The sequence below is a fragment of the Strongylocentrotus purpuratus genome, unplaced genomic scaffold (assembly GCF_000002235.5).
Source record: "Strongylocentrotus purpuratus isolate Spur 01 unplaced genomic scaffold, Spur_5.0 spur5_scaffold_9, whole genome shotgun sequence".
Taxonomy (NCBI): Eukaryota; Metazoa; Echinodermata; class Echinoidea; order Camarodonta; family Strongylocentrotidae; genus Strongylocentrotus; species Strongylocentrotus purpuratus.
The window spans coordinates 23,844,651-23,913,302 of NW_022145615.1; the positions used below are offsets into that span (position 1 = coordinate 23,844,651).

General features: G+C 39.5%; 1 protein-coding gene across 1 annotated transcript; it reads left to right on the forward strand.

Annotated features, from left to right (window-relative positions):
• The first annotated feature begins 36,926 nt into the window (after positions 1-36,926).
• On the forward strand, positions 36,927-60,447 carry LOC576025 (repulsive guidance molecule A). Its single transcript, XM_030977126.1, has 3 exons — positions 36,927-37,817; positions 42,188-42,762; positions 59,344-60,447. The coding sequence occupies exons 1-3, from the start codon at positions 37,622-37,624 to the stop codon at positions 60,055-60,057; spliced, it is 1,485 nt and encodes a 494-aa protein (XP_030832986.1). The 5' UTR covers positions 36,927-37,621; the 3' UTR covers positions 60,058-60,447.
• The last annotated feature ends 8,205 nt before the right edge of the window (positions 60,448-68,652 follow it).

Sequence of the window (68,652 nt, forward strand, 5' to 3'; positions counted from 1 at the left end):
TTTTTAATAGGTCGTGAGAATGTCTCGCCGATCCCATCAAGCCCTGAGCAGAAAAGAGAGAATAAGAGAGAAAACTTGAAATGTTTGCCTCGCACATCTCCAACTGTTTTCTCGAGGCATTTAAAAAAAGTACATGAAAAGTGCAGGAAATTAGAACACTTGTGCAATAAAACCTACTCGTGATGAGTTGGTTCTCCTTTTTTCTTTCTGTTATTTTGTTTTCTTTCTTTAACTTCATTCCGTCTACTTGTTCTTCTTATACATCATCTTCACCATCTTCGTCTTTTACTGCAGCTGCACTATTATTATTATCCGATTTTTTTTTTTTTTATCTGTAGAGAAATGTTTCTTTACTTTTCTTACATCATCGTTAAATGTTTGGTAATTTTCTTTAATCTAACTGAAAACTGTGCGTCATGTCAGATTCTCATCGCATTTCAAGCCCAATTCAAAATTGTTTGGGAGTTAAATCTTCACGTGTTAAGAGAACTTTTCCCCTATTAATTTCACTTTTATTAATGACGTCATGGAAAATGATTTTTTTTTTCTTCTTCATATATGCAACCTTACCTTTCCCAAATCTCTTTCCCTCTTTTGTAGTCGTTTGCTCATAATCATATTCATTGTAAATAATTTTGTTTAAACGTCATATAATTGTTCCTTTTCACCTCATTCATATTATATCTTAAACTTTTACTACTTATCCTGAAACTTTGAACCGAGAAGAGAAAATGGGGTTCAAGAATATTCAAAATAAAAGACGTGTTTGTTAAAGAAACAGGACTCCATTGATCAAGTCATTAGCGATTTATTTGCATCACGTGACGCGGTGTCACCTATGGTCTTTCTCCAGTTGGTGGCCATACAGCTTTGGTCCCACGGGCACTGTTTAACCTCATTTTGTCATGGCGCAAGTCACTTCTACACATGACGAGAATGGAGGAGCCTTCGAAGAAAAAGGAAAAACCAGGGGTGAGGAAGATTGTTCCATTTCAACGGCTAAAGGCACATTCGCACATTATTTACGCTGCAGTTAGTGTCAACTGTATTGGCAAATACCATACATGAGGTGACTGAAAAAGATGCTCAGAGCATCGGAAAAAGATACTTTTGAAGGAAGAAAAAATGTCGGACAAGAGATGGACAAGAGAAACTCTTACCAGCTAAACTAGAAATGCATCAATAAACGCGTTCATGTGAAGTAATTTGAGGGTGGAAGAATGCTTTTGACCTTATAACCGAAAACAAATCACGTAAAAGGATTCAGTTTATGCTATCCAGGCCGCTAGTATTTTGTTAATGACAATCTTCATTAAGTTTTCCATATTTTTTTTCATCCAATGTTTCTTAAAAAAAAGAAAATGTTTTTCGTTTTTGAAACAAAATATTGTTGGAGATTTTAGATGAATGTATCTTTTAAGAGAATGCACATCATTCCCTCTTTGTTGATAATTGTTTTTCATACTCTTGGCAAATCATTGCCCTCCAGATATACACAATTTAAAATGCATATTTATATGGCGCAAATATCATTTTATAAAGATTAAAATGACCTACGAAATTTAGAACTCGGGCTCTGTAGACTATTCTGTTTGTGTGTGTAATGTATGCACATGTATTCTGCAAATTTGGGGGCTATTTTAACCCCTTTCTTTGCTGTTCATTTGCACGCGAGCGAGCTTCAGATCTCATATTTGAACAACATTAGCTAGTAATGGCAGTGCTGAATTTGCAACGATTTGCCTATTATTTGTCCGGTATTTGTGCATTTTCGTCTAACGATAAAAAAAGTAATCATCCCCCTTTTTTTATAGCTGATGCAAAGTTATTGTACATTCATTTTCCTTTCAAACGTTCTGATACAACAGAAATTATAGTTAAATACAAATCAATATAAATTTTATGTAGAATCTAATAAATACTCTTTCCCATTGTTGGAGGACGTTTAATAAATTCCCACTAGCTGTTGATTCTCATTACTTTCTAATAACGTACATAACACGTTTAAAGTAACAAGTATAATTATTAAAGTTTTCCAAGTACTATTTCTATATTAAATATGCATTTTTAGAATTGGAAGGAAAAAGGTGGGTATGATAGTTAAACAGTTGAGTTTATATCATTAGCATGTACGGCTGTGGCGAGCTTTATGTACTTACTGTGGCTTTCTGCTCGGATACATGTTAACAAATCAAGGTAGCTTGTCAAACTAAATATTCCGATTTAACAAGTAATTGCTTTCCTCTTTAGTTTTATTTTCGAGCTGGCAGAGTAGATTACAGTCTTACACTCTTTTCTTTCTTCCTTCCTCTTGTAAAATGTTCAAATGGAGAAGGAAGGGAGAGGACTTTCGAGTGGTTGGAGTGCTGCTTTCGCCATACCCAATGTAAAAATAGTGCAAATTTACTTAACCCGATATACGCAGGAATTGACTGCTGGGACACGGGGACTGGGTGATTTGAATGTAAAATTGGTCTTCTCAGAAGTCAACGACCAGTCGGACAAACAACATGGCCGACAGTCTGGTCAATGAATGAATGAATGGATGAAAGAAGAGGAAGAAGACCAGGAAGACTGCTCTTCCTAAAGAATTACCTTTTTAAAGCAAGATTTTCTTAAAAGATGCTCCATTGTTTTTGTCTGTAAATTGAGAATTAAGACAGATAATTTTCATTACAGATTTGGCACAATGTAATGAAACAGATAATAAATTTACCTTGCTTATTTCAAAATTAATTTTATTAGTTTGCAAAGACAGTAGGTCATTATAAACAAGTCCCTTTGCATTAAAAACTACCCGAATCATATTTCATATCTAAAAAGTCTTTTTTCGTGTGTGTGAACTCAAATTGTATAACTTCATATAAACATTGCGTGAGAAATCATACGCTTGGATATAGTCTTCGGCATAGTTATATATGCATTTACAAATGTCCCTTGAAATGTGAAATGGTTTCTTTGTAGGTCTATGTTAATAAAACATCTCTTTTTCCATTCTCTTGTCTTTCCTTCTCGACAACTCTTTTGATCGCACGTCACTTGCAATTCTTGAATTCTGATATCTATCCAAACCATTGATTCGACAATGCAATTGAAGGGCATACAGCCGTACATCCAAATTAATAAAGGTAATAGTAATTCCACAGTTTGCCCGGCTTTTAAAGAAATTACGTTTGGGAATTCGTGAGGCTATACTCGCGTTGTATGGTGATACAATTTCACAAGTAACACATCGTTTAATTCCATTGAGGAGAAGAAAAGATAGAACAAGAATCGACATGGGAAATTTGAAGATTACAAAAAGAACATTTACCCGGGACGATCTTTCACCTTCCGCATTCGTCATCCCATCTCAATTTATCAACTTGAATGATTGGCCATGCTTATTGACAATCCATGGTAGGATTGTTCTGATCTGGGATTTGGAAAGTGAGTTCGTCCTCATTTATAATCCGATATTTTGGTCTGGAATATAATAAGTAGAGGCAAAGCACTTTTTAAAATCTTAATATGTTGTTTTACAGTGAAATTAGTAGGCATTTTCAGCTGGTTTGTCGTAGTGGATTGGATGTTTCATTATCTTGAGCTAGTATCTATGTTCATTTTGTTTCATAAAACTAGCTGTTGTGATAAGTTCATGCATGATACAAACCTAGGTATTGTTCATCCAAAACAAAAAACCCAGTCTATTCGATTTACTGTATGGCTTTGACTCTGTGAAAACATTTGTTTTTTCTTCAACTGAGCATTTCACCCGGTGGAACCTATTAATAAATGTGGCCTTTGAAGTTGATTTTCACGACGATATACACAGGCGATCTTTCTATGTTATTTCACTATGATTAAAAATAGAGCTAAATTTCATGAACCTTTGGAACTGTAAATGCTATGCAGTTGTTTGTAATATTGAGCCTATCCATAGCTGTCTGCATCGCAATCAAGTCATATAAGTAAAACTCAAACAATTTATACGCGACAAAGGATCAAACTCCGAAGAGAAATCACAAAGGTCGAACAAAGCGCTTTACTGCAGCATTAAATATTACAATCACTCCGTCAATACTGAAAGGTATTTCTAACCTTTGAGGTCGCCATGCGATTTGTCAAATATTATTCGAATTATTATCCGCTGAATGCGCACAAGCCAAGCAAGTCGATTTTATTGACTGTTCGGGTGTGAAGCCAAGGCACCGCCTTTGTCGCTCGTTAAAATGAAAAATGTCCTAACATAAAGAGAGTACCCGTTGAATGGGACGCCGCATCGACACCCCTACTGTCACAATGGATTGTGCTGGCTGTGTGACGAACAACCTGACCGGTTCGGAGATGGGAGAGGTGTTTGAACATTCTAATAGGGAAGAATGATTGCTCGCACGAGCAGGAGGATGGAGAGGTAAAAAGACGACCGCTCGAGACACAGCGCCTTCCATCCAAAGTCCACTACACCATGCACACACACACACAAACACACGCACACACATATCTACCGCACATAGACCGACCAATGATGACGCACACACACGTATACACTCCGTCGCATTGCACTGTGACCCTCATTTATCAGGGTGGCCGTAATCTTCAAACCCCGTAGTCGAAGGTGTTGAATTTGTGCCATCTCTTATCGTCGCATTATCACCTTTCTATCTTATCGAGTTCGGACTGCCATGCGCCCGGCTCCCGTGACCCAAACTGACTAGATGCCAGTTCTCCTACCCAATCTCGTGGATTCCTACTTGATTTCTCATCTCTGTTCTTGCCCAGGATCTTGAGGGGCAGGAGTAGCACATCTCCTGGCGTCGTGAGGCATCATCATCACCCTCACGCCGTCGTGGAACTTTGTGATTTGTTTTGTTTTACTGCTTTGGTTGGGATGTGATTGCAAGAAGTGAACATCATCCAGTCTTTTTGATGACATTTGCTCTTTACTGTGCAGACAACGTGGTTGGATTCTATTTGTACACGAGACCATAAAACTCAGAGTCACTCTTACATCACTTGCATCCCTGTATCATCCCAAAACAACCTAAGATGGGGGCACACAGGTAAACTCAATTTTTCATGACGTCTTCAACTTCCAAAATCTTTCTCATTATTACAAAGAGTCACATGGATGATAAGTTATTTTCAAACTGCAATTTAATAACTTGTCTGCCATGTCCAAAATACATTTTCCAATTTTTCAGCTTTATGGTGTAATATATTTTGCGGTTGTTTAGCCCAACTGTTTTGAAGATGGAACATTCAATTTTATAAATGATTAGCAGAAACTATGATCATGATCATAAATTTGTTCATTTCCTATTCTTTATGTACGTGATCTAATGACTATATCATGATTGAATACCAACAGTTACAAACACGACACTTCTTTTAAAAATGCAGTTGACTCTAAACTCCAAATAAGCTTTGAAGGTGATGACAAGATAGAAATGTTTTTCAAGCGATTGGTTCTATAAAATGTATCCATAAATGAAATTTTGACTGCTTATTTTCGTCGATAACATCATGATTATGTTTTTAAGTAGTCAACCATGTAATGTTTGTTTATTGGTTGTCCATTGCCTTTGAAACTGTTGGAATTGAACAGTTTAAACTCTTGATTTGCCGGAAACTATACATGTAATGAGTCTGTAACTATATATTTGTGTTTTGGGAAGTATTTGGTATATGCTATGTTTAAACTGACTGTAAACTGTGGGGTCGCAAATAGGATCTGCCTTCAACCTGCAGGGCTTTGGGCGATACCAGGCTATGAAAACAACTCCGGTTTTCAGGTCTGTTGTCAAGAACTCCAGCGTCGAATTGCGCTGACTAGCTGAGGCAGCGGCAGCAACTCGGGCACGGAAGAGCGATGAAAAATCCCCCACCCGATACTATATCCCCCATCGCACCAGGCAGCAGCGTAAAGAAAGACATTATCGACCTCCACAAAAACCCAAGCCTGCACTCTCGGGGAGGGAAACGGGGGAGAATTGGGTCTTTTGTCGCACACCGCAATTCAGCCCCCTTGCCTAAACAGCCGTAAGCAAACACACCAACACCCTGTTAGTATAGCCGACAAAAACGCACTTCAGAACAATTCCTGCTGTATTTTCTCAGCTTGTTAATGAAGTTAATGTGTACCAGCCAACACACTACTTCGATGGTAACTTTTCACTGTAGTAGTGCTGCTAGTGCAGGGCAGGAACTTTAAATTGACATGAAAATTGACGGAGCTCCGAGCGGGAAAGGGGAACTGAACATTTTCGAGGCAGACACAAAGCTTGAAATCGACTTCATTTGTCTGCAGTCTACTAAATTAACATCGTGTGATACCTATTAATTTTGACATGCTAACTCACCAAATGGGATCACACGAATAGAAAGTACGTCGAATGATTAAATGCAGTCTGTGCTCGAAACAAATGGGATATCCCTGAGCGACAAGAAGAAACTAGAACATTAATTATGCCAATACCACTGGGCATGCTCATGCGAATGGGTGAATGATATATTAATTGCATTAAGAAAGCTTATTTAAATGCAGGCAATGTGGGAATAATTGCTTCATACTTTCACCTTAACTAAGCAGTCAGCCCCTAAAGCTGGTTCAAGGTTTCCAATCTACCTTTCCACAAAAAGTACACTCACATATTCACCCAACCTGAATTAATTGGCATAAACTGCCGACTAATTCAATACCAACACGGTTCACTAAAAAGCACGCACATTTTTCCTTCTCTTACATTATTATCATACCACCACAGAATTATAATGCGCTCTTCAGAATTTGAGGCTATATAGTGCATGTGTATAATCGACTTAAATTTTTTAGGAAAAGGGATTGATTGAGTACAGAGAGAGAGGGGGACCATAACATCGCATTTCATACGCTTAACCAGGAGTTTTAATCAGATTCCAAACTCCAAGCGCACAAGAGTGTAACCACACTTTAAATTTCGACCAAATTATGACGGGTCGAGTGAGTGCCTTGCCTAATATGCTTAAATTTTCAATATCAGCCATTCTCGAGGGACTATATAGTCATAATTCCCTATGGGTATCCATATAATATCAGAGTGTTAAAGCATGGACCTAAGCGAGCTATATATTCACCTCTTCTTGCTATCAAAGCGTTTCCTTAGATCTCTAAATGGAATTTTCGTGCGAATAATCCGTTAAATCTTTAATGGGATTGGCACTTTACTGAGTTTGGGATTTATTGGTAAGGCATTGGGAGTGCCATACGGCATCTTTCCGTTTGAGAGAAGCAATGGGCTATAGGCTTCATCAGGGAAAAGACCTTTCACATTACACACCTCTTAAATTGAGGTTTATGTCAATCCAATTTAAATTCTTCGAAATGAGTGAATTCCGAAGGGAACAAACCGAAAAGAAATAGGACTACTGAAGGAAAATAGCCAAAACGATTCTTCAAAATAATGTTAGTCAATCATGATTTTCAAAACAATCCTTGTATCAAGAGTTGTCAATATTTTTTGAATAGATAAATTTTATTCATAACCCGCAAAGTTTCGAATGAAAGTTGACAAATGTGTGTTTTAAAGCTCCCATGTTCAATGTTTTCAATTTTCACCAACCGTGTTTATTTTTATGATAAATTTACTTTTTCATGTCACAAGTTCACGAACCCATGTTATGTTCAATATACAGATGGCGTCAATGTTTAGATAGGTAGGCCTACCAAGTTGTTTGTCCTATCACATTGTATAATTCTTTCACCTACCATCGTCGTGAAATGATTTTTTCGATTTGATTGGCAGGATTAAAGTCCAACTACGTATTCTTCTGACAATGAACAAGCAATATCTTCGTACGAATGAAGCTCCAGGACCCTGCCTAAACATATTCGTATTACTATTAGTAGGGAAAACTGTAGTCAAGTTGAGATCGGTTTTCACATGAAGCATCCAGTAACTCACACCTCCCTCGTTACATGGTTACAAATTCCTGTTGTTAACCTGTATAAAAAATATGGATACTTAAAAAGTTTATTTTTATATTTTTCTCTCAATTATATAATTCTAGTATAGAACGTTTTGTTTAGATGAGTCGACAAACTGGTAACAAACCTGAAAATTTGGTGTGCTCCCTTCTATTTAATTAATGGTATTTAGTCATGTCTACATTACTAGTGCAGCGGAATAGTGCTCCAAGATAAGATGCATTATGTTGTCACAAGCGCAGAAATCTGGTCAGTACCTTGTTATGCATGTTGTAGTTGAACAGCTTTTTGTGGCTTCAAAGGAAGTTGGTGGGAAAATGTGCAGATGATTTCCTTGTAAAATCAAGACAGTTATAAATACACAACATGAAGGCGTTTTATACTGTGTGCATATACATGTAGGATAAAGGAGTGAGAGAAAGGGGTTACGACTTCGTATTTCTCAGCACATGTAAAGCCCTGCGGCTCCGCGTTGACCTGCACCCGTACAGTCTTTCATCAGGCGCCAATTCCGGCTCGCTAGCTGAGCCAACATTCACCTTACCGTATAAACCCACTGGATGCAATGACCGTGAGCAAGAGGGACCCTCTCCTCATCTCCCTGTCTCATTCTCTCTCTCTCTCTCTCCTCTCCCCCTCCACTCTCTCTCCATCCCACTCTCCCCACTCACACTCTCCTTATCTCCATGTCACATTCTCTCTCTCTCTCTCCTCTCCCCCTCCACTCTCTCTCCATCCCACTCTCCCCACTCACACTCTCCTCATCTCCCTGTCTCATTCCCACTCTCTCCTCTCTTTCTGCTTCTCCTGAAGTTCGCTCTGTTAACATGATCACATGGCGTCGAAAATGTATCCAACATGGTTTCTTTTAGTCGTATAACTTTATGATATGCAAATCATCTTCCACATCTCTCTCTCTCACACACACACTCTGTTCCTTCTTGTTGCCTCATTTGCTTGTCTCTCATTTCCTATGGTCACATGGCGTCTAGAATTCTTCCAACATTATTTTGTTCACTCTATGTATCAAGTAATGCTAAACGCAAACAGTCCCGATAGGCAAAAGGAAACATCAAAACCCACAGTACAACCTCAAAACCTACATGTATGTCACGGACATTATTCAGACTTTTTTCTTATGATGTGATCTTTCAGAATTCAAAAAACAAACGAAATGTTATGTAAAACAGGTTGTGAATTGAATGTTTTACACATTCTTGAACATTAGACTGAACTTGATCTTCGGAGGATTTTCATGTTCAAGGGATGAATTTTACCTGAGAAATGTTACATAACGTGAATACAATGCACGTGATTCCACTGGGATTCATTCATACAGTGTCAAACCTTAGAGTGTGATAACACAAATTCTGGAAATAGTTCTCAACTAGTTCGTCATAAGATTTGTTTTCCATATTAGAAAATCAATCTTAATTGTGATCGGCATCGTGTTTTTGGTTGTCTGTACTAAATTGGTTGTTGACAACATTCCCAACCGTCAGTCAGTCAGCTTCTCATATATACTTTCGATAATGTTTTGTTAGTGGCAAAATGTTATTTACGAGAAAGTAAAAGAAGGCGACTAGAATGTGATCCCACATTCTGCAAAACATCCTTCATGAAAATACATAATCATGTTTAATACACCCAATATTGCATTTATAAACTGGCTAGCAGAGGGCTCGGGGGCTTATCAGCTTACGTCCCCGAATGCAAAATCCCTCTTTTCCAATTAGTGCTGAGAAGAAGATGAAAAGTACAACCTGGTCTTTCCAAAGATCCAAGTTGACAGCACAAACAACCCAAAACACATTGACGGCTATGGTTAGGTGACGTGACATACACCACACGTTGAAGGGTGTTCGTGTTTTTGGTGTTATCTGATGGGGACATTCTTTTGTTTTCAAGCTAATCTATCAAGGACTGGATCAGAGAGGTGCCAGTTGGTATGTACTTATTAATCGAATGATTACGGTCGACAAAACAAGCTTGACATGCAATAATTCTACAGACAGCTTGGTGGGGGTAGCTGTGGTCCTTTGGGAAGGGGTGAACAGAATGAAAACCCCTTCAAGGCTTCATGTTAGTTCTTTTACTCCGTTTTGTTTTTGTTTTACAGGAATACTTCAGACATGGTTTTAAAAAATTGTTTCAAATCCGCACATTGAAAAGAACACTAAACTATGAATTTGATAAACATGATCTTGATAAACATCCATTGACCATGAAACCATTTCCTTATACATTCGCTAGACTTCTCAGTCCACCTTTTTTCACCTTTCTTTGCATTCACCCGTCAATGTTCCTCTCGAATGTCTATATTTACCTGGAGTTAGTCATACTCTCGACTGACCTTGATCGAAGGTGCATGATGTCGCGTTACCTCTCCACGTCGATCGCTCGTGCAGTAACGCATAATGATAAATGAGATGATTTCAAATTACCAAGTGAGATGTGATGTTTGACTAAATCCACGATTCGTCTTCGCGAGTAGTGAATCCTCTCAAATTTTCCACCAGTGACATGAGCTTAGCAGTCTTGATGTCCATTTTCGTTTATGTTTCAGTCGGAACACTTTGCCAAGGGTAGTAGGATACTATAAAGAAACGTTAGTCAAACATCAGCATGCTTTCAAGGAAAGGAAACGTGCATATTCATTCCTCTTCCTACTATATACCTATGGTTGAATTATGCAGCGGCAGCGGTGGGATGTTCAATTATTAATGGTGGCATTCGGAAGCTCTTTTAAGCAGTGACCGTAACCACTAGGCATTATAGAGATGCAACTGCTCAAGGGTCTGCCGAAAGCTTTCTCTGGAAATTCTTCATTCACAAGCAAATTTAAAATGCGTTAAGTGTGGGACATTGTCCATCTTATCTCTGCCTGAAATCTTGGTTCACCTTTGCCTTCCCTTGATCACTGAGGACCCAGTTTAGTACACTGTCATTCTATCCTCATCAAGTCTATTTGTAGGATTCAGTTTTTAGCATAATTTTCAAGAGACATATAATTCAGTTTTGTCAATAGTTCAATACGTTTCTATAAAATGCGAGACGGAAAAAATTAATATCTATTTTGGGGGGCTACTTTTCAAGCTTGCCTGCATAAAAATAACATTCTAAAATTTGTTTTGCATTGAACTCTATGAAAATTTACAGGGGCTCTTTTCTGATTTATGGGGGCTCTTTTAGGCATTTCGGGGGCTAATTCGCCCCGAGCCCCCGTGTATTATTTTCACTGATTATTGCGAGATAGGCGTATGACTATCAGCTCTTGCTCGTACTAGTTCTGTTTCTCTACACACAATTCATACCTTTGTTGCCAGTAGGCAGTAGTGCCAGACCTTTGTACCGATGTCCCACTTTCCCTTACCACTTTCTTTGCAAACCCACACATTGGCTAGGGGCACAACACGTACCCCACTCTTGGCAGCAATGGCTGTAGCCATTATAAATAGCACATAGTATTGGTATACCGAAGTAGCATGCACATACCAGAGTGATTTCATTTCTATAGATTAACGTGTGAATGCCAATTTGTTTTCGTATCTACACGAACAGGCCAGACGTGTAATTCCAGAGCCTTGGCGCTTGCTCGAGTTTCATTGTCGAGGCTGGATGGATGAAAGTGTAAGGGCAGCCAGGGAGTGAGGTGGGCCCAATAATAATATGGATGGCTTGATATTCGGATGTGAATGTCCCAGTGACTTGGTGGAGAGAACCTGCTGTGTTCATTGTGCAACGCCTACTGCTGCATAAACAGTTCATGTTAATCCTGTCATTCCGATTATGCTTTTGTTGTTTTTGTATCCACATTTTATTATTCGTTGTGCGAATCATTCTTCCTTGCATGCGAGCTCCCCCCCCCCCACCTCCCCCGTATGAAATCATGTGGTTTTGTTTTGTTTCTCATGATCAGTCATGCAGCGTGTTGTATTAACTTCCCGTGTCACTGATATGATTTAGATTTTTTTTTCTAGTTAGAAGGAGTTGATAAACATGCGACAGAACTTATAGAATAGGGGGATAGCTGTAAGTGACAAGGTTTTTATCGACTAATAAAGTTCCTGAGGGAAGGAGTTCTTAGATGTCTTTATAATTGATTGTTGAAATTGTTTTGCAACTGACAACAACATTTCTCCGCCACATACTTCTTCTAATTTCATGACATAACCAAGAAGACCCCGTCAAAATACTCTAGGTGACCCCATCAAGGGGGTAACGTCGTCACTCTAGAAGTCTGCTGGGACCCATCGAATTCCCAATAAATCCCAACCGATTTGCAATTGTGAGAAATATTGCACCCTTCCACAATTAGAGTTATCTGGATACCACGACTGTCTGCACGAGGCGTCCTCAGGAAAAAAAAAATGCGACTTGAAACTGAGCTCCACGGGCAGATGATGGGGTCGGCTAAGGGTACTACCCCCTGCCCCTTCCCCCTCTTCGCGCACGTCACTTCCATCATGTTACTCGTGTCAAATCTAAAGGGGGAATAAGTTGAGGGAGATGACAGTAGTGAGAGTTAAGAATTCCTGGAGCCTTGAGAGACTTGGGTATTGCCTACGCAACGCCCGTCATGTCTACCCCTTTCGAAAGCATACACGAATACACCTGCACACCACCCATACACTAGAGAGAACCATATAGAGAAAGGAGTCAACTAGACCCCTTCAACCCTTCAGGGGGTTGGTAGTAGGACCTGACGCTAGGACTCCTGCCCCTCTGATCCCTAATTGGAGACGACAGGTTCGTGCTAAAGACTGAGAAATTTGAGGAGCTTTAAGCCAGGCCTTGAACTTCACAATATCAGCGGCTCTTGTAGAGGCATTCACAGATGTCTGGAGAGTGGGAGAAGGGGAAGAGGTGGCAAATGACTTCAGTCCATCTCCAAGACTCCAGTTACGCTGACATAACTGAGATGTTACTTGTTTATCTTATTTTTCAAATTTAACCTAAATTTTCGATCAGTTTACCGCTAAACATTTACAGCAAGTCTTTACAAGTTCATAGTAGTTCAAATAGGCCAATAATTTGTTCGTATTGATAAATAATTAATGAATGAAATTAATTCATAAATGAATAAATACCAGTGTAAGTTCTGAAAATTATGGAATCCTGTATAGGTTGAGCTGGGTTTATCGTGGCCGTGGACCGTGATCTTAGACATTATCCAATACTCCAGATCTGTATTCTGTTTGCAGGATACTACTACTAATAATAATGATAATAATTTATTTAGCACTTACAATATCTACAGCAGAATTAGCATTTTCGGACCCTTCAAAATATGTCAGTGATGCAAAACAAAACAAAAAGACTCATTAATCTATTTTATGGAGCATGTGGACTGTGCTTTGTAAATCAACAAACTTTGCGTACATGTACTTTACTTCTTAATTGATTTAATATGAAGAAACAGATTCCCATTGAACTCACATCCAAGCAAAACATGCTATTTTGTTCAGTAGATATTTCCCCCTCTTTCAAATACAGACGTTGAATGCCAAATAGATGCGACGATTGTTGTGAAATACAAAACGACCACCGCGCACGCATTTATTTTTACCACCCTCTGTTATAATGGTATGTGCATCCTTGTATTGATTTACTTGAAGATGTTCAACCAGTGGCTTGGCTCATAAGAAGATGATTCTATTTCTGAAGAAGAGAGAGAGAGAGAGAATGGTTTGGTGGTGAGGAAGAACATTCATATTCGTGGACAGTGCGTGGACAAAATATATCAATCTCCAATCTTTTGAGAAAGAGTACACCACTTATTGATTTTTGTTCCTTCACTCTCCGCTACCCTGTCTCGTCCGCACATACTCTTGAGGGGTCTTCTGCAGTTAAAGGGTTACCAACCATACTCTCTACATTGCCATCATCTCATTAAATATTTACCGTGATTGGGAGAAGAGCGCATAGAATTTACCCTTTTTTTATCTACCAAATTAAGTAATTTCTTCCAAACCTGACATGCGTCCATATTTTCATTAATTTTGTATAGCCAGGAATTTCCCTTGGCTAGCTCTAGTAGAAATCACCTCGAGAAATTTGGTTAGAGAGGGATCATCTAAAATTATGCATATTTCGGTCAATATTGCAGTCATTATACATCTGTCTTTTTGTCTTATCTACTGAGGTGACTTTCAGTTTCAATGAGCATCGGATAAGAAGCGAAGAGAAAATGGCGGCTAGCTCCTTTAAACAAACAGTTTCCTCTCACCTCAGTCCTCCTTCCGTCGTCTTCTTTTTCCCCCCTTTCCATCTCGTCCATAATCAAATGCTCATACTCAATCATCATCATCGTCCCAAACCTGAAATACCACTGAATGTGCCCATGTGTGTGTTTTCAGGATTCAGCATCACATAGTTACATGGTTACGTGTGTGCATTCCCGTTGCAGGAATTCCAACTGTCCTGGAATCTGAATTCCCTTTTTTGTAGTCATTGGAAAGTCAACAAATTGAGAAAAATCACTGGAAGCAGGGAACAATCTGTGAATTTCACTGTCTCATAAAATAAATTAGTTGGACTCGTTTATTTGTTCTCATTTCCATTTGAAGTTTCAAACTGCATGGAAATATTATGTTGAAACTGTGATCATGGAATTTAAAAACTCCAAAAAGAGGGGAAAGTCATGACCATCGTAAAGCCTACCTGCTAAAAATAACGGGAGAACTAAGGTTTAGGTATTCGGCAGTGATTTTGCCAGTCAAGAAGAAGAAGGCATTATGGTTGTGTCAGGAACTTTCTTAGTAAGCTTATAAAGCAATTTATTTTCGATACTACTCTGCGCTGTCAAAAAATAAGTCGATTTAGGTCAATTAATAATTGGCTTGCCGTAGGTTTCGCGAGTGCCTTGATTTTGTATTATTACAAAAATCTTGTCTTTATTTATGGTTCTGCAGGTTGTAAAACCACCGACTGTAGCTACCATGTGTAGGCCCCTATTGCCGAAAAGAAGAAAAAAATGGGTTTGGGTATAAAGTTCGAGTGGTATTCCAATTTACACTGGATGGTGAACGTGTGTGTACTACGTGTAAACGTAACCCTTCAATTTGTAACCGCTATTTGTCGCTTCTTTGTGGACTCTCCCCCATGCCTACATTTATCAAAGTGACATCTTTTGGAGTGGCCGCTAGGACAGTTGCTGGCTTTGAACTCGCCTACTTATCTGCCATGTCGAGTTATCCCGACTCCCTGTTGATGCGGCCAGTGCACCGACAGAGCATGTGTTTTAGACATGTATTGAAATCTGTATTAAATCTGCCGCGGTAGTATCGGTGGTGCTGTGATTGTGAAGTCGTTCACAATATTGTGCTGCATGCAGCGCGCGGCCGTAGCCTCTACCCCAAACAAACGGGTAAGCCGTATTTGTCAGGCTGGCTGACAAATTGCCCCAATCGATCAACAAATCGAAGCAAAACCCGTTGTACTTTAACACCTCTGTTCTATTCATATAACAGTACATCTAGCACCATTACGGTCCCTCTTATCTCGCAATGAATTAGAGCGGGTTTGGCGCTATTATACGAACGGCATCCATGCGTAGAAGGGGACTGTTCGCGATGGTGCGTGTGCGAGATGGCGCATTGAGAAAAGCGAGCTATTTGTCTGTATAGCACCTGGGGCTGAGCCGAGGTGTGAATGCATTGCACGGTCAACATTGCACGGGAAAGCCATGCGAGTACTGTTAGCTCGACTTTGCCCGTAAGGGCGTTCTGAGGAAAACAGAACAAAGGGGTTTCGAAATGAATATCACCCCCATCTCTTTCCACCTCACCAATCTCTTTTAGATGAATTTATAATTCATTAATGGCAAGAACTGGTTTGATTACTGTCGACCCCAGGGGCACATAAAAGTTGAATCATGCGGTGCAATATTTTGACACTGACCGTTCGAAGTCGATTATTTTGAATGGCTATGAGGTCACGCTGAATATTCAGAATTGGACCATTAAAGATAAAACTGGTTTCTAAAAATAATCATAAATCCTATCTCAGAGGGTATATTAAAGATAAACTTGAGTTCTGGTAAAAAAGAAAGAAAATGAATTCTCACAGAATCTAACGAAACTTACACTGAATGTTCAAGATTACAAATAAATGTCATGTGCCAAACAATTTTGGACGAAAATGTATACTGGCTGATTTATGAGCATAGAAAGATAAGGAAACCAGGGTAGTACTAGCCCCGACACCATGTGTGTTGTCCCATATACATCTTTCTGTGTAAGTGATTATTACTTTACCAAGACTCTGCCAAATTTATGATGATTTTGATGACTCTAGAACCTTGCATTACACACCATTACTTACATGCTATATGATCAACTTTTCTGATCCATTCCACACCTTTTCTTTCACAATGCAATCGCATTACCAGTAATCAAGTTTATCTTTAATATGAAACCTGTCAGAGATTAACGGTACTTTCATTTACTAAATCACATAAGATTCATAGGCCTCTAATTTCTTCTCAAGACGATGTTATATTGGTTCCAACTTCCAACTTGCAAAACATGGCATTTTTGGGATCTGTCCAGATTAGCCCCATTCAAGAAGTGCCAAGAAGAGAGAGAGAATGTTTGAGATCCCAATAAATCGGTTAGTCACATTTGTCATGCTGTCTTGCCCAAACCATTTATATGTTTTTCCTCTTTTCAATTGCCGCCAATTGAAGTTTTATCGTTCTGCATGTCCAGCGCTTCAACCTTTCAATTCACGTTTTCACGCATTCGATTGAAGACAACTCAATACACTGCTTTACAGCCAGAGTAATCACCCTGTTGTTGCTTTATCGCGTTATTTCTGGGAGGTTTTTTCGATCATTGTCCCTTGATTTGATTGTCCAGTCAATCGCTATTGTGAGCTTCTATTTTATGGACAAAATTTGAAAGGGGTTTAAGCTCGTTGCGGTGTCGCAATCATGATTATCTGCAGGACAACATGCATGGATGAAACTGCTTTACTCGCTTTTATTGATGGGGACTGTAAAGGGACGAAACAATTTTCATCGGTTTCCATGCCATGGTCTAACGAAGTCCCTGTCATGCATGTTGAATTTTGTATCAACAGTATTTTTTAAAAATTATTATTGTAGTCACTATAGTTTAAAAGAGAACAATCATTATGTTATGATGTTTCTGGTCTCGTTTGAATTAAAGAAGTCTATAACATTATAGTAGAATAAAATACAAACGAATGAACGAACGAACAACTAGAATATAAGTGACAAAATTAACATACAGTGAAAGTTGGAAGACAAATTGAGAGTAACTTATTTTTGGAGTGGACTTGCCCTTTAAGTACTTTTATACCAGCAGAGTCCATTACCCATGCAGCCAAACTTATTTCATGAGGAATGCTGCAGCTATAGGTCGCCAGACTCGCCACCATCATTCGATTTCCAACTCAAATCGTCATCTCGAACTGCTAATTAAACACGTTGATTAATTAAGCAAACACATCTTGGGAGACGAAAGGAAAAGGGCCTAAGTGTCAATTCATTACCGATACAGAAGTACTCCTGGTCGTTTGGTTGACAAGTAACTTAGTCTAGATTCAGACTTCTTCAATAGTACGATGAAGATAGATAATATCGCATCAAATATGCATGTGAGCCTACTAGTACTAATGTTGTGAAAGTGAAAGACGGGGCTTATGGAAAGACAATCCTAAAAATATATCTCCCTCCTTCAATGTGTCGTTAATCTACAACAGGTCAAAAACGTATTAAGTGCGATACCGAAATGAAAGAGAAACCGATTTAACGGTATGAATGTCTCATTAATATTGATAGATGTTTAGTAGCATTTTTTGCCTGCACTTAATAATGTAGTGTTGACAGGGTTAGTATGGGCGGAAGACCAAAATTAGATCTTAAAATTGAGAAATTGTCTCATCGTAGTTGTATTTTTTTTTTTTTAATGTAATCATAAGGTTTGCAAATTAATATTCCTCCCCAAATCAAATAACTATAGGCGTACTAGATTTCAAATGACAAATTTAAATGGAAATAATTATTACGCGGAATTCAAAGTCTCTGGTCTTTTTGGGGAAAGTGTATTCATTCTATTATAGTTAATTACTTGTTTTATTTTCAATTATTGTGACTTAACAATTTTGAATTTGCGATACAGGGTGGTGAGGGCGAGAAAGGCACAATTATAATAATGATATAAGCTAGCATTAAGATTGCGTTGTCTTTCACATAATTATATTATGCACCCATAGATAGTGAGATATCTTCAATACATGATTTATAAAGACCTTTATCATGTTTTGAAGATTTCTCATTTTAATTATCTCTTTTTAGTGGTTGTCTACCGGAACGTAAAGCGGGAAGTCAAGGTGATTGTGTAACCCATATTATCTTGTCCTGTTTATTTTGAAGTTCCTTCTTCTAATGGGGATATCAAATCACTTTATTTAGTCTCCCGTGTGCGGGTACTTTAAATGTCACGCGAGAGACAGAATAGACAAATGATATGTTTAAAGGTATATAAGAAGTTTTGAAGCGAATTTCATACGTGATTCATTAAAAAAAACTGGCTTCTAGCAAAACGAAACTCATTTGGCGTAAAATCGTAAGATTCAGAGAGAATCCATTAACAAAACTATGAATAAGTTATGTTTTTCAAGATGTTGTTTAAAATATCTCTGTAAGTCTCTCATTAAGCTTTTTTAGGGTACATGTTATAAATCACGTATATAAAGAGGAATATATTTCAATACATATTGGCTTACTAATTTTGTCTAAAATGGAAAAGGAATAAGAACTGTAAAGGTGACTGTCTTGTGAATGATCGAGTTCAAAGGATTCTAGTTCAGCCTTTATAGCCTATGATCATAGGCACACTGTAGAACTTTCGTTACAAAACGAATAGGAAAAGGTCACTGTCACATGAAAGAGAAGTTCAGTTCTGAAAGATGTAAACCAACTCGTGAAAACAAAATGCACTATCATCCCTCCTCGTGGCTCGCAACTTCATTGCAAATCCCCTGGTAGTCCTTACGAGCCTGTACATGATGTTTTCAATTTCTTTATCTTGCTATTTACATTCATTCATTGGATTGATGACGACGATCAAGACCAGTATGAATTGGTCCCCAGAGGATGGGGACATTTTTCGATCATTGCTGAATGCTGATGTATTCTTCGTAACCATCACTCTCTTATTCTATACTCGGGCTCATCTCAAATTGTTATTAAGCGCGACCTGATTGTGGTAGATCTTGATTTACAAGAAAAGGTTGCAGTTTGGGGATATAATGGTTTCTAGAATAACTTCATGTTTTTCCCTCTCTTCCCCCTATTTTCGTTTAAATCCTTCTTTACATGTACCCCCCCCCCCCCTCTCAACCTCCTTTATCTCCATTCCACACCCTCTCGTTCCTTTTCTCTTTCTTTCTCTCAATATCTCTGTCTGTTTCTCCATTATTATCTTGATCTCTCTGCTTGTTTCTGTCGTTTGAAGCCCCCCTCTCTCTCTCTCTCTCTCTGAGACTTGTTTTCATTATGTTTGTCTTTGTCTCTAGATCTTATTCTCTTCCTTTGGAATACTCCTTGCCATTTTCTACTGCTCATGTTCTTATGCCTTAAAAAAATACGCATCATTCAGGTGGATTTCAACACCATTTAATTACATCGCTTTCCATTTTCAGCTTGGGTTCCTTTATTGAAGGTCGTGTATGAAATAAACACCTTTATAAAAGGTTAACCAAGTTTATAGATAAATCCTTCTTTCCAGTACCTTTAGTTCATTTCGATTTGATTTATATTTTTGATTTAAGTGACATTTTCTGGTAATATATACTGCAGCATGTAGCGATAAGGATGATTTAATATAATTGCACGATTTGTTTTATTGGTGATAGTGGATGTAGTGGGGGGGGGGGGTCAAACTACACCCCTCTGCTTTTCCTTTGGTAGCATCCCTGCTCGTCTCATCTTGAATGCATCCTGAATGCTTCGGTCCTCCAGGAGGAGTAAGCGATCACGATGAGGGGTTGCTAAGTCTATGAAGAGAAGGAGACGACTGTATTAACAAAAACAGTGAATTTCCAACATTACTATGCACACCTTCGTTTTCAGTCCCATACGTTCACTCTGATGTACCGTGTTTGCAAGTGATGCTCTCTAGCGGCTGCTGTGCGAGGGTGAAATGCATGCACACACAGGAGTGCCAGCCGACGAGAGGTGCTAAAAATAAACCTCTAGAAAAAAAAAAACTGGAAGAGAAAAAACGGGAGAAAGAGAGTAGAAGGAGGGAAAACATGTCGAATGAAATTCTGCTTGGGAGCACATTGGATGGTTGCATTGGCGCTGTATGCAGGTGGATTATATGCCCCTGTTCTATTGATTTCTAGCCTCGCTTTCTTCACATCTTCCTTTTACCCCTCGAATTAAACTGAGGGGGCAGAAGAGGGCCCGGAGAAAATTCGCCTTTTGGCCTCCTAATGAATCATACAATCTACTTTTGCATCACTTCATCTTGTTTTGGAAAATCTCGCTTGTATACCCGCTGGCTTCTTAGTGAAATGATTTGTGAACTGCTCTCTCAAGCAGGATCATAATGTTCCCTTTTTCCGCCATCTCATCAAACTACATTTTGTAAGTAGTACTTTCAGATTCAGAAGATCCAATAGCCTACATAATCACCAACTTAAATTATTTGAAAGTTTCCTTTTTGTAATAATTCTGTAGTCCCCAGGAATGCGACATTATGGTATAAATATATGAAGACTACAATATAATATACTATAATATACAGGCTACTAAGTGATACAAATTAAAATAAAGTTGACATTATAGGGTTATATTTTGCTTTGTTTAACTCACATCTCCCTGGTTTGATAAGGCATCTCAAATAGCAGGTGAAGAACAATAAACAAAGGCGAGTTCTACTTGTCAACTGACATTACACTACTTATTGTGACAATTTTTGGACCCGAAATAGCCCGGCCCATATTTGCTTTTTTTTTTTTATGCACGAGCATTATATTCGCGGGTGGATTGTTTTTACTCTGAATAGTTTGTATGTCCCTAGCCAATGAAATCTCTAGAGGGAGAAAGAGAGAGAAAGGGAAAGAGGGAGAGAGTGAGACAGACAGAGAATGAGAATGGGTTGCCCATAGCAACGTTAGAGGAAAAAATAGTAGTAGCTGTCACTCAAGGCGAGTCTCGAGTTTATTTGATGAGACGGGTATCAATAGCGCGCTTTCAATCTATCTCAAGTTTGCCCCTGTCGTGATACCGAAATATTTTCGGGCCAGGAACAGTGAGTGAGAGACAGAGAGAGACAGAGAGAAAGATAGAGAGAGCGACAGAGAGAGAGAGTGAGGGAAAGAGAGCATCATCATCATCATGGCAGCTATAGTGCCGTGTATGATTGCTGTGTTTTGCGATACCTTGTTTGAGCCGTCCCGCCATACTGCGTAGAGAATGGTATTGACATTGACGCGTGTACAAACGAAATGGCAGAGTGAATTTAATACCTACGATGGCAGCGTTCATCACCACATGGACATGGATAGAAATAAGATGGGTATCGGAAGACATCCCCTTTCCCCACCCACCCCATTCCCTCACCCCTTCCTTTCATCCAGACAGTATTTGCACCCTTACATAATGCTTTTGTTATGACGCCGATTTTTATTTCAAAGCGGAAGTGACGTGACGCTTTAATGATGTAGGGTCTACCGTGCATTCGATCCGATCCCAAGAGTCGGTTATAATTCGATGAGGGCACGCGTTTACGGATTAATCGCAAATGGTTTCAATTTATTACCCGCTAATCAAATGTGATCACTAATCGAATTATAATGTAGATGCTAATTATGAACCCTTCTCGGCGATTGAATTATTAACGAGGGAGGTTGGAGAAAACGCAATCGGCACGGGAATAGCGCTGAAGGAGACAATGACGAATGATGTGTGAATGTGTGATGATGCTCTGAGAGATTGTCAGTACTATAAAAGATGATATTACGAAATTATAACATGGTGTCACTGTGAAAGAGATTGAAAGGGATATTCTTGGTTTATTGATCAATCGCAATCATATGCTTTGTGTAAGATTTCGTTATTTTTTATGAGTAACTTCTGCAACTTGCATGATACTTATAATAGATGCGAGCTACTCCATCCCACACTCCTCGTTTCCTTTGTATTATCTCTCTCTCTCTCTCTCTCTCTTTCCCCCTCTCCCTCTCTCCCTCTCTCTCTCTCTCCCTCTCTCCCTATCTTTCTTCCCCTCTTCGTCGTTTAAAACGTATGCAACTGTACATACACCTTTCTTTTTTCATTTTCCACACAATTGTTCCTCGCTATTTGAAGCATTTTCTTCGTTGCCACGTCACTCTTTAAATATGTAGACTGGCATCCAGACAGAATGAATTTATTATCTCTCAATGAAGATGATTTTAATTGATAATTTAATTGATATGTTGATTATTTTTCCCTTTTCGCCATCCTCCCCATCTCCCTTCCTCTCTCCCTTCCTCTCTCTTCCTCATTGAAAGAGGCAGTGAGATGGGTAGTCTCCAGAAACGTCAACTCGGGGGGAAATCACTTTCATCGAAACTGAACTGAAAGGGATTAAAATCCCCTTCCGACTGGAGACCAGACTACATCCCTGGGCCACTTTGCTTGGGCCAAACAAGGGAGATGAGCAGAGAATGCCTCGAGAATAGCAAGGCGCGAAGAAGAGTAATTGGGACCCTTTCATCGCGATGTTTAATCAGTCCACGACCGATCAAATCTCACCCTTTTTGGGTCTGGGTGTAAACTTTAAGTACCGCCTTTCAAATCTTTTCATATACATACAGGGCAATGCCTTCTGGGACCAAGCGTCATGAATTCATTTGAAAGGATTCCTTCTCCTTTCTTTCTTTTCACAGCCGTTTTTTCTCTTCTCGCTTTGTTGTCTTTTATTCTCGCTAGAGTGTCGTATTGTTTTATGTGTGCCCAATTTCCCCCGGTGGTACGCGTTTGGTCAACAATCTCATTTGCTAGCAAATATAGCGGGAAGCTGAGAGTGTGTGAAAATCACGAGGCGATTTTAGGGTTGAATGGAATGGGGATGGAAGCATGTCTCCGATAATATTATAATTTCAGGAATAACTGAGACACAACTGATTATGTTAGTCAGACATGTAATACGAATAAAGTGAATTATGTTGGTATTACCATCTTAAAGAACTTGACGACTACATCTGGACAGTTGGTTGGACAAAAGAAAAAATACCTCAATATTGCCAATACTTTCTACCATTCAAGAAAAGGTTGTATACAGTATACACTGTAATGTTATCACTTCAAAATTCAAATCATCAATTTTAACTCGTCTCCAGTGAAAACGATACTTGAAAAGCTAAAATGCATGGTGTAAATTAGAGTTCACCAAACAGATAACCACTACTGAGCGATATCGAGCTTTGTTTCCATCATACTGTCCTATTTCTGCTCTATCTTTCATTAACTTTTCATTTTGTTTTGTTCGTTTCACTCATTCCAAATTTGGAAAACATCGTTACCCTCTCCCCTCCCAACGTAAAATACCCTTACCCCATCCCTTAAAGGTACTATGTCCCATTTGCAGGCCCAAAAAATGAAAAAGTTAAATTCCAACTGGATTTGAAAGATAATACTAATTTAGAACTTCCCTAAAAAAGGTGGGGCTTGAAAATGTCTTCAAGTGGGAAAATAACGACTATTAGTTGTCAAATCGACTTTAGGGCTATAGAGCTCAAAAGTAATAGTCTTGATTTTCAGACAGTTGTACCGAATGGTCATACGTTTTATGCTGCGCAAAGTTTCAATCAGTTTACTCTTGGCCATCACAAGAAGTGGGTTATTGATGTAGACAAGTGCTCATGTACCCTTTACAACTCTTTTCATGTTATTACCAAAGAAGAAAAAAAGCCAGTCAGTCACTCAGTAGTGTCTGACAGTGAAGTCTAGCAAGTAAACGGGTTTCCTTGCATAATTTGAATGTGAGGACACTGCTAACGTTTAAATTTCACAGATAGGACATAAATGACATATTCATAATTCCTGCAAAGTTCTACAGAATTTGAGGTTGGCTGCAAAAGGGACATAGTACCTTTAAAAAACCCTCTTACTTTCACTCCATTCTCTCTTCCTTCATTCCAACCTGGTATAGCGAGCTCAGCATTACCTGGCTGTATTGTCGCGTTTGAAGCCCTTGCTTTCACGCCTGTATTCTAATTGAATCTACTGTTTACTCCCTCCCGACTGCCCTACCGTATTGTGTGTTGTGTACCCAGAGAAATTGGAAAATGGTTTGGTGTTTGCCGGGCTATGAAAAGAACCCCAGTCCTTCAAAAAAAAAACGAGACAGAATAGACCGATTTGTATGGGTAATAATCGCGTCTCATGTATCCACTCATGAAAGAATGGATACCGACATCAGCTGTGAAAACTATGAGCTATGCGCGATATTGGAGCTATAATCAGTATTAAAACATAAGTAAAGCATGTATATTGTAGAAGCCCACACAAATAATAAGTCGTCTTGAACGTACACACGGAAGTTTTCTCTGGCTAGGGCTGAAGTAGTCGCTGAACATATCCTTGCATTTCCAATAATGCCGACTAGGTAGGTCCAATTATTAGTTGTTTTACTTCAAATTTCCGTCTTGCCTTGTACATGACCGGTTTGTAATCAATAATAATTGTGATCATGACTTTATGTTCTATTGGTAGATGTATTGCCGACGTAGGCGTAGGTGGTAATGGTAGTAATTAGTAAACATATTATTTTGGTCCTCCTTCGAACTCCTGCCTACCAGGCACACATTTAACACCTGCGTGGAGAGTGGTAAATGTAGATTGATGTCATAGCAAATGACACTTAGTGCCGCGGCGGGACTCGAACCGCGAACCACGTGATCCACAGTTCGGTGATATATCCTCTAGACCACCACACCTAAAGACCAATAATCACTGGTACCGTAAGTGGGTTGACGGATCTTTGCCTCACAACCAAATGAGGTTGTATCGAAAACGGGGATGCTATGAATTGTCCTCTTTTTTGTGTAGTAATTTGTGTCGTGACTCCGTGTAGACCTAATTTCCGTTTCTTATCGAGCCTCTTAACTTTGATGGATGGATGAAAATTTACCACATTTAGTAAGCAGCAGAGCAAAATTTGTTATTGCCCACGAAACCAGGCACCTTTCATGTATTTACTCTCTCAACCTCGTCCATTTTCCCTCTCGATTTGTCTCGTTCTTCTGTAATTTCCAATCTCTTTCTTCACATTTTCCGCTCCTAATATTTCCAACCGTCTACCAAAGACATTGTAATCGCACATTATTATTATTTTTGTTTGCTGTTATGTCCAAATCAATATGAAATGGTTTAAAACTTCATACATAGTGTATTAAAATGCTTTTAATGTAAACATGGCAGATAAACAATTTCAGAGGTGTTTAGACAATTTGCACTGTTCTTTTATGGGCTCGTATTTTGAAACACCACACAAAGTGCCTTGTTAACAAAGCTAATATAACATCAAAGTACTGCATCCCTGAATCTCCCTTTTTCGTATTGTGGGTCTCATCACAATCTTCACTTTCTACATACGTTTTACGTACACCGTCTTCCACTCTCCTCGCCCATCTTCCCGTCCTCCTTTTCCCCTCCAAAGCGCGCCCACCACACCCCTGGAGTATCGTGCCCCTGCCCCCATGGAGGCCCACAAATCACTGGATTTAACGACGCGGAGAGGAATAAAACTGTCACAACATTATAAATAAGGTTCGCACGCATTTATTATCTCCAGCTCCTCTGCGAAGTATATCGCCAGGGTTCGCAGAAATGCAAGCGTTTGTGAAGAGTTTCTTTAAGAGTGATCCGTGGATTATTTTGTGAAAGAAATGCAAGTTTATAGCATTCCTTTACACCTTTGTTGACATTATGTACAGTTATGCACCATGCACGCGACAAGAATAATGATTAAGTGTACCACATCATTTTTTAATTCAGTAATGACTGATATTTTAAAAACTCCAGTATTAGATTTTGATTGAGGAACTACTGCAAATGTAGTAGGAAACAGTATTCAAAAGAGAAATCAGATTGTAGTGTGCCGGTTTCATTTTGTATACATTCATTATTTTACCTTTATGTTGTCAGAATCACATCAAGAAACTTAAGCAAACTCTGTTGCGTGGTGGAAAATCATAACTTTGTGAGGGTTTTATGTGAAGAATCCTAGTGTTTTAGGATTGATTCTTGCCGTCCTTAACCTTGTCACCTAGGTCTAGTTTTCAGTCCAGTTTCACACGGAGAGTCAAAGGGAGACACGCCCACGTGATCTCATCCTGATTGATTGGGATGATGGGGTGTCCATGGGGATGCAGAGGGGTGCACTGCTGCCCCCTTTCAATTACACACTCCTTACTGCGTTTAGCAGGCACTCATTTGTACAATAGTTTTCGGGTGACATGGTGGTTTAGATGAATACATTATTACCCCGTGCAATTATCATACCGATTCCATTATGAAGAATCATATTATTACGTTATCGTCGTTTGCGGATTACATGGGGCTCAGGGGTACATTATCCCCCCCCCCCCCTTCATTACCTCCTCCCAGCAATCATGAATCATGGTATCCTGCATGGTCATTTATAGAAGACTTGGGGTTTAGGGATACTCACTGCACATGCAACACGAATTGCGGAATATGTATTCTTTAATGTTCAGTTATGGATACGGAGGGATTTTTGTTGCAAATTTCGAACGGAAATTGTCCAGAAGGTTACAGAGGATCAAAATCAACCAAGTATTTACTGCTTTCTCAATTCAATTCCACGTTGCCATTCTTTCATTTCAAATTTTCCTCCCGATATTGAACTTGCTATTCGGACCGCATTTAACTTCAAATTATCCAGGCGTTTGTCATTTGAAACCTGAGGGGTATGTTTTCATGTCCAACATGAGTACATTAATCATCTCAAGTTGGCCTCCAGGATCGAATCAAAACTTATATTGATAAGCCAGATATGAAGGTGCAAAGTACAGCATGTTCTAATCCGGACCCGAGATTTCTGGAAAGATATTGGAGATTTTAACCTCGATCCCGCCAGGTATAAAGCGTAGTATAAATATAATTTGAGATTTGTGAAAACACCTTCAAGGTTTACTGGTCATTCGCAGTAACACGATGCTTTGATATGCAGCCTTTTCACAAAGTTTACGAGACGAACTTTGGTATATTTTGTTTTTTGGCAAGCAAGGAGAACGTAACGCCGTGATATACACGTAGGCCTATTTCATTGTAAAGAAATCCACCATGATGTACAACACATAGCATAACCCACTAACTCTCTCTCTCTCTGTAATCTCCCCTCCTCTTTCGTTACCCCCCCCCCCTCTCTCTCTCTCTCTCTACCCCTCCCTCTCCCTGTAGTTCTGACCTTCTGTGTCAAATCGACTACATGCTTATTGTTTCCTTTGTGGTTTCATTTATTGTAGTAACAATAACCAATCATGCGCATGAATACTTCTTAGCAGCGTCACACTCCCGATTTCCAATCGCTAGTCCAAGAGTCGAACTTGGGCCTTTTATTTCCTTCAAGTCATTCCGTTTAGCACCTGTGTTACTATTTTCATCACCAAACGAATTAGATTTAAATCGAATCAATGAAGCTCATTTTCTCTTGGCGAAGCATCAACCCTTTCTCTACCTTTCGGTGTATGAAGCAAATAGGAGTTTGGAAATAACCACCAATATCATTTCCGCTAAGAAAACCGCCATCAAATTTGCCCATTTCACATCTCGGTCATTTGTTTCGCCTCGTCAGATGTCAACCTCGATAAATTAAATGCAACAGATTTGATAAATTGAGTTGCGGTACGCCCAATCTCGCAACGCTGGAGTTCGAGCGATAGAGTGTTTTCATGTGTAAACGGGAGATGGCGCTAGACACGTTTTCCCGACGGCCCATTTGGCAGAGCGTTGCTCTTGACCAGTTCAATTAACATAAACACTGTTGTATTTCTTGAAAAGCTACACAGACCTATATATATACTCGGTGAATATTTTCTAAAGAAAGGGAGTGATGTGATTACAGTTAATTCAAACATAAATTGGGCGACTTATATCAAACCGACGTGGCAAACATATAAAGAATAAGACAGGGGTCTGGTTTGTAACCAACATACAAACATTCTAGATAGACATCGTTTACGTTGGTACTAAACGAGTGTCGCCAAGTTTAATGGCAAACAAATTTACTCTACTCATAAAGACCGTACCGTTTATGCTCCCTGTCTCTATAACCGTTATTATAATCATGAAATATACGACCTCTAGCGTAATAAACCAAACCCATGATATTGTGCCTGTGGTTTCGCATAACAGTAACTTTGAGATTGGGAATTCATCAGCGTTCAAACCAGTGTTCAAAAGACTTGTCAGGCCATTAAATATGCCACTGATTTATCAAATTTCATTTAATAGTTTATAAAGGCGTTGCTACTTTTGTAGAAATGTTTTGAGGTACAGATCGTAAAGCCGGTGAGTAATTTTAGTGCGACGAAGAAAGGTAATGAAGCTTAAAATTGCTTTCTGTTGTTGGGTTTTCAAAAGATGCTTTTGAGCGTCGATTCATTGTGAAAAAGAATAACACCCACAAAAACATGGTTTTACAATGGTAGTCTTCAACTTTGAATTCGGCCTGTATAGATTAGAGAAGTCATTGGAGATTTTTTTCTTTCTCGTACGTCTGTCTACATTTTGAATGAGGTATGTGCAAACACTGCAAAGGTGCTTCTGAACGACAACATCAACATGTTTTTTCCTCCAATCAATGTGAAAGATATTATCTTGAGACTTCAAATAGGTTGCTTGAGTTCAGCCCGCCCGCCTTGCTGTATTATGATAGTATATTGTCCCATTTCCAAAGTTTTGACAGCCGTTTTTTCGAGTTCCTATTTCACGGGCCGTATTCTCTGATTGGATTTCGCAAGGGACGTTACGTTTTTCTTGCATGCAGGGGTCGGTCTGGAAATTCTTTTCTTTATCCCTGTGCCCAGGAAATGTATTTGACCTGTGCCACCTCTTACCCCATAATAAACAAGGTTGGACCTGGTAGAACAAGCAGACCGGGAGCTAGTTAGCGTTGAGTTTTAGTCCCACTCGTTGCTTATTTGCCGAAGCAGAAGAAACGCCTTCAAGTTTTAGAAGAATTTCTGAATATAGGTGTTTTATTATGTTTAAATACGAGCTCTCATTGACTGTCTTAGTGTCTTTCCTGTTTGTGTGTGTTATTGTAGCTGCATCATTGTCAGTGGTCGTTGTCTTCTCCCTGTGTTTCTTTATGTCTGTCTTTCGCTCCGTCTCTCTATATGTCTCTCTTCCTTATCTTCTCTTTCTTCTTCTAACCCCTTACTCTTTCTCTATCCCTACCCCTCTCTTTCTAAAAATACCTTTTAGTGAGGACTGTTGCATTTTGACAAGAAACCCGTGTTTTCGTCAGGACGACCCCACCGTTTGACCTGACCTTTCTTTCTTAGAAATCAATTTGTCATCCATTATTGTCCTCAAAATTCCTCTGGTCTACAACAAATTACCATCTTTCGTTCATCTGTCATCCCCTCTTCATTCATTGGGGTTGGGACATGTTGTTGGGGTACCTTTTGGGGCCGACCTGATACAAACATGTTGCTGTAGTTGTAATGTAAAATAAGTAGCGGGCAGGTAATGATAGAAGGGGCGAGGGAGAGGCAAGGATCAAGAGAGAAAGGGTGCAGACTAACAGACAGACCCGAGACAGACAGACAGAATAAAGGGAGAGAGGAAGAGATAGAGAGAGAGATGAGAGAGAGAGACGGTGAGAGGGAATCGATAAGTTTCGTCCTTGCCCATTGACCGTCACGGGTTGTAGCGCGAGAGCCGTTGTTGAGAATGGTTAAGAGCCCTCTACGCTAAAATGTCGCGTAGTTAGCACAACACCTTGAACTTTCTGATTCTGTGTTTTATTACACTTCCAATCATTATTCATTATAAAGACTAACGAGCCTCTGATTCAGTTATCTCTATACTTCCTATAGTCTGACTGTGCAGGATTTCATTGTATTGTCTTCCGTCTAAAATGGATGGAAAATCAGATTGACCGGGTTTGTGTTTTGGAATGAGCATCTCAAATTTCCCTCTTATTGATCAATAGTATTGGTAATTTTTCGAAAGTGGTTTGTACAGTTGATGTGGGGAGTCTGAGAGCCAAGACTGTCTGTGAATGTCAGTCAGGGCTTCAATGTCTCCCCCAGCAGACACACGTGGTAATGACGTCAGTGTTTTACAAGGGCATGACTCACAAATCACATCACATGTTCCTTACAATGACTCTCCAACACGGTGACAAACTGGCAATTACCACCGACATGTGGAACTCGCATCAAATCCAGCAGCCCCGGCGATGTCGAGCTCGCTTATGATGAGGCAAGCAGACATCGCCGGTTTCCCCATCAGGCTTTTCCCAGGGTGGACCGCATCGCACGTGATCCGGCATCTCTCCGCCAACGTGTAATCACACCGAACCTTGAGCTTATGCAATGTGAAGGAACTCCAAGTCCTGACATTCTCGCTTTGCGGATACTTTCAAAGCAATATGTTGCTGGTTTTCATAGTTCAAATGTGCTACCCATGCAATCCTTGATTTCCTTTTCCTTTCACAATTCCCTGATCGAATTAAGAAGGTGTTATTTACCTGATCAACGTGACCACCCTTGACCTACCGTCTGGAATTCCGCCCATGCAGGTTCTCGTATCTTCACAGACCTGTAGTGTTATCCCCTTTGAAGTGAAGGCAATGCATTTGATTCTTCCGTCGTTCATTCCTCACATGACCCTTCTTATAATCCGATATTCTAATGAGATCTCAAATCGGAGCGGAGGCACTACACCTGTCTGAAATGCTCACTCCACGCCCATATCTATAAATTTCTCACTCTGTATGATATCTATATTAATGTCATTCCAATTATAAATGAATGAATTCATGTTATACACACTGAACCAGTCATGGCAGTTTGTTCTACAATATTTGTATCGGCATGATTATCAGTATGGACCCACGAGGATACACGTGTAGCACGTTTGTGTGCCTTTTATGATAGAGGAGAAAGTTGTAGCTTTGCTGCGCGCGAAGAGAGTAAGGAAAAAAGAGGGAAGATTGGGCTCTTCTCGTTTGGTTATTTATCTAGTCGGGTTTGTCGGTCGCGCTAAACACGCTCCAAACAAGACATTTGTCAGGAGAAGGGAAAAAATGTAACAGAAAAGTTGGTGAGGATGTCGCCATCCAAGGTGCTGTTTGTTTTCGCTAGAGTGCCCAGACCCATCACTCATTCCTAGTTCAGAATGAAGCAAGGAGGGGAATTCACGAAGAGAAGAGGATGGAGATGGGAGAAAAAAGAATTGCGATATCGAAGAGTTGTCACCAAGCATCAGTCCGAGATGTTCATACTATTCTGTGGAGTTGATTTTGTCCTTCTGCATCATGTATGTCTCATCTCATTTAGATTTGCTTTTCATGATACATTCTAAGGAGTCTCGGGAGAATGCAGATTCTTTATTGTGTACAAAGTAATGATGATATTATAGGGGAAATAACTGTTTCATTGGGCAGTAAGGATTTCTGTGTGTCTCTTTGTGTCTATACATTTCTGTCTGTTCGTGTATCTGTCTCTCAGAAATTTCTCATTCTCTCTCTCTCTCTCTCTATCCTATCTATATCTTTCTCCTCATTTCCCGCTCGATCTTCCTTCTCTGTTGCCCTCCATCTCTCCCTCTTTCTTTATTCTGTCTCATCCGCTATCTTCGGATCAGCTTCGAGTTCGTCCTCCTATGAAGGGTTGTATTCCCGTAGGTCAAGGCTCTTTCCAAGAAGCCTTCTCCAGTGTCTTCCCAATTAAATGCTCAAAAGTCCTTGCAACAACAAGCGCTCTTTCGAAAACATCATAATATCAATTCAACGTACGAGTCCCTCTTGGTTCCACCTTCAATCCTGTAGTCCCGGGGATTGCAAATAATGTCTTTATCCGCAAATGTATGCTAGCCCATGCAGCATCAAGTGCGTTTCAGTCATTTATTCCAGCAAGGACCAGATCGCGACTGTCGTCAAGAATTCGCTTGCTTTCCTTTCACCTCGTGTGACATCAAGGGAGGGGAGAGGGGGGGGGGGGGGGTACCCTGTCCATTCATCAGGAACTTAATTTCGACAACCATGAGTCTTTCATGTGCTGTGTGACGCAATTCGACTGAGTTTTAAAAAAAAAGATCTTCAAAGCGCTTCACACCTGTAACTTAATATTCTGTGTACTTATAATGAAGAATTAGAACTATAATATTCCATTTTAAGTATGACCTTGCTAGTTCAGTCGCATGTTTCGATCATACACTATGAAACTGGTCTCTAAATTCTCATTCTTACAATTATTGACAATTGAATCTTGATACTTCTGATAATGAGTTCACCCCAAAGTCGTATGTTTCGGGGCACAACTGCGCCAGGCCCATCGAAAATAATATTCATTTCTATCGAATAACTGAAATTCCATCATGGCGCCACGCGCACGGAGATAGGGCTCTCATTACCAAATTTTATTTTTCTGGCATATTTCGATGCTGATAAACATCAGGTGAAATGAGAGAAACAAACGGGTCGAGCTGGAGAAGAGGACTGAAACCTGAGCAAAACTAGATCCCAAATTATAGCCCCCGAGTGTCAGAGGTTGAACATTTTCTTCTCCATTTCTAATTCATAGTCTGGAGGAGTTCACGTGAATTCATTAGTTTCCTTGATCCTCTTTGCCAATATTTCTGGGTTTGGAACAATCTATTTTTGTACTACAGTCATGTAGGGCAAACTATTCTTAGATAATATTGATAACCTTTCGTCTTAAGAAACGCCTTTTAAATATTTTATTCATTTCGAGTCATTCCACGAGGAAATGGGAATGTACTGGGTTTTTTTAATAGTCGTTGTTATGAAGTTGCACTGGGTTAGGTACAAACCTAGGGCATTTGTTAACGTCGAGCTCATTAATTTTATCACCTGAATCGCAGGAGATAAGATATCACACATTCAGACTGTGTTTATTATGATTCTGAGGCGTCCTCAAGATACCCATCAGTCAATGACCCGCTAATGAGCTGGTCACTTTATTTGGACGAAGAAGTTACCAGCAACTTCTTGTTTGGACTCACTGTAGAATATCTATGGTCCAACCTTATTTTCGAGCAAAGGGCTGTCCTTCTCCAGCGGTGTCCATTGCAAGTGATCCCCGCTGATCGCGAGGGTGATCGCCCACCGCTCGCCGAGGATCACCGCTGAGCGCGTCCCCAACCCAACACCGTCTTCGAGGTCTGGATAAACATTCTTCTATTTTCAGCTGGGGCGAGGAAACCTTTGTCCTGCCGAGTCGAAATTGTGAAGACTGCGGGCGTGTTCCCTTATTTTTGTCACCAATTTCTGAGATTAGATTACATTTCAATTTATATCTTCCATTTTGTTTTTGCGGGGAAAAGTGAATGAAGAACACGCCCTGCATAAATTCAACTGCTTGGAATACTCCTGCGAGATTGAAATATCAGAAAACCCCAGAACTATGAATGGCATCTTTTATGAATTAATGACTACTTCTCTTAAAATGTCCATAAACAACCTAGCTATTGCCAAACTTCAAATTTTGGGAAATATTATGACCAAAGTTGTATACTATAACCACTTTCCAAATAATTAGACGTATGCTAATTTTTGAAGAACAGAACATAAGATGGGCCCTGTCACTTACAATAAATACTATCAGCATCTTCTCGATCTTTCATGAGAAGGAAAAGACATGTATTTGACCTTCTAATCTTGCTCTCAGTACGACGAGCTTATCCCCCACTCGATCTCCCAATAACTTGGCAATTTCCATTATGCCCTTATCCCCCTTGTCAGACGATCCTACCAAGTGTATCACCCCAAGGGGGTCCGATCTTACCCCCTTTGACCCTCCCCGCTTGAACTTTGTTCTCGAGAGGACTCGTTGAGAGTGTCAATCAATTTCAAATATGCCCATCAATATTTATCCACCGTACACAGGTCCATCGTTCACTGCATGGGCTATCCATGTTTCGATTGATGACGTTGACATCTTCTGTGAACCTTTGAAAGGTGAAATGTCTGAATATTCATGAATAAAGTTACGTGTTTTAAATTGACTGAAATTTGTTCGAGTATGACCTTGTAATTGAAATGGTATTGATTTAAATGCAGTAAATTAATTAAGCATAACAAGTGAACTTGTGTTGTAGAGACTAGAGTAATAATAGAAGATGGAGTAGTTATACATTCGAAACAAAGATTTAGTTGAGGGGTTAGGCCTACCCTATTTATAGCTAGTTGTTTCTTCAAATCATGTGTCCTTTGATTATACTATTAGAATGCAAATTCAGAAAGTTTGGAAGGGTTATGAATTTTCCAAATTGTGATAACACGCCTGCGTAAATACCATTGATGACACAGCGTATCGTAATTCCATATCTTGGGATTGCCACCTGCACATCTGCAGTGTGATTGGTGTGGCACTCGTCTTGGTGATTCCCACCCCAACCCCCATAAATAGTACCTCCAGCCGCCGTTATTTTATTAAATAACTGTAACATCACTGTAGGTGCATGGGAGCTGCAGACAATCGGCTGCCTGCAAGAAGGCCATTACAGCTATGTATCGTCCATGACAGTAACGACCTTCTTGTGGCCAGTTGACGCGCTGCTACACCATGTTCCCCCATTCATGAGCAATTAGATCATTATTGTCATCACGTTTTTAACACCACTCCTACTCATCGTCAACTTCAAGTCCTATCCTGGTGTTGTCTGGTCCTCTATCCCACGCGCACTCTGTTATGATTGTTCATGCTCCCGTGAGTCTTTTCAGGTGATTTCGATGGAAAGCGGTATTTTGAAGATCAAGATCTAGAGTATTTTAATTAAGGGGTCCGACATGGACTAGTCTTTAGCTCCTGTCCCGGGTGAATAAGAAACATAATAATCAAATGGGGCTTGTTTCTTTATTAAAAATATTTATAAAAACAGTGAACATGGCTGATGAATAGTCTCTAAACCCCAACCGTGTTGCGTGAACTGTGGTGATCAATCTGCGACCTGTGTAAAACAAAAATATAAAATAATGAAAATGGAGCTTTTTCGCACAAAATTATTTGTCTTTTTAAAAAATGGACATATTTCAGAATACATAACATCCAAACTCATAATAAATATTATTAATTGGCCTCTCATAATCTCAGTATTATCATGAGCATTATATATTTTGCCTTTATTTTGTTGTGTTTATAATCAAGACTATGTGCCCCTTTTCCATTATTTGGTACATTTCGACTTCTGTAATCCGATACTAATATCTCTTGAGATTATACCCTTCTTGGAAGGACCACATCTTGACCTATCAAACCCTAATCCCCTGAACAGCTTTAATCCTCCCCAATCCTCTTTTAATCCACTCAAAGACTAATCAACGTTCACCTTACAGACCTCCTTTCAGTATCTTCCTTCCTATACCCCAGCACTTGTAAAGAAAGCACATTGCTGATCGCGACTCCTTAATTTAACTTGAGCCCAACTAATTTCCTTACGATGCTAAGGTATTGCTTCCGTATCTTTTGTCTGATGGAATACTCGATGGTTTCCGTCAGTTTAATTAATTGGTCATTAATTCGCATCTGCTGACTACTTCATTTCCAGTGTGTCAAAATCTAACGAGACTATGACAAGACTAACAATTGGATAATTAATTGAGATATGCAGTGAGATATGTCTGCACAATTATACGTCATGAATATTTATTTGTAGCTGAACGATATCCTTCACTTTCATTGATGTTTATTATTTTATGACCGATTACGTTTTGAGCGTCTGTTGAACACGAACATGGATGCCATTGTTAATATAGATTTTAAGATAATAAATCTGAAATATGATTGAAAATGTTATCAGGTGTCCAAATCTCTCTCATTTGGGCAGATTTTGCAATTAATAAGTTTGATTCATGCCTTGCGTGAAAAATATGGTTTCGTATTGTCATGTATCGATCTTTTGAGCGCATCACCACCGCGATCGAGGATTTTGATTTGGTGTTTCCATCTCCCAGCTAAGACCTCCAAACGTGTGGATGATGATGATAGTGAATCATGCCTGCCAATCGATCATAATTCTCTCCTTCCGTAAATCAATTTAGCGCGAACAAATTACTCCGCATGGTTCTTCTTAGCCATAACCCCTCGAGAAAGAAAACCCAGGATTTGTCTTGCACTTTTGGTTTATCGTTTAAAAGTCTGTTTATTAAAAGTAATTATCGGATGCTAGAAATTAGAGATTCTGTTTCGTCCGCACGGCCAGGGGGCTTTTTAGTTGGTGTTTTTCGTTCGTATTTTCTTGAGATTTGTATCTGGGTTTATGATTTTGTGGCTTCCCTCTCGAGTTCGATATTTTATGAGTGGCATAATATGGCGGCTGGGTTAGCCCGGTAAGGTGTGAATTACTAGACCAGCTTACTAAAGGTAGAGTAACAACAATGGTCTTGGGCTCTAGGCTTGTGTGAAAAGAACATTTCGGTGGAGTTCTGCAATAGCGATCAATAGAGAAGTGTGGTTTTGAATGGAAGGGGGCTATTGTGAGGTTGCTTTTAGTGATTGGCCTTTGCAAAGCTTGAGCCCTATAGAAAGCATTTCACAAGTCTGCTATTCATCTCCCAACCCAGCCTTTTCATCGCGAAATTTGCACAATTTACGGGGACAAACGCCGCTGATTTTGTATTCAGCGGCGCTGAGCCGAGTGGTAAACTTTGACTATTGAATTAAAAGGGGAAAATAGAAAAGGGGGATTGGGGAGTTGTGTGTGAGGAAAATTGAATAAAATACATTGAGCGAACGTGCTTGACAAGTTGGGTTCGTTTGTTCACTGGGATGAACTGACCAATCGGGGCACGTTGCAGTGTGTTTATGGCGGATTGAGGGTACAGTGACAGCTGGAGAGGGCCTCCCCGCGGGCTGATGCGAAGCCAGTCGGCAGCAGAGTCAGTATACGATTGTAAACCCTCGCAGAGAGCACGCGTTGTAGCATTCCAAGTATGCCATGCTAACTCGCTCGCTCCCTGACATCGGTGCCATTTCCCCATCACATTAATCATAATCGCAGGGAGCGCGTCGCTGAAGTGGGAGACCGATTCTAAGCAGGAATCAAACCGTTCACGCACTGCACATCATCGTTTCTGACGTGGACAATATATTGGGATTATATACCACGCCGAGAATTTATACCCACGTTTTAGAAGAGAGACGGGAGGAAAAGAATTATAGGAGGCAGTTCGCTCCCTCGCACATCTGATTATCATACACACTCGGTAGCCATTCATCGCTCTGACTAGGTTTTCGATGGGTGAAACATACGCCGCGCTACCCGCGTAGGCTATCAAGTCACGTCCGCTGGTATCTATAACACTATAGCCAGGTTAGGATGTAGATGAGCTGGGTCGGTCAGTGGCTGTCGACTCCTTTTCACCAACCATTTCAACGACGTCCTAAGTGCCATAAACTACGACATCTTTCAAGTATGACTTATCCAAGACTATGTTCGTCCATTTTTCTCACTCCAGAGCAACTCGCCTAGCGGATACTTGTGCTACGGCCAGTACGCCAGCTGCACATACATGGAAGGGAATGGGGAGGCGCAGAACCGCTATTTGCAGTACGTCGATTCTGCAGTCTGCTTCGCTGGCAGCTCTCCTACTCCAGATTGCCATCTTTACAGCTCTCATCTCAAAAGGTAGGTTTCTCAAATTGTTTATCTGATTGTATCAATAATGTGTGTGAGCAAGAGCGTCAGTTGTCATGATTGTGCATAACTATGTTATTCAGGATGTTTACACTGACTTATAGCTACAAACAGTACAGTATTATTATATTACAAATATACACAAGACAATGTTGATTACAAAGCGTAGATGTTCAAGGGGTTAAACAGAATTTGTCAATATTGAACTGAATTGTAAGTTAAATTATATCTTTATCAATGTCCTGGTGTTAGTGACTTTCACAACGCGTCAGTGCATTGTTATGTGTTATTTGTTGTGCAACAGCAATTCGATGTTCACAGCTCTACCAACATAATTTCAATTGAATTGTCTCAATCGTTCGTTAAAGACAGGAGACGAAATGTGTATTAATTGTAACATTTGGGCTCTGCAGTGTATAATCAACTGATCTTTGACGACAAGTATAAACCCAACATCAAATCATTTAAGTAAAATGTGTACTATCCTCACATTATCATTACAGAAAAAGGGACTTGCAGTCCTTGAAAGCATATGCAGTTTATCAGTTTAATACATGTGCCCCTATAATTTATTTGTAATTTGTCACATTCTGCCTCTATAATAAATAATTTGGAATCTTGGAATTTGCCACACATTAAAACAAACCTCTGTTTATTGCATTGCCATCCGTATCAATCATGTATTACACCAATATATCATTTTCCAGTTGAATATCGAGATACTACCCTTTCACCCAATTTCGTCATGGGGAGAGCAGACCGTTTGTTTGGTTCTTTCCTCTTGCTTTCCTCCATAAATAATTGTGCCAGAGACTTTTGAAAAATTCCTTCCAAGGTTTATGAACCCAGGTTTAGTGAGTGTTACCTCTTTTTTGGCACTTTTCAATTTGTTTTAGAAGCAGGAGAATGGAGACAAATACAGTTCATGTATGGGTTATGTTTCTGTCCACTTTCCTGCAGGGTGGGATAACTAATAGAAATCTCCTTGGCCATGTCAATGTTTGAATTGGTATATTCGTCTTGATCATGCCTCGCAACAATGCCAAAAAGTAAAGTCAATACAAGAAGAGAGGCTGAGAATTAAAGATAAATTTGCCCCAAACAGATATGTGTTTGCGAAGAGTACACAATCATGACGAGTTTTTGTGCCTTTCAGGTTAAATTTGCTGCCAACGCCTTTTCAGTTTGCCCCAATTCATACCAGTGTGCCTTTGTTCACAATTCTATGCGAGATCTTTTTTCCACCTTATACTTTTATCAAATAAATCATCTAAGTTTTACTTTCCCGTTAATGTAACAGTTAATGCTTTTGTGTTCCACTCAAAAGTGTAGAGTTCTAGAAAATATATGAATTTGTAATCGTACGCATAGTAAATGGTGTGTATATCCTCTAATGCAATAAAACGATGATTCTATTATTATTTAACCCTCGGATATGCAGCCACAACAATAATCTTCAAACCTCATCTATTCAATTTACTGAAGTTCCTTCCTTTACTCGTTTTTTATTCGCTGTTATTATATTCCATTGTATGCTTGGCTGAATTTATGAATTGAACGGCCCGTTGTGCTATCAAAATTTTGCGATTATCCTAGTTGATTGGGGTTTTGGTGGGAACAATAGATCCCTCTTGTGTGGAGGGAGCCTGGGTAATAGGTCCAATTGTTACCGTTCTAGTGGCTTTTGACGCAGTACATTGCCGAGTAATAATTATCAAGGACGCTCTGGCTTTGTATTGCTGTTTTCCAGACTGGCAAGCTTATATTGTTATTGGGTACACTGGAAATTCCTACTCCACGAAATGAGAATTAACATCACTGTCTTGTTAAACTTGATGTTTTTATTGGACAAGTAGGGAATAAATTGTGTGTGATATAACGAAGCTTCAAGTTCGCACTTTGCTCTCCATAAATAAATTCATTCCCTGATTGTTCTTTAGCCATTCATCCACTTTGGCATTCCGGCGATGGCTCATTTCCAAAATATATTAAAACGAATTACATACATTCAATTCACAAATTTTACAGCCCCGCAAATTGTGAAGTAATTGATTTAACTCATATCGCTCTCGTTAGCTCCTTCAATTGAAATGTAACGCCATGATCAGAGCGGTTTCGACTGGCGCAATCAAATGGCATTTGGGTTTGTTTGTCAAAACTGCAAGGTTACAATTATCCCATTTCACAGGTTTACAAGGACCTTTCATTTGTTGATCAAATAGAGTGATAGGGATATCGTGTTTGCTTTTGAACCTTTGATTCAGCACAACTTATAATTCCTTCTCTCTCTCTCTCCGCTCGGACCGGAGATATGTAGATATTGTATTAGGTTACCATAACATAGTTGGTTGTGAATTGGTAGGTATATAGCCGCATATATCCACCGTGCTACGGCAAGGTTATGCAAACTGTTTAAGCCCTTCGTGTATTCCCGTTTCCTTTCAGAACATGACCATGGCCTGGGATGTTGTACAAAGAAGTTCATGTTTTGACAAAGTACTCGCTGTATGACTTCCAAAATCATTGAGCTGCACTTGAAATGTACAGTCCGTTTAACTGTGCAGTCAAAATATCTAGCTCGAGAATTTTAACATAAAACAAAAATGTAATCTTCTCGATATTCTCGCCACAATGTACATTTATTATAAAATAGGCCTACGTGCTATTTATCATAACAAAATGTGTTTCTGTAGTACTTTGATATTAGTGAACTTGACACGGCCACTGAATAATACATGACTCAAGTATATTTTGAACATGCCAATCATCACAAATTAAGGGGTCGGCTACTTACTTGCTGGTCACTCAGCTAATGGGGCCCTTTAATTCTCTCACTCCATGCACGGACTTGGCCACGACGCAGCAGTTTACGAGCTGCCAAGCACGATGTAAATACGGCAGGCCGAGCCAAGGCTAAGCTCATATAAATTCGCTCTAGCCTCTCTACTGATGTCCAGTCATCCAGGGCATCCATCAAATATTGAGAGGCAGGAGTAGCAGTTCTTAGGGTCACTTGTGCCTCCTGTCCCGATTCCATCAAGGCCTCCTAAATTACTCCTCATCCGTCATCTTAATGTCCATTACAAAAGAAGAAAATAAAACGTGGATGTAGGCGATGCCCCCCTCCCCCTCCCCCTCCCCCTACCCCCTCCCCCTACCCCCTCCCCAAATGCGCACCTCACAAATCAATCGCTCTTGCCAACACCTACACATTATCAATACTGGTACCTTATTTTATGACAACTTTTCCATTAGGCCTTTGTAAAAATGTATTTCCTTCAAAACTAATGGGTATACAACTCTTGGAAGCCTGCAATTGGCAAGATTTTGATGTATAAAATACAGTTATCGTCACAGAATAATATTGACCTATAATGGTTGAATTCGTGGACGGCTATTTACGTAAGTAACTATGAACGTTTACATTTTAAACAATTAAAACAAAAATGAGGAGATGTTTTCCCAACTACCATCATATATGGCGTTAACTTATTAATACCTCTTGCCAATTATCATGAAATGAATGTGAAAATTGGTCTTGGTAGTGAGACTAGTGCCGCCTCTTTCGCGCGCAAATAGACGCGATTTCGAACTGCATCTGACACAGGCAAAACAGCAATGGAAGTACTATATGGGACATTTTATTTCAGAAATAACCTTTCCAATTGGGCTTCGCATGTAGCCATATTTACAAAGGTCAAGAGTCAAGAGAAGTGTCAGGTTAGATGATTTCAGATGTCTAGTCGAACAGTTTCAAAGTTCAAAACACTCTGTGTTGTACTCCTTGGAATTGCGAAACCACGTGTGTACTAATTCATAAGTACACCACCCTGTATAATTATTTTCTAGTATGAAATAAGCCTTATAGTGCAGGTATTGCAAAAGTATATGGACATGCAACATCAGAACCAACTCTCCTCCCAGCCCTCTGCCTCTTCGCGTTATGTTAAGATCAAGCAGTTACTTGTAAAAAAAGGTTACAATTAATTTAGAGAATTATATACAATTCATCTTGATGATCCTATTCACACCTTCGATAAGTTGATACTTGATGGGTTGCAGCCGTGCAGGGTATCAACTATCAAGAAAAGTATCTGTCACTGAACCACCGCGGAAACCAGAAGGTGGTCTCGGTGATAAAGATTCTGTGGAAAAAGAGAACTTTTTGGGGTGTATGGTGATGATATACTCCTGAAAGGTGACCCTGATAAACGACCCATTCTCCTTCAACTTCAGTTTATCATTTTCCTTTCGGACCTGTCTCTCCCTTTCATTTTGTAAATTGGTGCTAATATTACATAAATGTGTCACTATTGCTTGATGGCTTATTTTGTTTTCTTCCTTCCTGTTTGTTTTTGCAGTGTATTCAGCTTGTGATATCCTGTGGTGTTCATACCAGTACGAGGCAGACACAGATCCATTGGATCCAGGACCTTATCCAGACTTTTGCCGTGCCTTGCAGAGGTACCAGCGCTGCGTGGACAGAATATCACCGGGGTCGTGTCGGGGCGATCTCCACTACCATTCCACAAAGACAGTTATCCCCGACTTGCAAAGGAATTACGAATGTGAACGAGTGCTTCGAGAAGAGAACAACCCAGGCCCGACCAGGGCTGTGGAAACGACGACGAGGCCGTCACGTAACGGCGGTGACAACGACAGTGATTCGCCAGGGACAAACGGTCGTCCACCTTTCTTCCCGGATATTCTCTCGGACGCTCCTGAGACAGGAGGTTCGCAAAGGTGTCAGTACACAGGGTCCAGGAGCTTCAGACATTGCGGACTCTTTGGAGACCCACATTTGAGAACGTTTGACGATTTGTTCCAGACGTGTAAAGTGGCCGGTGCTTGGCCATTGATTTACAACGACTACCTGACTGCTCAGGTTACAAACGTGCCCTTGGTTCATGGTTCCGGTGCCACAGCTACAAACAAGGTTGGTATTTTGCTGTTCATTTCTTGTAACATCAGTGATTTGTTTTTACCGTCAAAATGCATTGGCCTGTAAATTTCTAGAAATTTAGTGAGGACGTTGTTAACATAATTACAGAAATACCAGAACAATGGAAGTGTGAAATTGATAATGTTTTGTTAAAGTGTCAGTCACTTTTCTCTTTAGTTTTGACAATACTGGGTATTTTTCCTTTCTTTGGATCACGTTTCAGCGAAATCTAGTAAATTGTTATCATACTATTTTTTTCATTATGCATGTTCTATGATGCAAATTAACACGAAATTTCTCGTTATGAAAATCATTTGATTTACCGCTACAATCTGTAATGTGTAATATGAAGATAATAAAGCAATGGACTGGGCGATTCGGGGGATGCTGCCTGTCATATTGAGAGCATATTCAGTGCATCTCTTCGTACATGGAGCTCTAAATCTTGGTCGCCCTTCTCTTGACAAACAAGCTCTTCAACAGTTCACACAGGTTTTAGTTTGCATGTGCTTGTGTGTTTTGCAACAAAGCTATCGCGGGAGATCTATTTGTTTTCCATTAACGCGAACAGAGCCTCGTACGCAGAGAACAAAAACAAATAAAGGTCCGTTGTAAACAGTACATTGTAAATGTTCTTCAGAGACCAACTGTCAATATATTTATGGCAAGAGATTCTTAGAAGGAATGGCTCTGGTGAGCAAAACAAGTAGTGTTATCCTTGTAAATTATGAAACAGGCTCGATTGTCATGATGCATTACTTTGCGTCAATACACTTTCCAACTTTGAAAGCTCATGTTCATGAAGTGGCTGTGGAGCTTTCATTCATGTCCTTCATGTTGACATAAAATCCGACTCATCATCACCATTCCCGATGTCAGCTGATGAGTGATAATGGTTGATCATGACCTTCTCCAAACATTAGTCATTTTCATTGTTATGATTACCTTTTTCTTTGTGTAAGTTGGTTTCTGCCATTTCTAACCCAGGGCATTCGTGTCCAGAAGGAGGTTATAGAGCTGTACGGGTGGATTCAAGGACCTGCCAAGTTTCTTCTTTGTGATCGATTTTCAAGAATTTGTTAAAGCGGATAATCGTGTATCCGTTATAATACCATTTCGTGTACTGTTACCTGGTTGTGCTTTGGATTACTACCTGGTTATTACCATACGCTCATAATTTGAGCGGCATTTCTTTTCTTTCAATTGAAACGTCAGGAAGTGCCAATGGTGCACTCCCAAATCCCCATCATTTCTTTCTCTGACACGTCCAACAAAAATGTTATGCTATTAGTTCTGGTCTACTCGCCGTGGTGGTTTTAACCTTCCTCTTTTACTTCTTTTCTTTCCACTGGACAAATAACTCCCACCGTCTTGGGTACACACGGTAAACCTGGCGAGCCATTCTCCACGGCTAAAGCCTTTCCGAAGGTTTCTTCTGCTTGGGGTTTCCATTGTGAGATTTGTGTGCAAATTTCGGTGTGCTTCACTTACGCTCGGCTGCTCCTCAAAGCAGTACAGTCCCGGCGGGGGCAATCCTGATGTCGCCTTACCCGTTTGTATTAGCTTGCCTTGAATACGGGCATAGATACGGGGCAGCTGTTTACTTGCGAGCCGTTCTTTCACCGTGTTCCCCTTCTCTTTTTATTCAGCCAAAGAAACTCACAAGAACCCCCGATGGCTGACCTACAAAGAGGTTCCCAATGAATTCAGAAATTCTTCCCCATTTTACTGATCCATATCTGTGACATCTTTTATTCACTACTGGGTCAATCTTAAGTTCATATTCGAGCTCCATTGTTGGGGAAACACACTGGTTGTCTGTGTTGAAATCTTGCATTGCATATCTTGGCTCGGTTTTCCATTCATTCCATTGATGTATAGTGTAACCTCTTAGGCATTTTGTGGTGTTGATAAAATAGATTAAAAGTTAAGTTTCATTATACACGTTATTTTTGTAGTGGATTATATTTGGCCTATATTGCAGCAGAGTTGTTAAAATACATTCATATTAAGGCATTTATGTTTAGATTGAAGGATAAATACCAGGCTAGTAGGGTCCCTCGTAGGAAAACGGACCACGTAGATCGTGGGGAATATTACTTTTGTCATTTTAAATGCCCCGCTACTATTGTAACACTATTATTCATTTAACATTTTGCAGAATTGCAGAACATTTGCAGAATATCTGCAGAATAATTTAATGCACAATCCTTTTTCATAAGGAACGTTACTTCCCCTATACATATTGGCATACTTTTTTCATTTTGAAATTAAATCATAATGTAATCAAGTACGATAGCGAGATGATATAAATTATTGCGATGTTTTAAACAATTGCCTCCGAGGCATACTTCTGTTTTTGCTCGATCATTTCGCCTTCCTCCGGCTCTTTAATTTGATACCGATGCCCTCACCACAGTACATAAAGCCATCATCGCACTCGGGCCGATACATTAGGCGAGTAAATCAATAAATGCCCATCATTATAAAACCATTTGTAATCGAAGTTCACTTAGTCTCAGGCAAAGGGAATTCGATTTGTTGGATGTGCTAAAACGGAGTGTTGTTACCTCATGATTGTATGTGGATGGGGTGGAGGCGATCGATTTGTCAACCCTGGACCAGACACATAAATGATGAATGACGGACAGCCTTCAAGCACAATGAGTGGAAGTTGGCGTTTAGGATTATGTGTCGAGTGATTATTGTCATTGTGTGGCCAGAGACAAGACCCTGGCGTGGCCACTCTGCACATGTGCAGTTTTGTAGGAAATCAGCATTTCTTTTATAATTATGATCCCATCTGCAAAACCTTTTTACGACTTCAGTTTTGTTTTTCGTTTAACTCTTTGTTTATATTGTCATTGCGATTAGCTTCATCCTTTCGAAATCAGCCATTTTCGTTATGTAACGATACGAATTATTTCATTAACCTGTTTACGAATAATTGTATTTAAACAGTCAGAATGCAAATTGCTTATTATTTATGTGTTAGGTAGGGCAAGCCATGATGCTTGTACTACGTAGCAACAATTGATTTATGAAATCATACGTATCGAGGCGCTTCTCAAAGGCATGCATATTGAAATGCCCTTGTTGTGAAGATGTGTATGCTACTACAAGAACTCGTCAACTGATCCTGGCCAGCTTTTGGGAAGAAATTCTTGGACCACACCGCGTCATTTTGCCTCGTAACTCTATCTTCTCCATCCCCTCTCCCGTCGGATAGTTTATTTACACAGCCAGGAAATCAAACCATGCCTGCCTCTCTAGCTTAGAAAAATGATGATGCCAATTTTGCAGAGCATGCAAGCTGCATATCGAGCTCACGTCCAATGCACATTCGAAAGCTAAACTCCTGCGGAGACAGATTTTATCTTGTAATAAATATCTTTGAAGCACAGAAAAATCCTTAATGGAGGAATCACAAATAATATTCCAAAAGAATCCTATCCTCTTGTGCAGAATCGAAGCAATGTATTTCAGGCTTCAGTCAAATAACTGTTGATAAGATATCTATTTGTAAAATGGAAGGTTTCCAGAAATTGTTGGAATGTTGGCCTTTTACTGCCACACCAGTTCCACACTTCGCTTATTAGTACATCGGGATACTATTTTTCTGAAATTCAAAATCGACTTCATGTATAAAATGGAAAGGAAGCCCAGTTTCTTTACCCCAAACCACCCACAGTCTATAGACCTACCGGTTACGAATCATATCTGACCAGGACCTTTTTACTGCCCGCTCCGATGGAAACCAAAAACAGACGGAAGGGTGGTAAAATGAGAAGTGGACGTCGTTAAAAACCAACATGACGACCTCGACATGTCAACATAGCCCAAAGCTTGTAAAATTCCAATCGGCCGGAGCATGATTCGGGTCATGACCCCTAGGCTTTAAAGGGAATGGGGAGTTCAGGTGAAGCTGAACATTTGTACGGTTTTATTGCTATGTGTACAGAAGGTCATATCAGCAATATTTCATGTAGGGGATTACTTTTGAAGTGGTACAACTTTAGAAAAAGTTTAAATTATTGGATCGTGTAGTTTCTTGCACCATGGACCATGCTTGATCACTATATGAGTGGTGTGTGTGTGTTGTGTAGTCCCGGGTACTCATATCGGTGTGCAGCGCTCCTTCATGTGGTTTTCAGCAGGATTTGGGTCAATTTCTCACGATTGTGATGATTCCATCACCTTACAAGATAGAAATGTTCCGGTTTCTACACAATCATCCTTTCGGAGTCACTTGTCAGAACTTAACATTATCTTTAAAGGTTAAGAAGACAGGTCTCGAGGCAAAATGGATATCATCCACAATACACGAGATGACTTCATAGTCATACAGTACATATACCTTCCAGTGCCCATCGCAATGTTTCGTAAATTTATGAGGAGCCATTTTAATTTGTAGTTTTATCATTTTGTACTTATTTGTGCTCCAATCAAGTATCCTCCTTGAAATTCCTTTAAAATGATCTCCCATTTCCGGATCTATAATCTGTATAAATAATTGATATTCTGATGGAGTTATACAAAATAAAATGGTGAAATACAGTGCCTAAATCATCCAAATGCAGATCCTTTGACCCCCCCCTCCCCTTTAATACGTAAGTCCGAAGTAGGATTATAATCTGGACATGGAATAATGACTGGTCAGTTCCCATAAATTTTACGATTTATTGAAACTGTAACGGGAGTAAATTATTATGCCCTTGGCAATAAAATAGTAAGAGGATTGTCCTTTTTATAATGCCAACCTTGTCATACACTTGTTATACAGCACTGCCAAGGCTTCGTCTCCTCTCTTCATTCTGGTAATAATCAATTCAACTGACTTGTTATGGCTTGAGTAATCCACTGAAATTCACCCAACAGATCCATCATACGCCCCTGGTCTTCTCACTGTCTTTGCGTCATCATAATTCGGGAATATTTGGAGAGAAAACAATAATGCAGTCCCTCTAACCGGAGTTTCTCAATCGAGAAGGCATGCTCGTGAAGTTAAATCAAAAGGAAGGTGTCCTAAAACGGAGGATAATTGGTAGCTGAAGGGCCGTTTGCGATGCGGATTAGGCGCTGATTTAGCGAATTATGCGAAGAAGAATCGAATATTCTGTGCCGCTTGCACTTGCGTGCATCTGTCGTAGCCAGAGGGGCGGTGATCTATCAAAATAAGTCGTGCTTAGACGCTGCCCTACTACAAGTATTGCCTGCCATATTTTACTGCGAGTGGGACTGTTGAGATGAAATGGAAATTAGAATTCAAAGTGTGAGCTGGGTAACCTAGAAAATAGTTTCATTAGCTCAAAATATTCACACTTTACGATATGATAATATTACAGGTCTTAATATTTGGTCACATCTCTGGATTCGATCAAAAGATTTTACCAAAGTAATAATCTTATTTTCCAATCAGTTACTTTTCTTTAGAACGGTGTTCAATACCATTCCCAATCAAATAAAACTGAAGCATTTCATCAGTTCTGTCAGACATGATTGACTGCTTTCATCTATTTCAAGTGTGGGAAATTAAATTTTCGCGCCTATAGTCCCTTGTATTGATTTTGGCTCTACAACACCACCTCCCAACGATCACATGGACACGCTGTGTAACGCCTCAGTTCATAACAATTGTATAAAACCTGTCAATTATCACCCAAAAGACAATGAATCTCGATATTTCAGCTGCATACGCTCGAAAAACGATTAGAGCATATCTAGGGATAATGCTTAACAAATAGAAAAGGAATGTGTAATTAATCAAGGAGTATTTTCATTGCTTTTTATCTATTTAATGATTCGCCACATCTGAACAGCCTTCAAGGCTATTGTTGTATGCGATCTGAATACATTTTGATAATCTTTCACAGGAATGGTACCATTTAGAACTTAAAAGTCGTAATTAGGAAAGGAAAAGGGCTGTGAATATTCCGAATTCACATCATTCATCATAATTTCATACCTAAACCAAGGAGAGGGTTAGTTTTGATGATTTCATAAATGGTGATGTTATGTTCAAATTAAATGAGTAAATATATCGCTATTCAAAAGAAGAAGAAAAAATACCCGAAGGTTCGTTTCGTTGAATCCAATAGTGAATACTGTCTTGTAATTTGATGATATGTACATGAATGTTAATGACTTAATGTTAACATACTTGGCCCACCCGTGCTGGCCTTTGCATGTCTGTGCAAGATATCAAGATGAAATATGAACATTTTTAAAAATAAATATGAGTATTCCCATTTTTACTCCAGCGTACATGCTGTTGCACGTCAGAGCATGAAGTTACCACAGCGAGTTAATTAAATCACAGTATTGGGTTGTGTTCATTGTAGTTCCCTATGCCCTTTTTGCTTGAGTGAGAGATATCCCGTTATGTCCTACCAAAGACGGAGTGGTGTCTCCATGGCTCTACTCTGATTCGGTGATAGACTGCGAGTTCGTCACCTTTCCATATATGCATCAAGGTAAACAAACAAAGTTGGTGTAAAAAGACCTCCACGATACCCGCCTTCCATTGGCACAGTCACCTTGTTCACACATTCTCATTCCAAAGAAAAATAATACTCTATTTGCTACCCCCAAACATTCGGGATTTCTACGATATAGTTAGCTGTACACTGAAATGTTTTATGAAAAGTATTGATGTCAATCATGTCATAATTTCCGTGAGTCATCAGTTTCATGCATGACAATACCGTTACTTTCATGTATTTTGTGATCCATCTGAAGTTCAGATGAATCCTAAAATAAGAATACATATTCTAAAGTCAGAATAATGTGTATAATATCAACTTGCTATTTGAAATATTCGTTGTACTTCTCAGACTCTACGTTGTGAGCTTTATAGCATTGATGCATGCAACATCATACCGGTCCCATCTACTCGTTTTGGCGTGCTCTCATGCCGTGGCACCTTATTAGGTTATTACACATTATAATAATACAATTCACACTATTCAAGCACCGAAAGCACTGACTGCTTAGAGATGGATGTCAGGAGGGAGGTACGCTGTACCGGTTGTCGGGATGTGGGGCTGCCGGAACATCTGCGACTACGTGTCATGTCTCCAAGGCTTGTTGCTAGGCAACTGAAGAGCATAGAGGAGGAGCCCGCTGAGAACATGTCAGGTTGAGTGGAGGAGGAGAATAAGATGCGGGCAAAGAACTTTTAAAGGAACGAGTGTTCAAAGGATTTGAATGGATTTGTGTCAGTTGAAATCAAAAGTGTTGTTCTCCAATCACTGTGTAAGATCATCCAGGGGGTCTTTTGGGTTACCTGCTCTCATTTTGGCTTCAGAACTAGACTGATAATATATATCCAATCTTTATACTTGGTTACATGCAATGCATGGTGGCCTTTTTTCCGTGATCAGAACTGTAGGCTCAGTTGAGCAGGCCCATATTTAAAACAGGGAGTTGGAATGGTTTGCACAGACTCCACGATTGTTTTGTTTTGACTGTTCTATTTCCGAAAATGTATAAAGCACAGTTCTTGCATAATATGACGCCTTTGATACGGAATGTACATCGGCACTCCTTCTGCGATTTGAATTAGATCGGAAAATATAAGCATATTTCTGATTTGCGTCAAATGAAATACAGAGTGGCGACCGTTTTGTTCTTCGTGACTTGTGAAAGAAACCTTTAAAACTTCTTGGATCAGTCACCCATCTCTTTAGTCAAGGTAACCCCATCATTACCCCGCTGTGTTCGGCGCGCAGCATCCAGCTGAGATGACCCCTTCGTCCTGGAAGAGAGTTCTTCAAGTGATCAACGTGATGGAGGAGGATTATGGTGATGTTGATGAGTGTAACCACAAACAAGCAGAGTTTGGCGGAAATGAAACGATGAACTTTCCCTTCTCTCCTCATGAACAAGGGGATATCACTGAGCTGCTGATTGGTAAAACTAGTAGGGAATCACCTTGAGTCTCCCAATGTACACTGTACAATGTTCGGACGTTAACTCTTCCAGTCAAAAAGAGAGTTTCGACATTTTGAATCTATCACAAATAGATTGATGATAGCTTTATAATATTTATTGGAACGCTTTCCATGAGTATCGTGTTTTGAATCTATCGCAAATATGTGGCTGTCTCTGCTGAATGTGCAACTATGCATTCGTAGTGTGTAATTATAAAACTTCAACTTGTTAAAACTATAACTATGCATATGTTTAAATTAATATCGCTCTCGGTCCATCGTGATTATTTGCTGGAATCATTTAGAGGGTATGGGGAATGTCATACTTTGTGCTTTCAAAAGTGGTTCTGCCATTGTTGGCGTGTATTCCAAAAAAGAAGGACACGTGCAGATAGTTTTTTTCTTTTTTTTTGTGGAACGATGAATGATCCTTGATGGTTGGTCTCTCAGCCATGATAATCCACAGACAATAGCCAGGCATTTTGTTATCTATGGCCAACGTCAAAGCCGATGAGTTATGGGATTTGGCTGAATGGGAACTCAGATAATAGAATCGATTTATGAGTGCCACGGGCAACTCTGGAAAAGAAAGAGAAGTTGGCAACTGACAATTGACATTTGCAACCATATACCTACACTACTGACGTGGATACCCACTATAAACTCATAGCCATGAAGAAAGAAAAAAAAATCGTGTTATGACCAAGAGTTTAAGCCGGAGCCCCCTCCTTAAAACAGGCAAAGAAAGAAAGATGAATGTAAATGATTATGCCGTGTCCACTCCATGGTATTGTATTGGACTACTAAAGTGCTATTAAAACAACACGTTCTAGTACTACATGTACTAGTTTACTAGTAGGCCTGTATGATGTTGTATTTGAAATCATTTTGAAAGCTGATGGAAACCTTACTTGAATCGGATATTTTTCTCCTCGACAACGCTCAGTCGTGAATCAAAGAGCGTACAACCCAAAAGTTTACTGTGCTCGCCATTTTCCGGCTCTTTTTACGAACATACACAAAGTAAATTAAAACTTACAAGGTAAGCTATTACCTTGATTATCTATTATGTCGATCATTTCTGCGTCATCGGTCTCATCCCTGTTTATTCAAGCAAGCCCTAAGTAAAAAGGATTTAAGAATTTAAACGTAGATAACCCTAAAGTGCGCACAAATTACAAATAACTGATTGGATTTTGAAATTGAGGTGGAAGAAAAGGCCCGAGGAACAATTGGGATAACATTCGAATGCAAGAGCTTAAACATACTTGTTGAATGGTGTGCTCTGTGCTACATTTTTTAGTCAATGATTTCAATGGAATGTTGAACGAGTTGTCTTTAATTGGGCACATACTTGGTATACCGTGCATTAGCTCCATCGTGTTTTACCACTTTCCTTCAAAGAATGGGCCATATATAGGGCTTTAGTTGAGCGCCCATAGACTCCATACAATCATCGTAGAAATTGGAAAGAAATCGTTCAACGGAAAATTTAAATCAAAGCTTGTTAGGCTTCCCACGGATCAAGAAAAAAACCGAAGGTTAAATCTTGAATACGGTCCTGTGTATGGGGCACTTTGTAGTTTAGAAAGAAGTTATGGCAAAAGACCATGTCCTTAATAAGTGGGTACATATTGTTATAAGGACGATGAATTCACATTTTTATTGAAAATTATTCTGCATTGCGAGTTAGTTTCAAAGATGTTTCAACTGTTATGGTTATTCATTGCGATTTTGGTTAAGCTAATTCACCAACTTTGGCTACTTTTATTAATTTGTTGCTCATACATGTTCATAAATTCGTTTCTTTTGTAGCTTGTGGTTGGCGACTAGTCAATATAATACGGTATGATATAGCATGTCTAAAATCTTCTAAACAAACGATCGACTGTTGATTATCATAATTACGTATTGTTTTGATCCTTTCATAAATATTCCAGCTTAAAACATTGCTCAATATAGAACGATGAGCAAAAACGGCACCCTAGTCCCAGACATAGATTCTGAGCGCACGTTTAGCAAAGGCTTGCGGGGAAATGTTTCGACCCACTTGCAGTTGTAATACGTGTAGTACAAGCACTAGGAGTGTTAAATTAGATTGTAATTCGAGAGGCATTGTCGTCATATTGATGACTGCCTGTATGCTAATATTGTTTCCCCTGGAAGCGAGATGGATGGGAGAGCAAGGCTAGAGGTGCTGGAGCGAGGGGAATCTCTTGGAAACAGAAGAAGGCTTCTTTTTCTTGAGACGACACTAGTTTGATTCCATAGCACATTTTCAATCTGCTGTTATGGAGGACGCTGGATAACACCAGCGGGAATACTCTAGGCTGGATAGGATAACAGACGCCATCGCCTCCACACTGCACCCAGATTCAAGAATATCATGTCTCTCTGAGACACCCCACCCCTTCTCTCCATTAATATACATTCAGATTATAATCATAAAGAACTTCGGAGACACTAACATTGTCTAGAGAGAGATTGAGAGAGGGGAGCGAGGAGTGATCCATATAAAACTTGCTTTACTTGTTATTATCAGTTTGTCGACTTAAGATTATCGGGCATCTCACTGTTATGGCAAACAGCAAGAATAATTTGTTATTTATCCGATACCAAAGAACATTATACTTCCGGCATATTACCAGATAATATCACAGAATCATGATGTATACCTTTTTGGGAAGAGGGGTGTCCGTCAAACGTATAAAGCGATGTTATCCACGTTTCCCAACGGTTTGTGTGGGTGTATTCTGTGGCTCCATTTAAAAACAAATGGCTGCCAGAAAGAAAGAAAGGATGGCGATAGAGGAGGTGGAGGTAAACTAGATAAGTAGTCCACAAGGGTGGGTCAATCCACTTTCCTCCTCTCCTCGGCGGTATAACATCGAAAGTTCACCAATCGGGTTGCAGTCATCCGGTGAAAAAAATGATTAGGCGTATATTTTTATTGCTCTATTTTGGTCGTATATCAAGATCTGATCTGCTCTCTGTCTCTGTGACAGAATACTGAAATACTTGTGGTCTATGCCATAGTAAGTATGTCTTAGGAGTTAAGAGGATAAACGAAATAGGGTTGGTCCATATGCCGTGCCATGAACGCATTAATACGTCGACGATGCGCGATGTAACCATAACACCTTCAGAATTACGTATTAATTGCATTTTCTCTTTAGCTTACATCTTCAACTCGTACTTTTTAAGGGAAATTGTGTCACTGTTGATTAATTAAGAAATATGAGGATGGCAATATCATCTTTATAATTATTGTGAGTGGATATCAGCAGTACTACTACCAAGAGGCCTGCATCCTTCTGTACAAGCATAAGTATAGATTCCATCGTTACAGAAGTGCATCTGATCACCTCCATGATACAATCCAGACACATGAGTACACGACCTTATACCAACTTGTACATGCAGTACAGACAGAGGCGAATTATATAAATGGGACCTCCATTATTGGCATGGCTAGTGATTTTTCTTGACCCTTTTATTCTGCTTTATTTCCCTCTCTTTCTTCTAATTCATCTCACTTGAGAAAACACATCGACAAAGCCGTCGGAGTTCTTTTGAGAGGCATGAAGGTGGAATAATTCTAAATTCAATAGCGTGCGGCTGAGGGCACGTAGCTTTCTGGTCCGGTGATCGAGCGCGCGGCTCACGAAATACGACGACAAAATGCAGTGAAGTTTGATGCTTTCGATCTTAAAGAGCTACAGCTAAAATGTTTAAAGGGCAACAAGTACTGTTAACCAGTGGAACTATCACTGGTATGGCCAAAGTCAAATTTACAGCATGATAAACTAGTGAAAATGAAAAAAAAAACAGTCGATTTACTACCCGTGAATATATATTTCTTTGTTCTGTTATTAGATTACATAAAGCAGTACTATAATCTATACGGTTCTACGGCATTAAATGTTTAATTTCCCAGAGATTACGGAGAAGCCTTATAGTGGACGAGACTCGGGGAGGGGGAACCAAACTTTCCTCAATACATTGTACACACAATCAATAGTCCAACTTTCCAATTACCGGCGCAATAGAAAACGTTTTCCTCGTGGTTTTGTAAAGGTTATTCATTGGTAACAAAGAACTCGTGAAGTCCAGTTTTTACGCCGTAAATACAGTTTGTTATCAGCTGTAGTGGACTGGATTTTGCATCAAAACAGTTGTATAGATTCTGGTAACAATGCAAAGGTTATTCTGGACGTGATAGAAAGATAACATCTTTTCGAGTAATTGATTCTTGGACTGTTTGAAACTGAAGTAGTGGAAAATTGAGGGGAATTATAAAAGTAACGTGTCATAATGTGAAGCTTTGGTACAATAGTAGTAGTTCCTGCCTCTAAAATTTCAACCGAAATTAATATCATCGTCTCCTACTCTTGACCCAAGATTCCAAAATGTGTGTATTTTCGTTGATGTCAGTAAAGTGGCGACTCGTTTTTTAAAACAAATAGTCAAATTAGTATGAAGATACACCCATCATTCTAGAGTAGTCCTACAGTTTCTTCCTTTGTCAGCCCATGGTCAGCTGAACTGCTTGGCTGTCACAACCTCCGGAGCCCCCGTGTATCGGGAAAGTCCATCATGTCCGAGTGTTTGCTGGTCAAGATCGAATGCAAACAAGCTTTCTCTGAACGGCGTTATCCCCCTCTTTCATTACAACTGGGGTCAATGTCACTTGAAGTAGTGGCCATGACATTATTGGATTGGCTTTGTCGTTGTATAGCTTGGGTACCTGGATGGGGTCGTATTTGGATCTAATTATGTTATCAGAGTGGAGCGCTGTGGTATATTGGCGAAGGCTCGTGATTCTCATATGATAGATCCTTGGTTCTATCCTCGTTTGGTGCTCACATCCTTGGACAATGTGTTTTGCCAACAGTTGGGCCTTCTCTACCCAGGTATATTAAAATGAGTACTCGGTACCTGGATATGCTTGGGTTTCTAAATCAGATATTTACAGGGCCTGTAAGAAGAACAACGGTGATACTGATCTAGTTGCTACCTTGGCTAAATAATGGTTCTGAAGAGAACTATCAGCCATCGTGTTTAGATCGAATTTAAACTGGCTATATATTGCATTGCCACTTTAATTGCGCAATACTTGTTTGTCTCTCATTCGTCTTTGTAGTTAGGTACATCCTTAGCTGAACATCAAATCAATAAAAGCATTATCATGAGTCTCAATCTCAATATACTATCCAACTTGTATCGTGTAGATCTTGTGTAGAGCCGAGATCAGAACCCGTCGGCGAAACTATTTTTCCGTCTGTCTCCCAGAGTTCAAAGACGGTAAATTCTGGTTTCCCAAGAGAGGAAACGAATACGATCATCTCTTTATTTCATGGCGGTTTGCCCTTTTACGGTATGGAATCCAAATGGACAAGTCCTAAACAAAACGGTCCTAATTTCGTGCTCTGAGGAGACTTTCCTCTCGGGAAGATTTTCCCAATTTCTATTTTCAAAGTCAGTTGGATTCTTTATAGGCCAGCAAATCTTGACTGTATAAGCTGTAGTTTTATACATGTTCCGCCATTTTGCCTTATACCCTCTGTTTTGGGGGGTAGTTTTGGGGTAGTGACGTCAGCTAGACTCTGGAATGTGGTCGTGGGTTACCTATATGTCAACAGTTCGTAGATCTTTCTGGCGTCGGTTCGCTTTTCATGAATCGCGGATACATTCCAAGTACATCGAGACAGCAGTCATAATAAGCGCGTTTTATTCAAAACCCAACCCCTAGTCGTAACCTAACCTTTGGGGGTGGGGGGGGGGGGGGGGGGCTTGTTGTCATGTGTATGAAGTCATTGTCGTAATTATGTAGATTACTCAACGTCACTTATCAATATCTTCCTGTAAATAGCGGCCTATTGAGAGCCACAAAAATGTTAACTCTGAGTTAAAGTACATGTATAATGAGATAACGCCTGCCTGGCTCCGAGCTGAACAACATCTATGGAGATTGATGCAGTTAGAATTTTACAATACACTTTACTGCACAATTTGCGACAAACCCCGAATGTTATAGACCAATTCATGAGCTCACAATTTCCTTCTTGTATCACAACGGAATTGTCAAGTACATGTAGTACTCACCCATAACGGAAGGCCACAGCTCAATTGGGATAACACAAACATCGAACTTCGGCATGTTTTATTACGTATCTGGGGATGTGTTTCGGTCCCTCAACGACTCCGGTGGGACGACTTATTTGTCAGCCGCGCGGGTTACAAGGAGAAGTTTTATGGTGGCTTTTTACGACAATCACCTTCGCTGGTAGCGTTATAAAAAATCCTATCATCACGGTTTGGATATAATCTTATCTCCATGCCAAGGTTATACAAAGAGAGCTCTCCAGACTCATTGGATACCTTGTCTCGAGTTGTAGAAAGTTGTCACTGGCAATAGTGAATAATAGAAAAAGAGGCAATTGCTTATAATATCATACATGCCAACTGTTCAGATTAAAGAGGAACATTCCTCTTTTTGGGAGAAGATAATTATCATTTTAATGCAGGTGTTCCTCTTCCTGTACAAATTTGTCTGTAGTATTGAATAGGAGAGTTAGGATTGTTCCTCTTTTCTTTGAAAATAGCATAATTTGTACAGATTTCTGATTTTCAAATGTTGGCATGTATGTAATTATGTTGATACAAAAATTAAACATTTTAAAATGGCTATTCACAATTTGTTCTGGTTTACTGTACCAGAGACATGCATCCCTGGTTGCACTGTTTGATACGTTGATAACTTGATAGGTTAGTTGATTTCTTTGACTCTGTCTGGCGATGTTTTTCTGTTACGTGTTTACCTATTCAAAGTTGAATTTCATGTGGAAATTATATCACATGCTGCTTTTGTGATGCCAACACTTCTTTTAACGAATCAAAATTCTTGTTGCTGGTCCAGTCCTTTAAGTTTTGCTAAATCCAGATATTCCTTTCGTATTCTCGCCTACACAAACATCTATGGTTTCTAAACTTCACAAAGATTTAACCCCAACCCGATGACTTACTCTGTCTGTCGTTACCTTCTTATTTTCCCATCGCCATTAATTCCCATTACAATTCAAATTGGGACCAGATTGGTTTCATCTCCAAACTTCGAGGGAAAAAAATTATAAAAACCCAGAGGATAATAGATTATTCAGTTCGGCTGTGCACCAAGTACAATAACAATGCTTGATAAGCAAAAGAAAAATATAATCTTGCATTGAGCGGGGATTATCACAGGGGTGGGGTTTTGTGTCTCGCCATTTTTCTCGCCCGATTTGACGAGAATTTTCATCATCAGCATTCGATTTTACGGTCAGATGGCGGCATGAAAAGATAAAATTATGGTAGTGAACCGAAATGAAAATGTTGCTTTCCTCGCCTTTGCCCCCCCCCCCCGTCTTTATCTTCCCCCTCTCTGTTGTACACTCATTGTGTTGGTCTGTGTAGGCCTACTCCTTGTGTAAGGCGATGTGATGGTTCAACATTAATAATTAATTTACTGAGCCTTTCTCATTGTAATGTCATAAATACTCATGATTATCAAATTATTTACACAAAACAAATTGGACTCCAATACATCCTTTGTCCGTTATTTGTGATTGGTATTCGACCATTTTCTGATTACTGTATATTCAAATCACACGACTTCGAGTAACTAATCACCGCGGTGGATGGATGCAAGTGTGTAGTAGGAGGCCTTGTTTGTGCCTGGTCTAATCGGGAATCAAGTGTGGTGCTTGTTATGTATCGCTTTCTACGAAAGGTTTCCAACCCTCTCTGTACTTGGCAATGCCTTTGAAACACGAGAGACATTGGAATGCGGTCAGGGGTATTACGACGGGTCAGACTATAAAACCTTGTGATTTATGCGCAGGTAAAGCCCTGGACTATTGCCTCGACATGGCGTTTGTAACACAGGAACAAATTTGATCGTTGTAGGGCCGGTGATGAAAGCAATGCTGATGGGAAAAACAGCAGGGATTGAATTATGTGTGGTAGGCCATCGCCCTAACCACCGGGCTATTGCAAGTTCCACGCAAAGACATGTATGGCCTAAAATAAGCGGACAAACGAACTTGCGTTGTTGGTTGTGACTGAAAAAAATAGAAGCTCCGGTTGTTACTGAAATGAAAATAACAACTTGAGGAATTGAATGGCATCAAAATTGGGTTATAATGTTATTGGAATTTGTCACTTCGATTTGGTATTTTGCTCCATTATCTTTAGTTGTAATCTTTAACCATGTTTTTATCTTGAAGTTATTGCGGATATAGCATATTGGTGAATTTATAGGCTCTTACACGTTTGAATTTCATTTTTTACATGATTCCCCCGGAGATATGTTGTTTTAATAAATAAATGTACGTTATTCCGCTTCTTATTGACAGAGGGCGGAAGTTCCATTGTAAGCCCTCCTCACCCGCCATTCCATCTGAAAAGTAAACCCCCACCTGCTTGGATTTCGGTTTGAGCATTACGTTCTAATCACATTGGCCTTCACGCTGGGTTGTCAATGGTTTTACACCGAATGAACCGGTCAAGGCGATGAGGCCAGGCGTCTGGGAATTCATACATATTCGAAATGCTCTTGCTTCCTTTAATCTAACTGTAATTTCCCCCTTCTTTTTCGTTTCTGCAGTTGACTGTGATCATCAAGCCATTTCGGGACGGTGAATGCGCACAGCGGAAACTGTACCAGGCCACCGCTGGAAATCTCCCCACAACCTTCGACGACGGGACAATCACAAGCGGTCGGGAGGAAGGCGTCGTCATCATCGAAGTCATCCCTGGTGAACACGTTGAGATTCACATCAGGTACATCGCGACGTTGATCGTCATCCGCCAAGTCGGCCGGTACATCACCTTCGCCGTCCGCATGCCTGAGGAGCTGATCCAGTACCAGGGCGCAGAAGACATGCAGCTCTGCGTCAAGGGTTGTCCGGTCTCGGAACAGATAGACTACGCCACATTCTTGAGCCAAACGACGCGCGCAGATCGCAACTACAAAGAGCTCCGTGTCGACGCCATTGCCAAATGCAGAAAAGCCAAAATCTACGACGAATATTTAGATTCGTGCGTCTTTGACCTCCTCACAACAGGCGACGCGAACTTTACACAAGCCGCGAAGAGCGCCCTCACCGACGTGAATCGTCTTCATCCGAATGCTTCCTTTCTGTTCAAAAACAGGACTAGTGTGTTTGAAAATGCATCCTTCCCAGGATACAGGGACATTGAAGGTGGAGCACCACCAAGAACTTATTTATTTCATCACTTACAGTTCAACCTAGCAATGGTACTATTCTCAATACTCATCAGTAGTTATATGTCTTCATGGTGTCACATTCAGCGGTGACACCCAACACCCACCCCAGTTTTTGTAAGCCCCCCTTCCCCCAAATCCTATATTATTTTGTATATTATTTTGTAAAAAATATATTATATTAACTTGTATTGAAATCTATTATATAATTCAAAACATCCTGAGCAAATGCTGTACATACAATTTAATAAAGATATTTGGAATACTCATTATCAGTTCAGAAGTCAGAACATGAAAGTAAACAGAATGTACCAAACTTAAATATACCAAATTCGAAAGTATGACATAAAAAAAAAAGAAAGAAGATGTTACTTTTTGTGGAAGAAAATGACAGACAGCAGTTATCAATTGCTCAGGGTATATTTGCTGAGATGGCTTTGCAAAAAATGGAATTAAAATATGTGACAAAGTTAAAACTTTAAACTCATGAGTTCTTGTTTTTATCTTGTTTTCTGGATTCTATTCAAAAGCATGGAGGTAATTATAATAAGTTGTGATGATGAAGAAGTTGAAAGAACATGATAATGATCATGATATTAAAGGGATCCGGTAACTTTGTCTCAGATTCAGAAACAAAATTCTGGATTTAGCTCATGATGCAATGATAATTATAAACCTTTAGGTCAGTCAGGAAACCCATGAATTTTACAAGCCGATCGCCTGTCTGATTATCAAGATATTTATGATTGGAATTACAAATTTTGAAAACCGTTCGCCTGACGGTTTTCATAACACTACAGTCTATTGGGGAAAATGAGTATGGTAAAACCGGTCACTCAAAGATTTTTACTTTTTTGAGGCACTTCTTGATCATTTTGAAGCGCAATTTTTTTAGGGCTTCAATATTACACCATATCACAGACACTGATAACACGTAGGGCCGTGTATCTCAGATTTAACATTGTTAAACGATCCCTTTAATGATGAGTAAATACGCTCATGGTCATTGATTATGATAATGCGACAGTGCTGATGGCTGAACGTAATTGTGATAATCACGATAAGTGCAATGATAACTGATAATGAATAATAATACTGACCTGCAGGCATAATGATGATGATGGTAACTTCATGTCTGATAATGGTGATGATAGTGATGATAACTGGTGGTCATGATGATGGTAACTAACTATGATAATGGTGATGGTAACTGGTGGGCATGATGCTAGGTTTATAATCTGGTGATCATGGTGATAATAGTGATGGTAACTGGTGATCATGATGATGATAATGGTGATGGTGACTGGTAGTCATGATGATGGTAAATATGCTAATGGTGATTATAGTGATTGAACTGGTGATCATGATGATGGTAAATATGCTAATCGTGATTATAGTGATTGAACTGGTGATCATGATGATGGTAAATATGCTAATAGTGATTATAGTGATTGAACTGGTGATCATGATGATGGTAAATATGCTAATGGTGATTATATGGTGATGATGATAATGGTAACTGGTGGTCATGATGAAGGTAACTATGATGATAATAGTGATAGTAACTGCTGATCATGATGATGGTAAATATGCTAATGGTGATTATAATACTGGAACTGGTGATCATGATGATGGTAATTATGATTATAGTGATGGTAACTGGTGGTCATGATGATGCTAGCTTTGATAATGGCGATGATAGTGATGGTTACTTGTGATAATGGTAAGGGTTGTTGTAATAAACATAATCAAGCAGGATGTTCAGATTTTTTCTGAATTGATTTTATTTCATTTACCTATTTTCATTTTTTCCTCTTTTTTGCTGAATATTTCAGACACATTGATTTCCCTCGCTGGAATATGTTCGTTTCTTTCAAATGATTTCTTGGACTATAATCTCTTTCTCTCGCTCTCTCTATCTCTTTTTTCTTCTCTCTCTCTCTCTCTCTGATGTTATCGCAAGCGACACAGCTATTTTATAGCGGCGGGAGAGTCGATAAATGTAAACAAGAATATTATTTTGGGCAGCACGTTAATAACTTGGATTTGAAGAGAGATTTGTAACCTTGAAGAATTTGGGCCAAGCATAGAAGGGGCACTGTGTGCTCCAGAAAAAGCCCCCCCCCCCCCCTACAATATGTTACCCCTCTTGTTCTGAAACTTACTTTCTCTTTCTTTCGCACTTCATCCGTTCTCTCTCTCTCTCTCTCTCTCTTTCTTATCTCTGTATTTCATTTTCATATCTCGCTCTCTCTCTCCCTTTCTCTATTTCTTATAATTGTATATCTCTCTTTCACATCTCTATCCCACCCCCCCCCCCCCTCTCTCTCTCTCTCTCTCTCTCTCTCATATTTCTTTCTCTCTCCCTCTCTGTCTTTAAAACCCAATAGACATTCCTTTGTAAAACTTTCAGTGATGATCAGTGATCAAAACCTTAGTTGAAAAAGTCAATTCAGACTATCCTACAGTTCACACCTTTCAAAACGAGTAGGCCTACACGTCTACCATTAGGCGTGACAGTGTGTTTCGATCCATTTGGACTCCATTAGATGGATCTACTACAAACCAGGGAGATGGGTGCTGATATGTGAAGCTGGTCAAATGACACTACAGGAAGAAAGTGTTTCCAGCATGTCAAGAATCAAATGAGAGCATGGGCTTGTACACTTTTACGACGACCCCATCGTTATCTCTTTGCTAGCCTGATATGGCTCCGATATAAATATGCTCAGGACACCTCCCAAATAAACTACAAATGTATACAAGATGTATGGGCCTGTGCTAAAGAAATAATCTACTTCTTAAATATAAGTATTTTTTACACCAGCCAATCACATAGGGGAATTCAAGTTAGCTTAGAAGATATGTAAATTCCTTAATTACAGTGATATAATCGGTAAGACATCATTAATGCAAATGAACATGGAATAGAACGGCCGATTTATATGGGAATATACACCATGGATTTCTACCTTAAGTCCCACGTGTATGCATTCTACATTCGGTTTTTCCAACCCCCGTACAATGTATTTACATAACCCGGGCTTAGGAAATTTGGACTTGGCACTGACCCTTCCTTTGTCCACTTGAAGCGATAACGATCTGCATAAAGCTACTAATCTGCCTGACAAATCTTACCCCCTTATCGTTGGTATCATTCATTACTGAACTACACACCTGAAATGACAAACCCAAAGAGAGGGGACCCCAATTAAAAATGGCGGTCTTATTTGATGCGGTACACGATGAATAGCTTCATTTCATTTGCCCTTATCCAGTGAAGCCCTCTCTCTCTCTCCCTTTAGGAGTTGTTGGTGGCGAATGTCAAGCAAAGCATTCAATTACGAGTTGACAAAAGATGCATTACTCACACCTTGCAACTTCGCGCACGCTATTTTAATTCAACATCGCTGGATTAAAGAATTAGGTCCGATCTCTTTTGATTAGTTCAGGGGGATTTCAATAGAAATGCGAATCCTTTTATATTCTATTTTCACCTTACGTGTTGGACTTAGGTGAGAGAGGGGTTAGGAAATAGAGCTGGAAGTCTAGAGAGAATGGTTTAGGCAGGGACTAATCCAGGAGGACTTTGTAAAGGGTGGGAACTTATTAAATTGAATTTTACAGATCCCATCTTTATTTAGGCCTAATCTCAAAATCTCTTTCTTCTCTCTCTCTCACGCTGTCTCTCCATCTCTCATCTCTTTCTCTTTAATTCCATCTCTCTTAATTATCACCTATCCCTCCCCTCTCTCTCTCTCTCTCTCTCTCTCTCCCTCTCTCCCTCCCTATTTCTTGTTGATGTTGGCCTATAATCTTGCTATATACATAAATTACGTTCTATCACACTCTAGAGGATTAGATCAACGTTTTTTTCGTAATAAAGTTTTGTAGGGTCATGTGTATTTGAAGGTAAAACCTGCTTCAAAGCAGTAAATATTAGTGATAAACAATGAAGCTCTAGCACCCGCTGCAAAGATACCGACACTTTAAATAAAAAGAAATAAACATGTATTTGATACTTACACAATACAAATCTCTACTCCTTTATCAATGTAGGATAAACAGAAGTTTATCAGCAATGATAGATAACAACTTTGCTATTAATGATATTAGTGATCAAATTGTTAAGCCAAGCTGTCTTTTAGTCACTGCTCACACTCGAGATTTTCCATCCAGCAAATATCCTTTTGTAGACTTGGTCTTAGCCATGAACTGGAACGGTATACAGTATATGCATTGAGTACTAGCCTTGAGCCCAATTTCATACTCGGCTGGACTTGGTATTGTACACAGGAGAATGCAAAGCTGTGAACTTCAAAACTATTATTGTCCCCAAACTCTGGTCTTCTTTCAGACAACAAAATCATTATTATGCTGCCGGTTTGGAAAGAAAATGAGTTCATGATCTGAACAGATGACGCGGCCAACTCCTCAAACTCTTTGAAGATATACATCTTCAATATGGCGTGGTGATTAGCAATACAAAATGTAAGGTTTAAAACAATTTAGCGTAGTCTTTCGCCTAGATCAAGGGCTCATTATGGTCGGAACTACGTTATTAGGTAACTAGGGTAATGGTTATGGGACAATATCCTAACCCAAAGGGGAAAAATAGCATATTATGCTATTTTGAACAACATGCAATACATCTTCCCTTTATTCCTACCCGCTCATTCCCGGCGGCAAGGCAATACCTATTCATTAATTTTCACCATTATTTTGATTTCTATGATTTCGTGCGGATACGATGAGCATGATAAGCTTCGATGAATCGGCGGGGTTTTGTATTAGAGTCAACATTAGCTCATAATTTAACCTACATTTTTCTAGTTTTCGCTTTGATGAATATGAGGACAAAAACATGACGGTTTGTCGCCGGAAAGCATTTCAAAAAGTGTGTCTATACTATGAATACCATCTATTTGAATGAGAGGGTATGTGAACAGAAAGGGCGAAGAGTGAAAGAGAATAAAATTATCATGATGATAAACTGGTCATGAGATGTCAAAATAAAAGATTGAGTGGATGAGGAAAATTGAAATAATCGTCATACCTATAGACATTACGAATAACCACAAATATTTTAAACCACAGAGAATATTACATTCAAATTCTTCTTCTTCTAATATCAATTTCCATCTGTCTACGTATTCATCATTTTGTTTTAATTAGTCAAGTATTTTCTTTCAAAATTCCAAATTCTTTGTTATAGTAGGTACCGATTTCGACACGTGGAGTATAAAGGTTGTATACATTATAACGCAATAATTGCTATTTATTGGCTTTTCTTTGGTCACTGCTACTACTTTTACTACAACCCGGCATTCGTTAGCTCTTCATGCAGTTTCGTATATTTCTTTTTACCTCACAAACATATTCTTATATGTTCAGATATTTTGTAATTTTGAACGGCAATGTCGGTTAATTTAAATTGACAGAAAGCTGAGACTGTACTCCCATAATGGGGCCGATTCAGAACTGCGATTTGTCCAAAACTCACAAGTGCTCCAATCAATAATTGCTAGTTTGCAGCCTCCTATCTCTTATCTCTTATGAACATTGTTGCGATTAATATCAATCGCAAATGAGTTCCGATATACCAACTCTTCAAGTTTCAAGTTTAATTTATTTCTCCTCAAGAGATCACAGATAAATACATATTTTAACAAACAAAATTAATGTATGACAATGCATGAGATGAATTATACAAAGTGAGGAAGGCAGTGGCCAAAAAGGAAATAAACATTGTAAGAGGCAAACCCGTAATAATACGGGGTCCGGGGTTACGCGACAGTGTGACCCCTCCCCCATCCCGTCCCTATAGTATTTCCCCTCGCCAAAGGCTTTGAAGGGGTGCCTTCTTTTTACCCTGTGTAAGTGTGTATTTAGGGGAATGAGAAGGAGCCCTTTGAACATAATTATAAGAAGCCACAATCATCCAACGACGATTGAAAACGCCATAAAAACAAACAACAATATCGCCAATGCTCCGAGATGACCGTGGCCAAACACAAGCGAGAGGGCAAAGACAAAGGAATATCTCAAACAACTTAACGATGACGTAACGTTTGCAAAGATGATGTTGACCATGAAGAAATAAAAATAAGAATGCCAGTCGGTCTTCAAACAAATTGCATCTTTTAAGAGGAACCACAAGTTTGTTTGTGGTCATCAGCTTTCCGGGTAACAGGGTGGTCTTTTAAAGATTGGCACCAATAAGTACACGCTAAAATCTACATGACATTAATGATTGATAAACATTGATAACTATGTTGTAAAGGTACGGTGATGCATAATAATGTGCATTATTTTTGTTCAACACATCAAAGGGCAGGATGAAGGGTATGGCATGTAAGGTGCACTATATAATCACAATGATATAACAACTATTACTTATAGATTGTTTTCCCCTTTTTTGAGACTCAGCTTTTCGAAATAATCTGATGAATTGACATGACATTGGTCAAAACATGGACAAAATGTTGCTGTAATCACGAAATGATCGCTAGGTTTTTTTGACAGACATGGCGTATTATAAATGTTCACTATTATTATCATTATTATTACATTTTCACCGGGCAGGATGACAAAACATCTCCTTTTCCGTCTTTCATTATTAATTTCAATTAATAAATGTGCGTTCGGCCTGTCAGCTTATGTTTTCCATTTAGTTTCACCATGTCAAGTTGCCAATGTACATTTATCCATAATAAATTAGTGCATGTTTCGAAAGATTATTTAGCCTATGTAAACAAATTTCAATACCATTTTCGACCCCCCTCCCATTTCCCGCCTTCATTTTGCAAGGAAGGACCCTGTTTGGGGAAAATCAGGAAATTGAGGGCAAGCGGTTTTATTCTTTCAACAAAATCCCCCCTCAACAATTTACAATCACACCAACAACATCCTACACCCATGCCGTATCGACTTACAATATTCCAATTTTTATTTCTGGTTAAGATAACACGCACCCTTGAAAAAGTTTAGTCTTGCTATCCGTATTGGACTTAAAATAAATAGACGTCTATTTCAATAAACCTCCTAGGGCATCACAGTTCTCTGAAAACCCCCCTCTCTCTCTACCACTTCACAAATCTTCATCTTTACCTCCCTTCATAATACAATCAGTATATTTACTAAAAGTCTTAACCCTCAGCATAGCTCCGGGGAGGGATTCTTTGTTAGCTCACTTCGTTTTCTCCCCCCCCCCCCCCCCCCAACCTTTCACCAAGGGGCTGGAGCTAAAACTCGTTGTGTTGTTGCTGTACCCCTCTAATGGATTGTTCTTCTTCTTTGTGTGTGGATTTTCTTTTCTATTCTCCCCTTTCAAGGCTCGGGTCAGGAGAGGAGTTTAGTGGTCAACATCTTCTCCTTCCTTCTAAGTTCTAGCTCAAATAAAAAGGACTGAATAATATTTATATATATTTAATGAAAGTGCTATGACACAAGCTGATAATGGTGCCATGTATTACGCGCAATCAATGTATAGGTCTAAATAATGTTATGGATCAATCGATGCACATCATTAATTAATAACAGATAATTAACTCACAACACCATTTAAATGTTTAAACAGTGTATCTATTATAGTGATGCTATAATACAGTAGAGTTATAAAACTTCCGTAGCCTAATATGCATGCGGTCATGATTATGATGTCAGTTCCGTTACTTTTATCGTTGAAAAAAAAACAACAACAACAATCAAGACAAACATGATAGACAAAGCACGATGTCCAATCCGTCCCGTTTGCCAACAGATCTGAACATTTTTGTTATCGTAGACAAACAGGGGTTGCACCCCTCCAATGATGAATATTTGGAGATTTTGTCGGAAAGGGATCACTTGGGTTGTCAAGAATGGTAAGGTAGGAAGAGGAGGGGGTGCAAATCGGAGACAAATTCGCAGAATCATTTTAGTGATATTTCCGTCATCACACGTGGCATCTTACACGATACAATGAGATCAAGAGAGATGAACAAATTGATGATGTTGTCACCAGCCTTCATTTGTTTTAATACTTTAAATCAAATTTATAATTTACAAGCTATGATCGAGGATCATCGGAATCCATGTTTGTGTCTATCGTGTGTGTTTGTTTTGAATTTGCCCCCTCTCGATCTACCAGATAATAAACAGCTAGCTTGTTATTACCACGGAAGAAAGAAGTAAGGTAAAACTAGGGCCTGGTTCTTGCATGACAAGAGCTACAAAGAATCTCACTAACACGTTAAAAGAGCTAGAGGCGAATACTTAGCCGAGTATCGTGCCCATAATCAATGGCGTCGAGCATTCGCAAACCCCTATTTTTTCCTCCTTTTCCCCCTGCAGCTAGAGACTATACGAACAATGATATCGGTGGTGGCGTAAAAGATTCCATATTATCGAATTCAATAGCCCCTCTCACCGTCTGGCAAATTGAGATCAAATTGCTGACAAGATTTTGCCGCCAATTTTTGTTTGAAGGCAAGGAGTTTGAAAAGCAGAACGAATTACATGGCATGCAAACCATAGTCCCTTTTCTTTCTTTTCTTTTTTCATTACCCCGTTTTTGTAGCAAAGCCGTTTCCCCCTCTCTGTCATTTCGGACAATAAAGCATTCTGTTATTGTAAACAAAACATGAACAAAACAGTTCTACTGTCATGTGGTGTGCACACAGATTTTCTGAACAAGGGTAACTTATT

Coding starts and splice junctions, on each gene's coding strand:
- LOC576025 (XM_030977126.1), top strand. CDS start 37,622: ATGTTCGTCCATTTTTCTCACTCCAGAGCAACTCGCCTAGCGGATACT. Junction 37,818..42,187: donor TACAGCTCTCATCTCAAAAG/GTAGGTTTCTCA, acceptor TTGTTTTTGCAG/TGTATTCAGCTTGTGATATC. Junction 42,763..59,343: donor GTGCCACAGCTACAAACAAG/GTTGGTATTTTG, acceptor TCGTTTCTGCAG/TTGACTGTGATCATCAAGCC.